The 72,089-nt window shown below is 41.6% G+C and overlaps 4 protein-coding genes across 4 annotated transcripts; 1 reads left to right on the top strand and 3 right to left on the bottom strand.

Annotated features, from left to right (window-relative positions):
• Positions 1 to 1,869: 1,869 nt before the first annotated feature.
• On the bottom strand, positions 1,870 to 5,334 carry LOC140370815 (uncharacterized). The gene is made up of 4 exons (XM_072458055.1): positions 5,138 to 5,334; positions 3,980 to 4,528; positions 3,243 to 3,403; positions 1,870 to 2,382 (listed from the first exon to the last, which is right to left on the bottom strand). The coding sequence occupies exons 1-4, from the start codon at positions 5,303 to 5,305 to the stop codon at positions 1,947 to 1,949; spliced, it is 1,314 nt and encodes a 437-aa protein (XP_072314156.1). The 5' UTR covers positions 5,306 to 5,334; the 3' UTR covers positions 1,870 to 1,946.
• A 1,863-nt stretch (positions 5,335 to 7,197) lies between these two features.
• tpgs1 (tubulin polyglutamylase complex subunit 1) lies at positions 7,198 to 10,971 on the bottom strand. Its single transcript, XM_072458117.1, has 2 exons — positions 10,613 to 10,971; positions 7,198 to 7,985 (listed from the first exon to the last, which is right to left on the bottom strand). Exons 1-2 carry the CDS (start codon positions 10,939 to 10,941, stop codon positions 7,325 to 7,327), a joined length of 990 nt encoding a protein of 329 aa, XP_072314218.1. The 5' UTR covers positions 10,942 to 10,971; the 3' UTR covers positions 7,198 to 7,324.
• Positions 10,972 to 11,637: 666 nt separating this feature from the next.
• Positions 11,638 to 19,185, bottom strand: LOC140370505 (inositol-3-phosphate synthase 1-A-like). Its single transcript, XM_072457672.1, has 10 exons — positions 19,065 to 19,185; positions 17,622 to 17,783; positions 16,102 to 16,231; positions 15,821 to 16,014; positions 15,595 to 15,744; positions 14,648 to 14,863; positions 13,517 to 13,681; positions 13,325 to 13,438; positions 11,966 to 12,183; positions 11,638 to 11,891 (listed from the first exon to the last, which is right to left on the bottom strand). The coding sequence occupies exons 1-10, from the start codon at positions 19,176 to 19,178 to the stop codon at positions 11,702 to 11,704; spliced, it is 1,653 nt and encodes a 550-aa protein (XP_072313773.1). The 5' UTR covers positions 19,179 to 19,185; the 3' UTR covers positions 11,638 to 11,701.
• A 10,501-nt stretch (positions 19,186 to 29,686) lies between these two features.
• On the top strand, positions 29,687 to 39,101 carry LOC140370362 (programmed cell death protein 10). Its single transcript, XM_072457487.1, has 8 exons — positions 29,687 to 29,823; positions 31,016 to 31,256; positions 31,389 to 31,442; positions 32,568 to 32,685; positions 33,791 to 33,917; positions 35,502 to 35,580; positions 35,660 to 35,742; positions 38,293 to 39,101. The coding sequence occupies exons 2-8, from the start codon at positions 31,167 to 31,169 to the stop codon at positions 38,372 to 38,374; spliced, it is 633 nt and encodes a 210-aa protein (XP_072313588.1). The 5' UTR covers positions 29,687 to 29,823; positions 31,016 to 31,166; the 3' UTR covers positions 38,375 to 39,101.
• The last annotated feature ends 32,988 nt before the right edge of the window (positions 39,102 to 72,089 follow it).

The following is a 72,089-nucleotide window of genomic DNA, read 5'->3' on the forward strand; positions in this document are numbered from 1 at the left end:
AACATATTTGGTGAAATACTATTCAAATAGGCCTACTTTTTAATGTTTTAAATTACTGATGCTCTAAGACAAATGTCCAAACCCTGATTTTCTCCATTAAAACAAGAAAAATATGTAAGTATATGTGTATCTGTAGTATATTAATAAAGTCTAAGTCTAGAAAATATAACAAACATTTTTAAAGGTGCACCATGCAACTTTCTGGTGGGAGGTCCGCCCCTTGCTCGTTTCCATGGAGATGTTATTGCTTTGCCAGTTCCAGTCTCATAAACGATTTCATGATGATTTTATTGCTCCAAAAAATACCCTGAATAAAAAACAGGCCTTCTTACTATGAGCGGGGTCACCTCTTCACAGATCTGACCTGGAAGTTGGCTTGGTAGCGTCACCATGGAGATAGTCTTTTTTTTTATTGTTTGTTTTTTTAATTCACTTCTATCTCCGTATAAAACCAAATATTTAAAACATCTAGGCACAGCAATAGCATCTTCCTGGAGAAAAGCAGACGAAAAGTTCCATAATGCACTTTTAAATCATAATAATAACAACAACAACAAACATGTTTTAAATCTATCTTGGTGGTCAGTTTAATCATAATGCCACAGTCTGCATAATGACCATATCATGAATAAAAATATGTAAAACAGACACAGCACAATTTGTTCAGATGACCAAATGTGTGAAAAGAATATCACAGCCATTTTGAGAGCAGCTCAGAGCTTTCTGCGGCCAAGACCGGAGCAGCCAGAAGCGAGCGCGCATAGTGACACACATGGCAACACACCAACTGCTAAAAACCAAAGTGAATTTTGAATCAAATGGATGAAAGAGAAGATTATTCTGCATCCTATTTATAAGGTATTATGAGGACTAGCGACATCTGGTGGTGGTGTGGGAGAAAGAGCACAAAGCACCAAACTATGGAAAATGAGTGGTTGTTTTATTGCTTATGACTAAGTTCTAATTTACTTTATAGACCTAAATGATCTAACTTTTCACAGTCTGTTAAGAGATTTTCGATCTCATTCACGGCAAAATGATCTCTCAGTGGAAGCTATTGTTGTCAAAATTAGAACAATTCAACTCTTTATCCTGAATAAAGGAAACCATCAATGAAAATGTGTCTGTTTTATAATGGGGTATGACTAACAAAGGACAGTACAAGAGAGTGAGATTCCAAAAGTAGAATAGTATTGATGTAAAACAATGCAAAAATATACAAACATATCATTTTTCATGGCAGTTTGACTTTGGCTACAGTAGTTTAACCTGCACAATAAATCAGTCCTAAACGATGTGATTGCTTTATAAGTTCAGCAGTTCATTTAAACAGTTCATCAGCATTTAAATCTTGTGTCCTGGATGTCTTCAAAATGTAAATGTAACTGTGCTGTGAACTGAATCTTGAGTTTCAGTTGGAGATATTATGCTGAATCTTGGCCCCGCGACGAGTTGGCCACTGTCCAGGGTGTACCCCGCTTAAGGCCCAAAGTCACTGGGATAGGCTCCAGTCACTCGCGACCCCGAGTACAACAGTGTTTCCTCATCGTTTAATCAAAGTTGTATTTTGATTGCCCGTTCATAGATCTTCTCGCTGAGGCAGCAGTCGGAGCAGGGACTCCCAGACTTCCCCCACCCCCAGACACTTCCTCACGCTCCGCCCACCCACGGTATTGCCACTTTTCATAAATAAAAACACGTAAATGACAATCTGCTGCTTGTTACGGTGAAATGTCACTACAAAGCCCCGCCTCTTATCAGTGCTGCAGCTTTGAACAGGAAGTCATCTGACCTGTTTCTGTTACTAAGCTGTTTTAGATCAATATTACGGTTTACAATGAACAAAAACATTTTTAAAAAAATGATCTTATGTTACAGTTGACTGAAAAACTTTCTGCAGTCCTATTCTTTGTGGACACTTCCCTCGTTCCACATTCACACTTTCTTCATTGCTCTTGCTGTTCAAAAAAGTCACAGAAGAGCCCCCTCGTCTCCTCGGCCTCCGCGTGGTCCGGGGCCGCCGTGTGGTGTGCCTTGTGCTGCGGGTGGGGCTGCGGATACGTCTCAGTCACCTCCTCGTTCCACTCGGCTTTGAAGGCGTCCCGGTGGTCCTCGCAGATGTTGTGCAGTATGCAGCAGGCCAGCACCATGGTGGGCAGGACGTCCAGGGCGCAGTCGTTCCTCTTACTCAGACACTGCCAGCGGGCCCTCAGCCTCAGCAGGGCCTCCTCAGACACCCGCAGGGCCCGGTGGACGTGCTGGTTGAATCTGCGCTGGGCTGGGTTTAGCGTGGACGGCTGGGACCGCCTCTTCCTCTGCTCTCTGTAGGGCGTGAGGAGCCAGCTCTGGAGAGGGTAGCAAGGTTCACCCACAAAGACATATCTGCAGAAATACCATCGCAATACAAGGGTTAGTACTACAATACAGTCAATGCTCTAGAATTTGATAACGTCATCATTTGGAATAAAAGCATCATTATTTCTTAGTTTGGGATTGGTTCCACAGACTTCCATGTTAATCTTAGGGCTTGAAGTCCTTTCACAACAATCACATCTTAAGTGTTGAATTATTGCTCCAAGTAGAGAAGAGGTTTGTGTCAGTTTTTGTTTCATGTGGATTGGCCCAGTAATTATAGAGCTATGAAACATAAACCAGGACAGCAAATCTGCAAGTTCCACCTGTCTCCAGCTCAGTTTTAAACTAACTTAACTAACTAAAAGACAAGTCATTAATTGTGATAATTGGGGCTTGATTTGAACTTTATTGCACACTGATCACTGTTAGAGCGTTGGTTCGTGCGTTCCTAAATTATAAGTTTGTTTTTCAAATTAAAATATGCTTTTTTCTGTCGGTCTTACAAATACTAAGAAAGTACATTAATGATAACTTAAAGCAAGTACCAGATTTTCAATATCTGATATTTAAATCTAACTTGTTCCTCGCTCTCACTGACCCTTCATCACTAGTATTCACATGCATGACTTTTGTGATCACTAGCACAGCTTTAGAACAGCTTTTAGACAGAAAAGTGAAGCAGGGTGGACCACCAAAAGACAGCCAATCAGCTCTCATCCCAAAGCTTCATACAGTGACTCACACGGCGCTAATAATGTCCAGCAACTACATTGATCCCATTAGTTGTTTCCACAGCTAAAACTAGTCTTCCGTTTCTATATCTAAATGAAAAGCACATAAACAGTGTAAAGGCTGTTTGAAAAGCGTGAGTGAATGTGAAACTTTACTTGACAGGTGAGCCCATAAAAGTAGGCGTTGAACTTGGAGAAAAGCCGCCCTCCTCAGCCGTGGCCCAGAGTGCAGAGTTCTGGAGGATTTCAGCTGGGTCAGTCCCACCCGGAAAACTGGCACACACGTCCCAGAACTGCCCCCGGCCGCCCACAGCCACCTGGACAAGAGGCAGGCACATGACTGGGTTTAGCTACAGTTAGAGGTGGGCACTATATAGAAAGATTTATAATATCCTGAATGTTGTTTTGAAGATGTATACATTTGAATATTATGCCTTAAAAGCACAAAGACACATCTGAACACATTTTCATTGAATTGACAAGAAAGACTACAACAGAGACAAAACCAGGACTAAAACAGAATATGACTAAACAATGGAGAAACCAGGACTAAAGCAAGACTAAAGTAGGACTAAAACAAGACTAAACCAGGTCTTCACCAATAACTTAAAACAGGACTAAGGAAAGACTAAAATAGGTCTAACCCAGGAACTAGAACACAACTAAACCAGGGAGAAACAAGGACCAAAGCCAGGCTAAACTGGGTCTTCAGCAAGAACTTAAAACAGGACAAAAGTAAAACTAAAACTGGACTGAACCAGGACTAATATCATAACACAAATATCATATGAATATCACTGTCAGGAAACTCCAAAGCAGTATTGAGATGTCCATTTCATCGCCCCGCCGTAGATATAATAAAACAATACCACTACACATTCAGCTGGAGATACCTGAGAAAGCACTGAGAGCCAGCCTGCAGGGTTGGCATAGTCCGAGGTGTTTTGTGATGGAGTCATGATGGAGATGTGGAGCGGCGCCACAGCAGCCACACAGTGGGGGAACCCTCTTTCGGACAAGAAGAGCTGGGCCGACTCCTCCAGCTCCTGCTCGCTCGGCGTGTGCATGTACTGAGAGCTGAGCAGCGTCACTATGGAATGGCACATGTCCCTCACACACTTGCACACAGTGGACTTTCCCACCCCGAACAGGCCACTGATGATGCGGTACTCCACGTTTGTGGCGAGTCTCCACAGAGCTACGGCCACGCGCTTCTCTACGGGCAAAGCCAGGCGAAACGTGGTGTTCTGCCGGGCCAGACGGGGACGCAATTTGTCACACAGGTAGAAGAATGTCTCTTTGCTCATTCGGAATTTGTCCAGCCAATCGGACGGCTGGAACTCTATCATCACCACGCGCTCCCACCAATCTGTGCGCGGAGTAGTGGACCAGGGACGAGTGCGGAGGCGGAGACTGGAGCGGATCCCCCCCGCCATCATCATCTGTAGAAAGAGGGGAGTGAAAGCTTCAGCTCCAGGTGCTGGGGCCACTGCTCTGCTCTATTACACTGTTATTAACTAGTATGAACGTTCAGGAATCAGAAAACTGAAGCCCCATCGTTCAGCCGAAAAATAGATAACATAAAAGCATGTTGTTGTTTTTAGCTCTAAAAATGCAAATCGTTATCGTAATCATAAACTAAATACTATACTAAATATTTAGTATAAATAAATACTAAATAAATTAAATAATTGTTACTATTTCAAATGCAAAATTACGTCCTTTTAATTAAATCGGTCCTGAAAAAAAAAGTGCACAATTATACAGCGTTTATATATTAATAATAATAATCAAGAGCGTTTGATTTCATAAAGCTGCATGTATTTGAATGAAAGAAATTAATGATTTAACTTTTCTATAGTCATATGTCAATTATTGTTATAATGTTGTGAATTTGAGACGGCTTGCCTCTTCACAAACCTGACTCGTACGTCGGTAATTCCTTTGGCTATAATATTGCAGATTATGGCATAAAACAAATCTGTCTTAATGTAGAATGTTGTGAAGTATGGTTTTAATCAAAACTAGATGTTTGTTGTGTTGTGACTGACCATGAGCATCCTCCGCTGCCGCTGCAGGAAGTACTGCCTCTGCCTGATGCGCCTCTGGACCTCGGTGCGCCTCTGGTCCTCGGCGCTGGACACGTCCCTGCGCCGCTTCAGCAGGACGTACGTCAGGAGGAACATGGTGGAGCGCATGTGCTCCTCGTCCTCCATCATCTCCCTGTTCTACCGGGCCATCATCGTGCATGGAAATACGAGCTTTATGTTTTGGATCATTGTTTTGGACATGTCTGTGGTTTGGCCAAAGTGAACTTCCGCTTCTGTGCGTCACGAGGCACACTGCTGCCACCTACAGTCTGGGCATGTGCATTTCAACTAAAGCCATTAGGGCTGCAACGATTAATCAACAAACCTAATCGTGACTAGTCGACCATAAGAAAAAAAATTGTTGTCATTACTACTATAACGTCTTTAAAACACACACAACAAGACGAATATTAAATTATTTCTTATTTTAATCAATCATACACTTCATTGTCTATCTATAGGTTTCTAAAATATTAATATGTATTTAGTTTCAGAAAATAAGCATGTGATATTTGTACAGAAAGTCAAAGTCAGTCAGAAGAAAATGTCTATTTTTTATTCCAGGAGACGACTTCTCCAGATTCATGTGATTTCTTACAGACATAAGACTATGTGAACCCGAAACGCAGAGGCAGACAATAACCAATTACATTTACTAGAGGAACCTTGAAATAAATATACCTCTCTGAGTAGTTTTTGGACGGCATATTTTATAGGCCCAATAGTACTCTCACTTGAGTAATATCTAGGACCACAATATTTTTGAAATAATGTTACTCTTACTTGAGTACAGTTTATGGCTACTCTTCATCTCGTCCCTCCTCACTGCTGACATGGGTTTCTAATAAACAGACATAAGCTTTAACAGAGATCATCCGCTTTACTCACAGATCTATTCTCTGGGTGACAGTTGTGTTAGTAAGAAGCATCTGCCTCGTAATACAGTCCCATCTCGGTGTGTACATTCTACTTGTCTCCCACTGCTGATTATAGTCTCTGTAATATGGCAGGAAGGAGATAAGCTACAATAGGCTACACTGAAGTAGACATCTCACTAAATGACCATGTAACGTTTGCTTTGGTAACTCCTAATATCAATCTACGTTTCTACCCTCATCTATGGTCATGAGCTTTGGGTAATGACCGAAAGGACAAGGACAAGCGGTCGAAATGAGTTTCCTCCACAGGGTGGCTGGGTGCTCCCTCTGGGTGCTCGGAGTAGATCCGCTGCTCCTCCAGCTGAGGTGGCTCGGGCATCTGTTCCGGATGCCTCCTGGGCGCCTCCCTGGGGAGGTGTTTCGGGCATGTCCCATCGGCAAGAAGACCCGGGGAAGACCCAGGACACAATGGGGGGACCATGTCTCTCGGCTGGCCTGGGAACGCCTCGGGATCCCCCCGGAGGAGGTGGAGGGAGTGTCTGGGGTGAGGGAAGTCAGGGGGTCCCTGGTTAGACTGCTGCCCCCGCGACCCGGCCCCGGATAAGCAGAAGAAGATGGATGGAACTCCTAATATCCGTGTGTGGAATCTAATGAAGAAAAAAGGGGTTTCTGAAAACTTGTAAATTGGTTAAAGGATTAACCAATCCTTATTATGCTTATTTAGTATTAAATTATAAAAGTAATAATAGTTAATTAATATATATTCTATCCATTATAAACTGCAATATTGGTCTAAAATGGCTTCAAATACAAACAGGTTCATTGACTTGGTGTTCGAAATGGCAGAACTGATAAGCCCCGCCTCTTCATATTGGCAATGCCCTGTAACAAGTAGTAGATTGTCCTCTATAATTGTCATGTTTTATAGCTGAAAAATGGCTTAGTGACATTTTTGAACCTTTTATATATATGAGTGAGATCACAGGGATGTGGGCGGAGATAGGGGGCAGGTGGAAACAACATGCATGAATCCAAATAAAAGTCTGAGTAAACTAATAATGAGGGAACAAGTGTTAAAAAGAAATAGGCGCGATTCTTCATAATGATTTCGATACCACAGTAGTTTCAATACTAGTTTTAGTATCTCTAGAGGGAATACTGTCACAACATGGCTATTAGCTTAGAAAAGTCAATTTCATATAATATATCCCCTTTAATATTAATGAATGAATGAATGTGAGTGATAGGTCCCTTTTTTACTAAGCCCTCACTATGACAAAACTTTGACTCTAGTTATAAACACTTCCGCCGCTGCATTCTCAAACTCCTTAGCGTCCATGCTACCCCCGGGGCCTCTCGTCTGCTCTTTGGCCATGGCCTGAGCCAGCTTGTCCGGGGACAGCTTGGCACTGGCCTCCAAATAACGTAACGCTTTCACATTGTATTCTAGACACGAGATGGATTGAGTGTTTGCATTCCCGGCACAGTTGGCTTCGCTGCCTTGCGACGTCTCCAGTGCGTCTTTCAGCGTCCCTATCACCACCATGCCCAGTGCCCGGGAAACAGGCCCCTCGTCCGGGCAGCACACCTCGGCGTACAGCCTCTGAGTTTGGCGGATGTAGTCGGAGAAAACGGCGCACGTTAGCACTCCGTGGCGGAATATGTCGTAGGGCACAGCTTCGTGGTCTTGGCAGTGGAGGCGGCGGAGGAGAGGCGCAGAGGTGGACGCCGGGACCCCACCTTCGCTGCACAGGCACTGGAGGGTTTGGGTGTAGAGGCCCCCCCGGACACCTCCTCCTCCATCTCCACCCGAGCCTGTGGGGAGCCCGGAGCCGTCCATATCGGTCAGCTGGAGATTGGGCGGACAGGGCGGAGGAGTGGGGTCATTCAGGAGGTCGTAAGCCATGCGGACGTTGTTACTGAAGGCGGATCTGTGGGGAGATTAGAGAGGTGGGAGATATTGACACAATTATAATCTCAATCGTTTTAGGAGTATCCCAACAATGAGCGGTCAGACGATATTATGTGAATCCAAAAGAAATGTGACACATCTTTAAATGTATTATGAATGTATTGTTGTCTATGGCTCTGTGTTAACCCTGCATTGAGCTGGCCCCTGTCCAGGGTGTACCCGCTTGAGGCCCAAAGTCACTGGGATAGGCTCCAGTCACCCACGACCCCAAACGGGAACAAGCGGTAGAAAAATGAATGAATGTATTAGTTGAGGAGAACACGGTCTTTTTATAGTATGACCAAAAATATGTATTATTTTTAGAGTTTAAAGTGAAGTCCAATTGCAATACTATGCACTGGTTGGAGTGAGGATTGAGCAAGCAACATATGCATTAGTGAGTGGATCCTGGACATTTGGCTCTGTGCATAGAATGGCAATTGGAAATAAATTTGATAATACTTCACCAAAGAACACTTGTGTGTTTTTATAGATCTATTATGGAAGATGTTCATATAAAATCTAACACCCTTAATTTGAAATGTTTAATAAAAGCATAAATCAGAACTCTCCAGGGGAACAATATAAAATCTATTTAAATGTATTGCCAATATTAACAGCCACTCTAGATATATTGAAAACAATGGGGAAAAATAACTACATTTTGTTACGACAGATTAAGAATGGGATCATATGCACATCGCAATAGAGAAGCACACAATTTCAAGTTTGGAAAGAATTCTGTTGGAAAAATCTAACACTGTATTTTATAACATCATGTCAAAGTGCACATTATTCACAGGAAAATACCAGTTGTTGGAGAAAATGCGGTTGCCTGGTATCCCATAATAATCATGTTTGTCCAAATCTTCATAAATATTTTCAACATTGACATACCACTTGACTTTCAAACCATGTACATGGGACATAAAACATAAATATATACATGGAAACCTTTGCCATCACAAAGAGGATAACACGACTGAACTTACATGGACTGTGCCAACAATGCACATTCACAAACTGGAAAAATGTACTTAACCTGAAATTAGATATTCACCCAACATTGGCATAAGTGGGACAACTATGTCTGGGAATATGTGCCGAATGCAGCTTATACTACTCTGTGTCATGTTTTTCATTATTAAGAAACCTTACAATTGTACAATGCTATTTTTAGTTTATTTTGATTGGTTTGTACTTTTGTCCAATATCCCCATTGTTCAGGATGGGCATCTGACTCATTACAAGGTCAGACCATTCACATATTTTAAAAGTGTATAAACTAATGTTAACAATAACTATTTAATGAATAGATGTGATAAGAAATATTGGCTAAATAGGCTATAAATGCACAACAATTTCCTTATAGGGTTAGTATCCATTCTCCTCTGCATCCATCATGATCCATCATGATCCATCCCATGATCCATCATGATCCATCCCATGATCCATCCCATGATCCATCATGATCCATCCCATGATCCATCATGATCCATCCCATGATCCATCCCATGATCCATCATGATCCATCCCATGATCCATCATGATCCATCCCATGATCCATCCCATGATCCATCCCATGATCCATCATGATCCATCCCATGATCCATCCCATGATCCATCCCATGATCCATCATGATCCATCCCATGATCCAGCCCATGATCCATCCCATGATCCATCCCATGATCCATCATGATCCATCCCATGATCCATCCCATGATCCATCATGATCCATCCCATGATCCATCCCATGATCCATCCCATGATCCATCATGATCCAGCCCATGATCCATCCCATGATCCATCCCATGATCCATCATGATCCATCCCATGATCCATCCCATGATCCATCATGATCCATCCCATGATCCATCCCATGATCCATCCCATGATCCATCCCATGATCCATCATGATCCATCCCATGATCCATCCCATGATCCATCCCATGATCCATCATGATCCATCCCATGATCCATCCCATGATCCATCATGATCCAGCCCATGATCCATCCCATGATCCATCCCATGATCCATCATGATCCATCCCATGATCCATCCCATGATCCATCATGATCCATCCCATGATCCATCCCATGATCCATCCCATGATCCATCCCATGATCCAGCCCATGATCCATCCCATGATCCATCCCATGATCCATCATGATCCATCCCATGATCCATCCCATGATCCATCCCATGATCCATCATGATCCATCCCATGATCCATCCCATGATCCAGCCCATGATCCATCCCATGATCCATCCCATGATCCAGCCCATGATCCATCCCATGATCCATCCCATGATCCATCATGATCCATCCCATGATCCATCATGATCCATCCCATGATCCAGCCCATGATCCATCCCATGATCCATCCCATGATCCATCATGATCCATCCCATGATCCATCCCATGATCCATCCCATGATCCATCCCATGATCCATCATGATCCATCCCATGATCCATCCCATGATCCATCATGATCCATCCCATGATCCATCCCATGATCCATCATGATCCATCCCATGATCCATCCCATGATCCAGCCCATGATCCATCCCATGATCCATCATGATCCATCCCATGATCCATACCTGTGCGAGTGGTGCGCCAACCGCAGGTGCCAAAGCGCGCGGTTGAGTCCCTGCTGCTCGTGCGCGCGTCCTGCCAATGTCCCGGAGCCGTTGTTCATCACGTCCCCCTCATCACCCCGCGTCCCAGCCTCGCTCACCGACGCCAGGTTGCAGAAGTGATCCGCTAAGAAGCCGATGGGGTCGTCTGATCTGGCCTCCACCATCTTGAGGATCGCGCCCCGCAGGAGCTCGCTCACGCCGGCCTGGGCCAGGAACTCTCGGTCGCTTTCGCATTTTGCCATTGCTGGAGGAATAACGGCGGACCGGCGCTTCTCCTTACTGTCCGCCATGTCTGTTGACGTGTGTCGCAGCAACCGCGGCAGGCGGAAGTGCTCCGGATGCGCGAATGCTGCAGAGGCTCCGTGCGCCAGCTGACCGTCACGTGACCGTGCATAGTGACCGTCACGTGATATAGTGACTAATCAATTGCATAGTGACTAATCAATTAAAAAAAATAGTCCTGTTAAAATTGGAAGTGTGAACAGAACTGTAGATGCATTCTCCCTGTGATAGTGACAGATGCTCGTCCAACAGGCCATACTGCACCGAAGGGCAGCCATATCTGTGGCCGTTTGCCCCAGGGCAGATGGCAGTGTTTAGAGCAAGCATGTCCAAACTATGGCCTGGAGGCCAAACGCAGCCCTCAGACCCATTTCTGTTGGCTCGCAGGCTTCATGATGAATACTACTAACCCTTTACTATAATAAAAAATCACATAGAAAAAAGAGGTTCTAACCCAGAATACAACTGTGTCAGTCAGACTTCTGCTAAATGTGCAATTATATGATCTGCTGCATTGAACGATTATTATATATAAATATATATATATATAGATATATATAGATATATATAGATATATAGATATATAGATATATATATAGATATATACAGTATACACACACACACACACATATTTCTTAAAGGAGGAATACTAAAACAAGGAAGAGTGTTTATTCAGCTATTACAAATCAGACATATACATGACAGAACAGCCGTAGTATTTGCATTAACAACATCACATGATCCACAGTACCACGCTGGTTTAGTGTTTTAGGAGCAGCCGTTCATATAGATCTCTCCATTGGTATGTGCCTCTCCAATGACTCCAGTGTCTCCATTGACATAGTGAGACATTCCATTAACATAATGAAACTTCTCCTTTCTTTTCTGAGGAAGAAAACCTTTCTGCAACTTGTGCTCCAGTAACATGTGGCTTTGGGGTGGAAGTCCAAGACAAGCTCTGCAAAACAACACAAATACTAGTGAGTTTTATTTACAGAGAAAAGGAGGAAATAAAAGGAACAATAAGATAACCTCATAATATTTTCAATGCACGCCCTCTGCCGGAAGAACGCGTTGACCACTGGGGCCCCTGGTGGTACTAGAGGGGCCTTGCAGAGGAGAGCGAGCAGAGCCAGCACACTGTGGAAGGACTGGTACTCGTTCTCGCCCTGCACACGCACACTCACACGCTGGCACAGCTCGGTCAGGATCACCAGGTCCAGGATGATGGGGCTGGCTAGTAAAGAGTCCTGCATGGCAAATCATGTCAAAATGAGAATAAAGGTATACATGCTACTGAGAAATATCCACTGATACTAGACTAATGCTAGAGAATGGATTTAATTTGTTACATTTCTCTCTGGATCAACACCACAATATACTTGACCAGCTGTCTCATTTGTGAGACATTATTATTATTGTTATTATTATTATTATTATTTTGGTAAAACATTGTCTTTTGCAAACAACAATTTTCATTTTTAGCTGTAAAAGCCTACATAAGGATTCAGGGAATGGCCTCCTGCTGGTGCTAGAGTCAGGACTAAACATGGACCGGCCTCCTGCTGGTGCCAGAGTCAGGACTAAACATGGACCGGCCTCCTGCTGGTGCCAGAGTCAGGACTAAACATGGACCGGCCTCCTGCTGGTGCCAGAGTCAGGACTAAACATGGACCGGCCTCCTGCTGGTGCCAGAGTCAGGACTAAACATGGACCGGCCTCCTGCTGGTGCCAGAGTCAGGACTAAACATGGGGAATCTGCGTTTCAGTTTTCTGCAGCTAAAATCTGGAACATTCTTCCCGAAGATGTGAGACAGGTTCTACTATGACAATGTTCAAATATAAGATAAAACAGATTTGTTTAGCTGTGCATGTGACTGAAAGGATTTTCTTTGCACTCTTCTTATTTCGGTCTTAAACATGATTTCTGTCATGTCTGTGTGATTTTAATGTTTTTTTCCTGTGTGAATCACTTTGAATCGTCTTGTGTATGAATTATAATCTACAAATAAACTTGCCTTGCCTATAAACAAATGCATGCAATTCTTCTACAAGTTTTAGCAGTTCACATTTCAGTTTTCTCAAATCTTAAGTTTCCTAAAACACATTTGAAAACATAAACCACTAATCTAGTGTATTAATATCAGAGCAATTGTAGTTACAATTTGCAGCACTAATTTCAATATATCTCCAGCAGCTAAAAAAGATGAGAAATCAAATCAAATGTAACAACTTTGCTTGTGCATTGTAAATAAAATGACAAAGTACTTGCGTCTTTTGATTGGGAAAAACCTTAAAATGTTCAATTCATGCAGCACCGGACAACTTTCAGACAAGAAAATGAGAAAAACACGTGACTAACCACCAGGCTCACGTCACAACAGCACTTACCTCACACGTGTTATGCATCGCGATGGTATTGGTCCCACCCATCATAATTTCAGACGTGTACTCATCCATGGCACGCTTGCTGTCACCCACGCAGGGGACATACTTGATCACCACCTAAAAAAAACCACGATGTATTTTAGAATTTAGGATCTGACGGTGCTTAAGATTGCAACGTTGGTTTTCCGGACTGACACAGTGGTCGGGCTTTTCTCCGGGCTGGAACAGAACGGTGTTGGACTGCACCATGTCGTCCACTACGTTGCTCTTGGAGATCTCTTTGGATCTGAACTGCTGGGGCGCGGAGAGGTTCTTGCCATCGTTGTTGCCCAGGTGATTGTAGCTGACGATTGAGGTCGGCTGTGAAAAAAATATTAAGAAATTTAACAGATTGAGATTGTGGGACAATAGTAGCAGTAGTAGAGGTCATACCCTACAGCCGTACAGTAAACGACTGTGGAGTATGTTAGTTTCAGACAGATATTTAAGGCAGTGACTCACCAGAACCTGCCAGAGGAAATGTAGAAGCTTCTTGGATAAGTGGTGAATTTTTTATTTTTGCAATAATGATAATATGGTATTAGATTGCTGGGCGGATAATAATCTATACAAAAACTAGGGTCGAAACTGGATACTCATTTGAACAATTATCAATACGGAAATAAATTCATAAATAACATGAATCAGAAAGGTTTATTGTCAATAGACAGGATTCAAAAACTAGGGAACTTGCTTTGGCAATAAGGTGTAACATACAACAATGAATAATAATAGTAGCAAAATATACGTATATAAAAAAGGGCATGCATAAAAATGTTGAATTTACAAATGATATTAAAAAGTGTATATATTGGTCAGGATAGTTTAAAAAATGAGTGTGACTTTCCTGAAGTCCACGATCATCACGGTTTTCTGGGTGTTGAACTGGGTCTCAACCTTAAGTAAAAAGGTGTTGAGCATGGGGGGCTCTGGGCTTGTAGTTGGTGAGAAGTCAGAGCCCACTCCACACAGAGGCAGGGTTGTTGTCAGAGAACTGCTGCTTCAGACGCATAATTGTACTGTGATCTAGCTCTCTCTGGTGTGCTCCCTCCACTGCCTCATTGGTCCACCTACTACTACTTTACTAAAACTTTACTACTGTATTACTGCTATTGTCTGAATTGGTATTGAGTATTAAGGCTTTTCCTTTGTATCAAAATCAAATTCAAGACAAAGCTAATTCATTCACTCCACACTCGTAGTGGCTTAAAACCACCAATATAAAAATAAAATTGTGATCATTATAAATTATCACAATTTTATATTTTGTCATATTCCAGCTCTCACCTTGATGCCAGCACTGACTAGGAAGTCAACCAGCACTGACTTGATCTTAGTCTGTCCGGATTTAAAGTCGTCTCCTCCGATGAAGACTCCCCTCTGGACAGCCAGGTCTATGACCCCAGGGACGAAGGTGTTCTGGGGGGAGCCATTGATGAAGGCACAGCCCTCCAGGATACTGGCCACAGCGAACAGGGAGGAGGGGGACACCTCAGCTCCAGCCTCAGGGAAGCCAACATCAATAAACAAAGTAAGTCCAAGTCTTACAAACAACAGAATTCAGTAATAAACGGAGCTTTTAACCTTTTTATAACTATTAGAGATGGAAGCTGGCCAATATATCAGGCCAATAATTGTACTTTTTAGCATACAATATATACAATATATTTTAGCCATAGTTTTGTTTGCCTAAAAAATACACATAAAGCATTATTTTACCCCTTAAAATAAGAGAAGGGCACACCGTCATATTCATGTACAATTACTGTCATACTCACAAGCAATTAAGGCCATATTCATGTGCATACAACTGATGTAAATAAGAGTGTTTACTTACCATTAGTATTATTTAGTCTTATGCTAGCTATTTTTACTTTATTTTATTATTATTTACCTTATTTTATTATTATTTTATTTGTATCTTCATCTTTTTATTTTATTTATTTATTTTTTCCTCCATTCCCTATTAAGATATGAGAGGAGTCTTGTTAATAAGAGTTTTTTGGTTTTGTTTATAAGAGTTCTTCTATTAAGAGTGTTTTTTAAACTTCCTATAAGTTATCCGTCCCTGTATCTACTGCGTTGTAAGACCAAAATTTCCCCATGTGTGGACAATAAAGGATTATTTTATCTTATCTTAGAACAAACCAGCCCAATACTGCTCTCTTACATATACACATACATGCGTAAATATATGAAACCTGAACTGTACATAGTTAGTATGTGGTAGTTACCTTAATAGCAGCCAGAAGATTGTCTGCAGTGTCATTCAGCCCTGGTGTAACATCACAGAACCGCTCTGTATTTGCAGTCCACAACACAATGACTTTCTCCACACCACTGGAGCTCTGGAAATCTCTGATATCCGCTCGAATCTGCTCCATCTAGTTTATAATGTGCATTTTGTTGTATTACAAATGTAGCTACATTTATATCGCAACAAATGAATGCAATATCCACCTGCTCTGCTGTAGTGCCAGTGAGGACATTATCAGCTCGGCTCTCCTGGTTAGCTGCGATGAAATCTAGATTATAAATGGACTTCCTCGGTTTCATGTGGCTCATGAGGGGACGTAGCTGCTCCTGCAATGCCCAGTCAAGCACCTCCGCTCGCTCCATCGCCTTCCCGAGATCCAAGGAGGAAATATCCCAGCCTAAAAGGGTCAAAACAGAAGAAATTTTAAATAATGCATATTTTATGGATGGTGAAGGGTTGTTCTTTGCATATAGCTCATAGTTACCATCAAAGACAATATCATTTGGGTGCACCATGGGTAGCAAATCACAGAAGGGTATGTTGACATCTCCTTGTGGGCCGGACCCCAGACAGACAGTAGAGGACTGCAATAGGGAGCCAAAGTAGTTTGCTTTCTGTCGGCAAAAACATCAAAAACAAAATCAAAACAAAGGAATCACGACCTCAATGGTAAATCTAGTATCAAACCAACATTTATTTCCTTTTGTCAAAAAAGTGCTAAATCTGCAGTAGATGCTAAAAAGACTGGGACTAGATCCATAGGAGTTGGTGTTCTAATGTTTAAGAGCTCTTCAAGGGTGTAAGAGCACGATAACACACAAGATTTACACACAAAAACAGACAAAACGAGGTGCATGGTATCTCAGATACATGACCATATCAGTACTAGAATAAGAACACGTGGCAAAATGCAGAAGCAATGATTATTATCAGATATGTCAAACCTGTTCTTAGTATCACAATTCAGTTTGAAATGTTGACAACACTGGTGCTGTTCAAGAGAAAGTTACATTTAGAAGCAAAAAGCACAACTAGGATTTGAACTGGAAAGTGAAACATCCCATAAGGATCCTTGTACATCCTTGTATGGGCGCAGACAGTTTGACAGTCTAATGAACATGACAGCCTCAGTGCACAAGGCTATATTTATAAAAGTAGGATGAGGGCTCTCTTGGTCTTTAAGCAGCCCAATTAGGATTGCCTAATGATTTTGTTATTGCACTGATACAAGCGCAGAAAGATATGTAAATGACAAACTAACTAAATGTAATATTGGGCAATTTAACTGAAAATTTAATTAGAAACTGAACATTTCTAAATACCTCTACAGCTGCTCTTAGTGCTTTATGTTATATTGACAGAGATGCGGCTGATATATAAACAAGCACAGGTGAAGTGTCTTGCTCAAGGACACAGCCTGAAATTGTTTAGATTGAACTGCAGACTTTAGGACACACTAGCATAGGCAAAAAATGTCTTTATTATCTTATAATCATTTGGTCTATCTAGTCTTTCTAGGTGGCAAAATGGCAAATAAAAGACGCCATGCTTTTTGTGGTTCATCCCTTTGACCTCCACCCAAAACACAATGCTGCACTGTGATTGGTCCATCGCCCTGGTGGCTCAACTCTAACAGGCCTGATCAGGATTCTCAAGAGTGTGTGAACTCATAAATATCGCAATAATTCATCTGGCTGGCCAGGTTATTCCCCTGAGTTAATTAAAGGAATAATAGAGGATTTTTGGCGAGCAATCTAAGTCTCATTTCCTCGTGGCGTGGACAACCGAGTAGTTCTCCCACGTGCCAATCCTTGAGTTCTCAATTCTGCGAAAAATCCTCTATTGTTCCTATAATATAGAAATCTTTATTTCTTCTTCTTTTTTTTTTACCAAAATGATCAGTTATTGTGAAATATAACTTGCTTTTTGATCTGCATTGTCAAATAAATCCATCTTGGACCATTGCTACTCTCCAATGTTTCTATGCAGACATTAAGCGTTTACATTGACTCCAGTCTTGGTTCTCCACGTCAGCTGCAGTTTGTTGGCGAGTACAGCAGCAGTGACCGTGGTGCCATTGTTGCCTCCCCAGCCCACAAGCATCACTCCGAGCCGGGGCACGTGGCTCTCGGTGCGGAACTTCATCTGGTTGTCATGTGGGGTCACCTACAAAGTACACAGAATGAACATTAAAGCCCTATTAGGTCTTGGATGCCGGCCGCCGTGGAACCCCGAAGAAGAAGAAGAAGAAGAAGAAGAAGAAGAAGAAGAAGAAGAAGAAGAAAAGGAAGAAGGAAGAAGAAGAAGAAGAAGAAAAGGAAGAAGGAAGAAGAAGAAAAGGAAGAAGGAAGAAGGAAGAAGAAGAAAAGGAAGAAGGAAGAAGGAAGAAGAAGAAGGAAGAAGAAGAAGAAGAAAGAAGGAAGAAGGAAGAAGAAGAAGGAAGAAGAAGAAGAAGAAAGAAGGAAGAAGAAGGAAGAAGAAGAAGAAGAAAGAAGGAAGAAGGAAGAAGGAAGAAGAAAGAAGGAAGAAGAAGGAAGAAGGAAGAAGGAAGAAAGAAGGAAGAAGAAGGAAGAAGGAAGAAGGAAGAAGGAAGAAGGAAGAAGAAGGAAGAAGGAAGAAGGAAGAAGGAAGAAGGAAGAAGAAGGAAGAAGGAAGAAGGAAGAAGGAAGAAGAAAGAAGAAGGAAGAAGGAAGAAGAAGGAAGAAGGAAGAAGGAAGAAGGAAGAAGAAGGAAGAAGAAGGAAGAAGGAAGAAGGAAGAAGGAAGAAGAAGGAAGAAGAAGGAAGAAGGAAGAAGGAAGAAGGAAGAAGGAAGAAGAAGGAAGAAGGAAGAAGAAGGAAGAAGGAAGAAGGAAGAAGGAAGAAGGAAGAAGGAAGAAGAAGGAAGAAGGAAGAAGAAGGAAGAAGGAAGAAGGAAGAAGAAGGAAGAAGGAAGAAGAAGGAAGAAGGAAGAAGGAAGAAGGAAGAAGGAAGAAGAAGGAAGAAGGAAGAAGAAGGAAGAAGGAAGAAGGAAGAAGGAAGAAGGAAGAAGGAAGAAGAAGGAAGAAGGAAGAAGGAAGAAGGAAGAAGGAAGAAGGAAGAAGGAAGAAGAAGGAAGAAGGAAGAAGGAAGAAGGAAGAAGGAAGAAGAAGAAGAAGAAGAAAGAAGGAAGAAGGAAGAAGGAAGAAGGAAGAAGGAAGAAGAAGGAAGAAGGAAGAAGGAAGAAGAAGGAAGAAGGAAGAAGGAAGAAGGAAGAAGGAAGAAGGAAGAAGGAAGAAGAAGGAAGAAGAAGGAAGAAGGAAGAAGGAAGAAGAAGGAAGAAGGAAGAAGGAAGAAGGAAGAAGGAAGAAGAAGAAGAAGAAGAAGAAGAAGAAGAAGAAGAAGAAGAAGAAGAAGAAGAAGAAGAAGAAGAAGAAGAAGAAGAGTGAAGAAGAAGAAGAAGAAGAGTGTAGGTGTGTCTCCATGCTTACCGTGATGTGGTCTTTCTCTGTGTGGACCGTTGTGCTCTGGTAGACATACTGCGCCTCGATGTGAGTGTCAGTGTATCTCACACGAGGGCTGTTGATGTGGATCTTCACGGGCATGATGGTCCTGCACACAGGCCCAAAGGCTCAACAACATCATTATGTCCACTCTGCACTGGCAAGTAACTAGTGTTGAGTAGCGTTACTTTTAAAAGTAACTCGTCACGTCCCTGGAAAAATAACGCGTTAATTTACTGCACTACTTTGTTAAAAAATAAAACGTTAGAGTACTTGCGTTAACAATAATTAACATAAATATATAACTTATATCGTTTGCCAACAATCCCAACCCACAACAAGAGAACGCACTTATTTTTAGCCCAGTAGTTTATTTAAACTACAGAGCTATATTTACTCCTCAGATACAAAATAGTGGTTATAACCAGTGGCGGCTGGTGGTGCAAAATATAGGGGGGGCTATTTGACATGACTGTGTTTTTTTTTTTTTTTTAAATGTCCAAAATTGAAATTTTTAACATTAACTGTTTGGATACATATTTTAAATACACATTTACAACTGAATTAATTACGTAAACACACTTTATTTCCACTTTTGTTAATGATAATACAATGACTTAGAGGCAGATACCATTTGTGAGAAAATACATTTGACATAAAATTACATTTTACACTTTATAAAATATCAGATTGAAAAGAGCAAATAAAAAATCTCAGTGATACTGTAACTTATAGTGCAGAGTAGACATTACTACATGAAGAGGAAATAAAAACACAATTGTTGGTGTTTCATAAAACAGCTTCTAAGTGGCATTAGTTACTCTGAACTACATGTGTAACATTTTACATTTTTATACTTAATCATCACAGCCATTATTGCTGTATTCAAAGTTGTTCTTAAAGACATGTCATTTATGACATTCTTTCATGGGTTTTCTTATAACAAAAGCATATTTTTATGAATAGAAGTTAAGCGATACTTAATGCTTAACTTTAGCCTTATGCAAGTAATAAACAACTTCATGTTGGTAACGGAGCACGGAGTTTGACGGATCACAAACAAATGATATCATATATATCTATATATAAATATATATGTATTATTATTTTACACATTTACACTAATAATATAAGATATTTCTGAATAAATTACATTGTTTTTAGACACAAAATAAATGGACGTAGTTGGCAGATTGACGGGGGGCGGCGCCCACGCGCCCTCAATGGACCAGCCGCTCCTGGAGGAGTTTTTCAAACTGCGTGAGGACGCGTCACTAAGTGCGCAGTGCGCATGCTCACAACACGCGGAGTCTGCTAGTAGCACGATACTACTCGCGTTAGTGCTCTAACTGACAGTAATTTGAGAACTAACGCGAGTACTAACTCGTTCAAAGCATACGCATTACCCCCAACTCTGTAAGTGACACATTAAAACACCTCCTCAGAAAAGGAGGCAAGAATAGTCTGTATGACGCAGGAGAGAATGAGCAGACTACTTCCGATGCTTTGAACAATTACGGACTACAGCCTGAAGAATAAAGCTGTACGGTGGAAGCACCGAACGTCAAAGAAGGAGAGGAAGATGAAGAAGAGTCTCCCTGGAATAAAGCCGGTCACAAAGACATATCATGACCTCATGGGCTTTGTAACACCAAAGCAATGGAAGGAGTACTTTTACGGACTACGACAGAGTCTGAGGTCTACGACGACAGAGTCTGAGGAATAAAGTCTGGCGGTAATGCAACACTTGGATGCCAACCGCCATAAAACAACAACAACAACAACAACAACAATTACGGACTACGACAGACTCTGAGGACTACGAAAAGTCTGAGGAATAAAGTCTGGCGGTAATGCAACAATTGGATGCCTGAACGTGTTTAATATGTGAGCTTTGAGCCAAATTCTATTATTAAAACATATATCACAAATCGTATCGCAAACGCAATACTCATTGACATCACAATCTATAACATGATCCATTCTTTCTAGTTTCAGGATTTACATTACAATGGTCAGAACTGTATTCCTCTTGTCCCCTGCAAAGGGGGACGACTCATATTTAAGCATTACTTCAAGACAATGTATTTGGTCAATATGAGTGTGACCACTTACATGACATAACATGAACTATGCAAAAAATGTTCCCACTGTGAAAAATGCGCTCCAGACTGACCTCTGGCCTCAGGGGTGCAAGTCATGGCAAGAGTTAAGTACCCATGACTGGCTGGACTACTCATTGAAGATAAATCTATTTTACTTAAATATTACTAAAAAATATACATATTCCCTTCCAGAATAGATAAATATTTAAGTTTATAATTGTAATCCCTGCTTGTAATTTATGATATCACACTAGGAAATTAGCTTGTAATCACTGGGCCAAAACTTATCTTATCTTATCCAAAGAAAAAAAAGAAAAAAAAGCGAAATAAAAATATGAGAGCCCCTTAATTTTGTTGAATTGTAAATTGTAAATTTGCATAAACTTTGGATGGAATGAGTGTGATGTCACTTCTTGTAATTTTCTACAGATATTTCAACTTTTTCTCCACAATAGCTACTTGATTGTTATAAAACCATCATTTATATTTACAACAGGTTCACACCAAATTAAGTCAAAATGAGAAGATCGTAAATACCTGTCATACTGGTTCGTTTAGCCTACAATCGCTGCCATACAAGACAATTCATCCTCGAAAGCAACGCGTTCAGACGCATTCGTTTGCTACATTGGGCAATAGCCGTTAGTGCAATAACCTCAGGGTAAAATGTAATATATAAATGTACCTGTAAAAGGATTTGTGTCGCTCCACAGAATAGAAGAGTGTCCGGCTGCAGAGATGGTCGGTAAATGCGCACGTTCAAAAAAGCCTCACCACAGCCAGAGCGCGTCATGTCTGAGGCTTCAGCACTGGCCAATCAGAACACAGCTCTCCACCATATTAGGACTGTAACAGAGGAGCACATCCGACTGTAAATCCACTGCAAATCAGAGTCTCTGCCATCTGCTTTGACGCCAAATGGTGTGTGATGGTGTGTAATTAGTGCTGGTGGGAGAGTCTATTGCACCCATGTCTGTCAGTGAACCCCAAGACACCTGTGGCACCAGAGTTTCTTACCACAACAGGAATGTAAAATGTGTTCAAATATATGAAATGGGTGTGATTATGTAAACCTGATGGGGATTACAAAATGTTAATCATGGTAAGAGGTTTTCAAATTTTACTTCCACTGGTTTGATGTAATAGAAATCTTAAGACCCATAAGAGTAAAGGTTTTTGCTCTCATAAAGTCTCATAATCACGAGATACAATTTCATTAGAATGTACAATGCTCTTCCGTACAGTAGTGGTCTATTATTTCGAAAGTCTTTATTTGATGTTTAGTCAGATTCCATTAAATTGACCAATTTGTGTACATAGTAAGCCTATTTTAGCAGATTTGAATTGTAACTAACCCTTATATAGGTTGACTTTATAGGTTATTTTATCATTGTTTTATATGCACCGAATCACCAAAGCAAGTTTCTATGTTTATGAATTCTGCTCATTGACAATGGCAATAAACCTTTTTGTTTTCTGATTCTAGACAGTACAGTAACTGAGAATCGGATCAGAATCAGAAAAGGTTTATTGCCATTGTCACTGAACACAGTTCACAAGTATAGGAACTTGTTTCAATGTTAAGGTGCAACATAAAACAATGAATAATATAATAATAATAATAGCAATGTCTATAGCAGGGGTGTCCAAACCTTTTTCACCGAGGGCTGCATTTTGAAACTTATACGGAGTAGAGGGCCACAAACAACCCAACAATGTCGAATTTGTCGAATGACAAAGTGAATCTTTAAAAAATTTGCATTGGACATTGTTTCGATGAGCCTCCACACCTGTAGTAATACTTGGAACATTAATATTTAGTCGGTATAACATCAAAATGTTTTTTTCCAATTTTACTTTTTGTTGTTTGGACCATCTTAGCAGGAAGCCGGAATTGGTCTGAGGGCCGGATTTGGCCTGGTATTTAGAGTCAAATATAGCATGCATAAATTAAGCATTTACGAATAAAATAAGGTAAAAAATAGAAAATAAACTTGTCTTGGTATGTACACAGATATTTACACACAAATTTACAGATGGAAGAGTTCATGAGTCCAACGGCAGAGGGAAAGAAACTGTTCTTAAGGCGGGATGTTCTGGTCCGGATGGATCGTAGCCTCCTGCCTGAGGGGAGTGGCCTCCTACCTGAGGGGAGTGGCCTCCTGGCTGAGGGGAGTGGCTCAAATAGTCCGTGTCTAGGGTGAGATGGGGCAGCATTGATCCGACCTGCTTCCAGAGTCCTGGAGACGTACAGGTCCCGCAGAGATTGAAGTCTGCAGCCGATCACCTTCTCAGCAGAAGCACAATGGCAAGGCAAGGCAAGGCAAGTTTATTTGTAGAGCACATTTCATACACAAGGCAATTCAAAGTGCTTCACACAGCAGGAAAAATCCATTCAAATCACAAAGAAATTACAGAAATACAATAAAATTAACTAAATTAAAAATTATCAATCCAACTGATTTTCTAAACTAATAAAATCACAAACAAAAGAGAAGAGTGCAAAGAAAAAATCCCTTCAGTCATATGCGCAGCTAAACAAAACAGTTTTTAGCTTAGATTTGAACATTGTCAGAGTAGAAGCCTGTCTCACATCTTCAGGAAGACTGTTCCAGATTTTAGCTGCATAAAACTGAAACGCAGATTCCCCATGTTTTGTCCTGACTCTGGGCACCCGCAGGAGGCCGGTCCCTGAGGTCCTCAGAGTCCGAGATGGTTCATATGGCACTAACATATCCAAGATGTACTTTGGTGCTAGGCCATGGAGAGACTTGTACACAAGCAGAGCTGCTTTAAAGTCTATTCTCTGAGCCACAGGGAGCCAGTGCAGAGACCTGAGAACAGGACTAATGTGATCATACTTCCTGGTTCTAGTCAGGACCCGAGCAGCAGCGTTCTGGATGTACTGCAGCTGTTTTACAGCTCGTTTGGAGAGACCAGTGAGCAGGCCGTTACAGTAGTCTAATCTACTGGAGACAAACGCATGGATAAGTCTCTCCAAATCCGGTTTTGACACTATATTTTTGATTTTGGCAATGTTTTTTAGATGGTAAAAAGCTGCTGATGTTATTGATTTGACGAAGTTCAAGTCTGAGTCCATTATTACCCCCAGATTTCTAATTTGGTTTGTAGGTTTTAGAGCGAGACTCTGGAGGTGACCGCTAACACTTTCTCTTTGTTTCTGTGGGCCAAAAACGATTATTTCAGTCTTGTCTGAGTTCAGCTGGAGAAAGTTGTTTTGCATCCACAAACTGATCTGTTGGATGCAGTGACAGAGTGAATCTACTGGTCCATATTCACCTGCCGATAGAGAAACATAGATCTGAGTGTCGTCTGCATAATTGTGATAGGACACATTTTCACTGCGTATCAACTGACCCAACGGCAGCATGTAGAGGTTGAACAGAAGGGGACCCAGGACTGACCCTTGGGGCACCCCACAGGTCAGGGTCATGTGGTCTGAGACACAGCTACCAATTTCAACAAAGTACTTCCTGTCTTCCAGATAGGACCTTAACCAGTTTAGGGCAGTGCCAGTGATGCCTACCCAGTCCTCTAGTCTCTGTAAGAGGATCCCATGATCGACAGTGTCAAAAGCAGCACTCAGATCTAACAGAATTAAGACTGAGGCTTTGCCCGTGTCAGTGTTCAGGCGGATGTCATTTGTCACTTTGACAAGAGCAGTCTCAGTGCTGTGATGAGGTCTAAAACCTGACTGAAAAACATCAAATGAGTTGTTTATTAAGAGGAAATCTGTGAGCTGTTGGTAAACAACCTTTTCAAGGACTTTGCCCCAAAATGGCAGATTAGAGATGGGCCGGTAATGACTCAGTACTGCGGCATCAAGGCTGCTCTTCTTTAGGAGAGGCTTTATGACCGCAGTTTTCAAAGACATTGGGAATGTTCCAGATTGAAGCGACATGTTAACTATGTGAGTGAATGGTGCTAACAAACTGTTCAGCACAGACTTTAGAAATTTGGTGGGTAACACATCAAGGCAGCATGTAGATGAACTCAGACTGGTGATGATCTCATGGACAGTTTTGTCAGTTACTGGTGCAAAGTGAGTTAGCTCTAAGTGTCTTGGTGGTTTTAGGGTAATTTTTTGCATTGTGGGATTTATAGCATGTTTAATGCCCTGAACTTTGTCATTAAAGAATAATGCAAACTCATTACACTTGGATGTGGAAATGAGTTCTAACGGCAGCTGAGCTGGAGGGTTTGTTAATCTGTTTACTGTGGCAAACAGGACACGCGAGTTGTTACTGCAGCTTCCAATTATTTCAGAAAAATATCTTTCCCTAGTTCTACATAAGATTAGGTTGTACATGTTCAGCTTTTCTTTGTAAATCTCTTTTTGAACCTGGAGCTTTGACTTGCGCCATTTCCGTTCGGCCCTGCGGCACTCCCTTTTCTGTGCCCTGACCGAATCATCATTTCTCCACGGCGCCTTCTGCTTATTTTTAACCATTTTAGCCTTTATAGGGGCGATGGTGTCCAGAACATTCAAAACACTAGATGTAACAGAGTTCAACAAATCATTTACATTAGAACATGAGACATTTTCAAAGTTTATCATTTCCATAAACAGTGCACCTGTGCCATCACTTATGTGTCTCCTCTGAACAACTGCAGGACCAACCGGAGGTTTGGGAGAAACAGACAGGTCAAAGAAGACACAGAAATGATCAGACAGAGCAACATCGATCACATTAACATTTGAAATATTTACCCCCTTTGTAATTATGAGATCTAGAGTGTGTCCTTTGCTGTGGGTGGGGCCTCTCACATGCTGAGTAAGACTGAAGGTTTCAAGGACAGCATCAAGCTCTTAAGCGTTTCTGTCACAAATATTATCAACATGCACATTGAAATCACCTGTAATGACCAAACCATCAAAGTCTGTGCATACGACTTAAAGCATCTCAGTAAAATCATCAATAAAACTTTGGCAGTGCTGGGGAGGCTTGTATAAAACAATGAAGAGAATGGATGGAGACCGTTTTAGCTCCATTTTAAAGGATACATACTCAAATGATGAAAACACCCCAAAAGACAACCTGCGGGTAATTATTTCATCTCTAAAGACAGCACAGACTCCACCCCCTTTTTTGTTTTCTCGTGTTTCAGATTCAAACTTAAAGTTGGGTGGAGCAGATTCTATCAGAACTACATTTCCTGTGTTTTTGTCAAGCCATGTTTCAGTTAAAAACATAAAATCAAGATTATAAGAAGAAATACAATTATTAATTAAGAGAGATTTGTTACATAAGGATCTGACATTTAGCACAGCAAGTTTCAGACTAGTTTCAGTGAGACTGGGCTTTATCTTTTCACAGGGAATATGAATCACATTTCTCAGATTGGGCCTGACTCGCATTTTGTTTTTCCATCTGTGTGATGATGTGGCTACAGAAATAGCACTAGGGGGGGCTCTTTTTACATAGGGCCCCGGGTTGGTTTGATTTTTAATGTAACAATAAGTCCCGGCAACGCTGAGACCCAGTGCATCCTAGCTATGGGAGATACCAGGTGAAAGGCGAGGTTGGATGGGTGGTGGGGCTTTTGTAGCCAAGGAGAGTTTGGGACCAGGTGAGAGGCGAGGGGGGATGGGTGGTGGGGTTGGTGTAGTCGGCATAGCCCTTGCTATATTGGGCGTGAGTGGAGCCATCTTAATGCCTGATTTGATCAGACTTTCAAAATGGCTGGGAAGGCCCATGGGTGAGAGTGGAGATGAGAAGGAGAATGATGAATCTTTAGTGGGAGTAGATGTTGCAGGGGGAACCCAGGGCTGGTGTGAAGGCAGGGGCGATGACAGGGATGTTGTTGGGCTTGTCACAGATGGGTCCAAGGCCTTTGAAGATTGTTCCTTTGCTGGAGGCGGTGGAGGTGAATGTGGAGCAGCTGGAGCTGAATCCTTTGCTGGTGGTGGTGGAGCAGCTGCTGATGAATCCTTTGGTGGAGGCTGAGGTTGTGGTGCTTTTGATGTTGAAACATTGGCTCGGTCTCTGGCTGATGGAGCAGGAATTCTTCTCTCATTCCTCTCTTCTCTAACTATCTGCTCAGGACCCTGTCCAGGCCCAGTCCAATGCCTCAGAGCGTGGAGCAGGTTCTCTGTCAGCACCCTCACTCCACCTCTGCATAGGTGGGGGCCATTTCTCTTAAACAGGTCCTCTCGTTTCCAGAATAGATAGAAGTTCTCAATATAGTGTAGTCCTCTCGGGGAACACTCTTTGGACAGCCATGTGTTCAGCTGAAGAAGCCGGCTAAACTTGTTTATCCTCCTGTCGATGTTTGGAAGAGGTCCACTTATGAATGTTTTGATTTCCATTTTATCAAGCACGTGGAATAACTTCAAGAAGTCTTTTTTCAAAACTTCAGTCTGTTCCCGCCGCATGTCCACTGCACCCACGTGCACAATCAGCTGTTTAGCTCCTCCATGCTTAGCCATAATATTTGGAAGGAGTGACGTTATCTCAGAAACAGTGGCGCTTGGAAAAGAATGTGTGTTTATCTTTTCATGCGTCACGTGACTTATCGCGCCGTCCCCAACTAAAACAATCTCCGTGACCTTGGCTTGTGGCACAGTTCCTCCTTGCTGTATTTTGGCCACGTCATCTTTCCTTTTTTCATTTAATTCCATCTCTGAAAGTGGTAAAAATCTGTTGGTGAGCTGTATTTTAGGTGACTTCACATTATCTTTGTATCGTTTAGGCTTTGCTCCAAGTTTGTTCCAAGAAACAGCTTGGTCTTTCTGGTTTTTAGACAGTTTTGGAAACGACACAGAGTCACTGCGGTTTAGGTTGAAAGTAGCAGTTTTTCTTGTAAAAAGTGTGCTCTTCTTACCGTCAGTTGACACAGGAATGGTATCGTGAAGAACTTTTTCAGATTCCAAAACAAATATCCGTGTTTTCAGCTCATTAATTTCTTGTTGATATTTCCGACAGCGTTCACAGTCTTTCTCCCTTCTTCTCACAGACATGTCGCTGGCGTCAGATATGTCGTTAAATCTGGAAAAATGTTCTTAAAATCCTTGGTTTACTTGAAAAAGTCTAAAGCAAAAATGTTTGGACGACAAAAACTGATTAAAAAGCAAAATAAATAAGGAAAGCAGCGATAGCAAGCGGAGCGAGCAAAAAAGCGTGTGCACTCTTCGAAAGCAGAAAGGTATGCTCTGTCAATGCTCTGTAGTCTCTGTTTGTACCTGGCTGTGGCTCCAGCGTACCACACGGTGATGGAGGAGGTGATGGAGGAGGTGAGGATGGACTCAATGATGGCCGTGTAAAACTGCACCATCTTCTGTTCTGGCAGTGAGGGGGGGCTGGGACTTTCCTGAAGTCCACGATCATGTCCACTGTCTTCTGGGCGTTGAACTCCAGGTTGTTACTGCTGCACCAGAATATCAGGCAGTCCACCTCCCTCCTGTAGACAGACTCATCCCCGTCCGAGATGAGCCCGATGAGGGTGGTGTCGTCCACAAACTTGGTCAGTTTTAGAGTCGTGGCTGGAGGTGCAGCAGTTTGTGTACAGGGAGAAGAGCAGAGGAGAAAATACACAGCCCTGTGGAGCTCCTGTGCTGGTAGTCCTAGTGTCTGAGACATTCTTCCCCAGCCGCATGCACTGCGTCCGATCCATCAGGAAGTTGGTGATCCACCTGCAGGTGGAGTCAGGCACGTTGAGCTGAAGTCCACAAACAGGATCCTGACATAGGTTCCTGGGGAGTTCGAACCTGGAGTAGAAGGTGTTAAGCTCCTCTGACAGTTTCCGACTGTCTGCAGCGTGGGGGGCTTTAGGATTGTAGTTGGTGAGAAGCCAGAGCCCACTCCACACAGAGGCAGGGTTGTTGTCAGAGAACTGCTGCTCCAGACACATAATTATAAATATTGTACTGTGCTCTACCTCTTGACACCTCCCTGCTAAATCCATACTTCGCGTCTATGTAGCGCTCTCTGTCACCAGCCCTGTGCGCTGCCTCCTTCTGCTGCCTGAACTGCCTCAGTTTTGGTGAGCAGTTTCGATGGAGAGTTTCTACCTCTGTCTGTACGTGGGGATCAGGTGAACCATTGTGTGATCTGAAGAGCCCTCAGGGGCTCAATGCATGTTGCAAAATGCGTATTTACTTAAAAAAAAAAAACAGACAACACAAAGTGCACTGAAACACCAGAGCATCAGTCTACGGCGTCATCTCTGATTAACCAACTCGAGTAGTTCTCCAATCTTATTTTTTCACGCATAAGAAATTCTGATAAAATGCTTTACTTCTCCTAAATTAATATTATTTTTATGTAAGTGTAGTGGTACTTGCCTAGGCTTCTTTACAAAATGTCTACACACGTGTATAGGCCCATGCAATGAAAAGTCGATGGTTTAAAATAGTAACTAATATAGTGTTTTAGTAAAATATCTGGCTTTTCGAATTTCTGAAGTAAAGTTATAGACACTGTATGAAGATCCATGGTATAAAGTAAAAGCGTTCCGTGTTTTGATTGGACGCGGTCGTGGACGTGCCACACTGACGTATGCCGAGCCCGGAAGTGTCGCTCAGGTCAGTGCTAAAAAAAACTTCCGCCTTAAGTTGTAAAGAAAACAGTCAGCTAAAGGCTCCGCAGCGTAACTAGCCTTTCGGAGGAGTCAGAGCAAAGGTACAGATCAGTTTGTCCTCGACATATGTATATGTGTTACTCATGTGTCATAACACAGAGTGCTCCCACTGCTTGGCTTTAGTGGATGCCAATCAACAGAATCTAGTGGAGCTCCAGCGCAGGCTAGGCTAGTGCTGTGCTAGCACCGAGAGCTCCGCCATAGGCCGCAATTCAATGTTCTTACGACTTGGTCTTATCATGTTTGTGATTTTCAATCATACACAGTTATTTTAACAACACATTACCTATTTTCTATGTTTTTATATGTACACAATTACATTTAATGGCTTTTTACATCCCTCTATTCAGTTGGCAAAGTATCTTGATTACACCCAGTGCTAGTCACTTTAGCCTTCAGCTAACAAACCTTCGCGTTTCAGATATACACAGTAAAGCGTTCATATTAACGCATAAGTCTCTGTCTTTTGTGTAACACAATATAGTTTACGTAAACAAACGTTTGAAAGCATTTTTGCAGTTAAATATGTCTGCAGTTGAAGCATTGTGGAGAAGACAGGCTGTTTGGATTCATGTGTGATGTGACAGCGGTGCTTCCTGAAGCTGCATGTGTCTCCTGTGTCTCCTGTGTCTCCTGTGTCTCCTGTGTCTCCTGTGTCTCGTTTGTCCCCTGCACTGACCGCAAGCTGCAGGATTCTGCGCCAGCGAATTGAAAATTGCAATCTGAATGGACACAATTGGCAAATCCCTATTATTTAAGTCCTTTGCTAGAACAATATTCTGTCATATTTTTGAAAACCTGTTAAGCCTTAAGTTTAGACCTCTACAACTGTGATTCCTGTGTTAATATATCAGTTAAGTTTTCAGCCGCCTTCTCAAATATTAATGCTCCTGGATAATGTTGACACAATACTAACATTTCAAACTCTAAACTAATAAGGAATAGGTTTGAGACTTGTTACCACAATAATGTAATAATTTTACGTTTCCAATTAGACAATAGGCATAATAGTATTTTCTTTGTTTCCTTGTGGTCCTATACTAGTCCTGATCAAGCGCATGACTAATACAACTATAAAACTGTTCAAGAAAGGTCCCAATTTTTGTCCTGTCCTTACCTTAAAAAACAAAAACAACCGTGTGTCTGGTTTTATTATCAGATTTTTGATGCTTTTGATAGCTTTACTCCTGAAGGTGTTTCAAATATGCTCCATGTCTCTGTGTCCATGTGCAGGCGCATCAGTGTGGAGGCCGGGTGCTCTCCGTGGGCGTGTGTGAGTGTATGTGTGAGTGAGAGTGAGAGTGAGAGAGTGAGAGTGAGAGTGAGAGAGACCCACTGCAGTTTCCTCTGAACTTTTTCTACACGAGCTGCTCCTCAGCTGACGATGACAATGGAGGAGATGAAGAATGAAGCGGAGACTAACTCCATGGTATCCATGACACTGTACGCTGTGATGTACCCAGTTTTTAATGAGGTAAATAAGTTGAATCATATTTGTGTTGTGTAATGCAAGCGTACCTTGTTCTGACTGTACTTGCAAAGCCTTTTAGCGCATATGACCTCAGACATTGATGTTTTTGTGTCTTTTCTATCTGCTCTATTTTAGCTGGAGAGGATTAATCTGTCAGCAGCACAGACACTCAGAGCAGCCTTTATAAAGGTAAGAAGATGTTTTTATTTACTACCTAGCCAATCTTAGACAGACTTTATTGATCCACAAGGGAAGTTCTTGCACACAGTAGCTCAAAGATTACAATATAAGAATAAACATCAAGAAAAGACGAGATAATGAGTTTCACAATAATTTAAGTGTCAAAATGTCAAAGGGATGTATCAAATAATACATATTTTCTTAAACATACACAGACTTCTGTAGTTTTATCTCACTATTTATATATTTATATTTTCGACTTTCATAAGAAAATACCAATGCTGTGTTTCCTCAATCTGAACACACTATATAACCACTTGTGATTTCTTCCGAAATCACAAGTATGTACTACGTTTGGCTCTTCAACATGCCAACTTTCCCTGTCGTTTTGTTCATAGGCAACTTTCTTGGCTTGGACTTGTTGCAATACGATTAACAGGACATTTTTTATTGTAAAAACGAATTATTGTCATAAACACACATAGAGGAAGTCCTGCTGACAGTCTCTCACCCTGCCCCACCCTATTTTACAGAACTGTGCTTCTATGTTGTTTAGTTTAGTTAAATAGTCATTTCATTTATTTGAGTCGGGGACAGTGCACAACATACTTTTACCTTATTAGGAGAGATGCTTTGCATTGTATTAAACAAGTTCAAATTGACTGAATTTCCTCTGTAGTGTAGACAGATGTAAAATTGTCATAAAAGGGCTAAGGACTGGGTACTTAATGTAATTGAATTGACAAATTATTAATCACCAATGTTAAAAATGGCAAAGTTGAGATTTACTGTGAAACTGTCGAAGTGCTAATGTAGCCCGCTGCTAACTCATGACTAATATCACAGAAATCAACTGTTTCATGTGATGATGAACGATACACCTTACTGTAAGAAAAGTCAGAATGGCCAGAATAATCAAAAGGAGCTCCTCTCTGCGCTCTGTCGTCGAGCTCCTCTCTGCGCTCCGTCGCCGGGCTCCTCTGCGCTCTGTCGTCGAGCTCCTCTCTGCGCTCTGTCGTTGAGCTCCTCTCTGCGCTCTGTCGTTGAGCTCCTCTCTGCGCTCTGTCGTCGGGCTCCTCTCAGCAGTGCATTTTGTGTCGACAGGATCCATTAATGCTGTTTTCTTTGTTCCAGGCCGAGAGGGAAAACCCTGGTCTGACTCAAGACATTATAATGAAGATCCTGGAAAAAAAGAACGTGCAAATTAACTTCACAGAGTCTTTACTGCGCATGGCAGCGGACGATGTGGAAGGTACGCGAGGTACACAACCATCACCAGGATACTATTTTTCTCGAGTACCATTAGCTTGCAGTTTGAGTGTTTGCATCTCTGCTCTGTACATCAACAGGAATACGATTAAGAAGTCTACATATACACAGTATAATTTAAGTGAATAATCATACTTCTATTCACCATTAAAGGCGCAATGGATGATTTTTCGGCGATTTGAGAACGCAGGCGGAAGTGCGCATGCGCACTCCCCCGTGTGGACTGATGCAACACACACGTGCGTTTGTTTATTAGCGCAACGGATCACATCGCATCTCTCGTCTCCCGTAGATTTCTGTCCACTTCTGCGTCAGCTCGAACTGTCTTTCTCCGTCTTCATTTTGCCCCGTACACTGAGGGAACTATATTATGATAGATCCATGCGCTTAGGCACGCGGAGACGTGGGCACGAACCGCACGTAGCTGCAGGTGAGCGATAGGTGCGTTTTATGATTGATACGTGGCAGGACAAATGATTTATCCACGCCACGAGGAAATATGAAAAAAAATTGCTGAAAAAAATCGTCCATTCCACCTTTAATTGTGGGGGATATTATTGTTCAACTTTTTCCAGTTATATTTCCAGTATAGTTAGTGTGTTACTTATCACGTGGCAACATGTGGGGTGTTTCAGGGTTGCATTGATCATAATCTTCTCCTGAAACGTATGATAGTCAAGAGGATCAATGATAGTTGTGATGTAGTCGTTTCCACTGAATTTTGCCTCAGACTGCTCAGACAACTAAAATGATTACAGTGATGAAGAGGACGGCCTGAGGCTGCTAAACCTGTGCCATGATGTCGCAATGTTGAACATTGCTTCATATGCAAATATTTTCAGGAGGTTTCCTTGTTTGAAAGGCAAATGTTTTGTTACGTTGCAAAGGAACTCCACTCTTAGTTTTCATTTGAAGTCATTGTCAACTCTAATATGCTATATGTATATATTTTCTTTTTACAAACAAGTGCTGTCTTCATTCCTCTGAAGTGCTGAGAGCATTTGCTGTGACTCTTAAACTTTCGTGGCGGTGGTGTATTTCCCTTGTGGGGGGCAGTGGAGTGTGTCTGAAAAGCTCTCTGTTTGCAGAGTTCATGATCGAGCGACCGGAGCAGGAGTTCCAGGACCTCAACGACAAGGCCAGAGCTTTGAAACACATCCTCAGCAAAATCCCTGACGAGATCAACGACAGAGTACGCTTCCTACAGACCATCAAGTCAGTACAACTACATACTACATACTACATACTACATACTACATACTACATACTACATACTACATACTACATACTACATAATACATAGTACAACTACATACTACATAGTACAACTACATACTACATAGTACAACTACATAGTACAACTACATAGTACAACTACATAGTACAACTACATAGTACAACTACATACTACATACTCGAGCTAAGACTGCAGGATAGGAGCAACATAGAGCTATATACAAACATATATTACATAGCTATGTTGACTGCAGAGATTAAATATCTGCTAGCAGGCTCACCTCTCCACTGATCTGACCTGTGACTTGGCCTGGCGCGTCATCTGCTTGTCTCCATGGAGATGGATGTATTTAGGGTTAGGTGTTAGTCCAATTTAATGCTAAACTATGGAACATTCCAGTAGGGCTGCAGCTATCAATTATTTTAGCAATCGATTAATCTATCGATTTTTTTCTTCGATTAATCGATGAATCGGTTAATTTTTTTGTACAATCCGTAAACCATTTAAAAGCATATTAAATTGTTTTTTAAATAAATGTTAGAGTTCATTGTAATAAACAAATAACAAATTGAGTTTCTGCCTAAAAAAACACATTTTATTCTTAATTTCACATAAGTTTGTCCCCAAAACAGCAACATTTCACTTCACCAGTCCAAGTGTTCTGTTTGAACATAGAGAATATATAAAGAAAATATATAAAGGGCTAATTAACTTGTCACAGACTGTTTGTAACAGTTACAGTTTGAATTAATTTGCGTTTCTGTCACATAATTTAAAATAAGACATTAGTTTGTAAAACATTGTGTGTGGGACAGTGATGCTGGTGTTTGGAGCGGTGGCTCTATATTTTGCATTTTGTCACTTTACGGCGTTGGCTCCGCGTCATCGCGGACTTTCTGTTTCACATCAGATTATTATAACACGGTCGTGGTCGGGTTGACCGTTTCAAGGCGCTGCAGACGAGCGTGTGGCATGTTTGAAACGTACAAGTGTGACTGGGAAGTAGAGTGTGGAGCGAGTGTGGAGCGGGGTCCGCGGTGGCGTGGTGAGGACGCGGGTGCTGGGGCGGGCGGCGCGTGGCACTAGTGGTGGTTGCTCGCGGCACCGAGCTCTTTTACACAACAAAACTCTTCCCGGTCGCACCTATAATAGATCCATGAGTCGCACTCTCTCTGTTGTGCTCCAGCTGCTTCAGGAAGAAGCTCCGTGGGAAACAAAAGCGTCGTTCCGTGCGCTCCGCGCGCCACTGATTCACGTGTTTTTAATGAAATATGTAAACTAAACGAAGCATCGAATCAATAAATAATAATCGAAGATTTTTTGTAATCGAATTATTCGAATAACTCGAATAATTGTTGCAGCCCTACATTCCAGGAACATCTCTACAGAGAAAAGCAGGTGGCCTCCTCCCAAAGTTACAGATGGCTATTGCATTAGCTAAGATCTATTGTGCCATTTCATTATCATGTAAGATAATCTGAACAGAAGAAAACAAGAATAACTAAGATAATCTTCCATTTGCCAAAAATCCAATGTTTTGTGGTGATTCTTTCCTCCTGCAGAGACATTGCCAGCGCCATAAAAGAGTTGCTGGACACAGTCAACAACGTTATAAAGAAATATCAGTACCAGAATCGCAGAGTAAGTAACAGCACTTCCACGTTGAATATGAATACTGGTGTTTTTTTCCCCTTTTTAAAATGTGTGTCATCTTTTCCAGGCCCTTGAGCACCAAAAAAAGGAGTTTGTGAAGTACTCCAAAAGTTTCAGTGACACCCTCAAAACATACTTCAAAGACGGAAAGTAAGTCTGATTTCTACTTAATGTAATGCTGTGTGTTTCTACTCTCAGAAGGGTCTCTGGAACAGTACTTATTGTACTTGATATTGTTAATAATACAGACGGCAGCAACATCCACTAAATAATCACAGGATGGATATTTAAATTTCTATGTTTTTCTCTCAAATTGGGAATGACATTACAAGGAGGTGGGCAGTACACACATTTTACTCAGGGAAATTGAAATGGTACTTTTAGACCTTGAGTATTCCATTTGACAGTGTAACAGTACTCTTGAGTATATGCTTTGTTCCCTCTGTGTGTCTTCAAGTGACAAAAGCGTTCTTGGCTTTCTTTCATTCGTTTATTTCTTTCACTTCTGCTCCATCACGTCCACGTTCCTTGTTGTGTGGGTGTCGACCTTCCTAAAAGAAAACCTTCTCTCTAACACTGTAAAGGTCGCCATGTTAAATACGCTTCTGTCTGCTGTCCAAGTCTGCCCACATTACTGTGCTGACTTCCACAAAAGCACTCTATAGTCCTGTATTTCCTCAACTTCCAACTAGTTCCAGATTAAACCAGGTCTGAAACGGAGTTGAGTTTGATCATGGCCGATGTCGATACAAATAGTTTTGAATCCAGAGAAATCGATGGTCGATAACCTCACAAACGGATCCACAACTGTGTTTTTACTGCAAACTGGATAAGCCAATGGTGTAGCTACATTTTGTGCTGTTCATAGCGTGTTCAAGTATTCATAAGAATCAAATACAAAGTTTTAAAGGATTTTTTAGCCTGTACGCTTTATAAGACAGGACAGTATAGTGTGAAATGGGAATGAGACTGGGGAAGGGAATTGCAACAAACTGTCGAGCCGCGTTCAAACTGCGGGTTGCTCACATGTCACGCATGTGTGCTGTCCACTCAGCCACCAAGCCACAAGACAAGTGTTCAAATAAAGCTTTATGCATATTCCTTTGGCAGCAGGTTGGTCCAAATGACATAATGGCCTCTGCTGGAGATGTAAGGCCACTAGACAATACGGCAAAAAGTGCTTATATTGGCCTATCTGGTCTGAACCCTGATTTAGCCCCCGACCAGGGCTAGACCAGGGCTAGACCAGGACAGAACCAGGACTGAACCAGGGTTTAACCCATGATTTAACCCATGATTTAACCCAGGGCTAAACCAGGGAAAGGGTTAGGGTTAAACCGGAGCTAAACTTGGACGGGACCAAGCGGACTAAATCAGGACTATACAAAGATTAAACCAGGGCTAAAACAAAGCTAGAGTGAACATGTCAAGTCCCAATTTGAATGAAAGCAAAACATGATTACGCGCCGCGTCTGTGCAGACTGAGGGTTCACCTTATGACATCTTTAGGAAGAAAGTGCAGTTAATTAAAAAGCGATTTAGACAATGTTCAATTATAACACTAAAATATCCTTTAATGACTGCGGACATAAAAGCTCTCTATGGACTCGTGGATGCGCTCGGAGTCGCCCGTTAACAGCGACTGCCAAACTCAAGTAATTATAATCTGTCCCTGCTAATTCGAAAGCAACTATTCAGTGGCTGAGGGAGTAAGCGGTAAATAATGATCAGAATAAATCCTGTTATATTAGTGGGTTGTAATATAGTACACAGTTGGTGTATGTGCATTGTGACGTTGTTTACAAGCCACATCATTCAGGTTGTTGGTTGCTAGCGTTAACTTGGTCAGTTAGAGTTCTTAGTGTTGTCTTTTTGCTGCACTTACCCATAGTTCTTAGTTAATTCAGGTAATAAGATTAAGGATTTTTTTAAATTAAGCTTAAAACACGCTGTTGATCTTTCTTCTCAACAGCAGAATGTAGTTTCACACTTCTGCTGTCTGTTAGTGTTGTGTCGCTAATAGCTGCGCTGCCATTTAGCATGTTTGAAATAGTCTTGACTTGTCCTGAGCCTCACAACACCAATTTGAGATATTTTTTTGCCATTTAAACAATTTTGAATTGTTAATCCTCATGGTAATAATCCTAATTGTTCATCTTTTGAAACCCATGGATTGCCAGTAGAGGGCGCCTAATCCAAATGAATGTGAAGATCCCTTTTGTCTGACGTTTAGCATAAAGGATATGATCTCATTTTTCTGATTGAAAGTACAAATGTGTAGGACTGCAACAGATAATTATTTTAGTCGGCAACTAGTCAGAAAATTTCTATTTTTTTTTAGAATATAGGGACTGAAGGTTTACAGAGAATATTTACTTGGAGAGAGAATTTTATCATTGATTAAAATAAAAATATTTTTTGACATTTTCATCCGTTTGTGATGAAACATCTTTTGTATTTCAGAGTTTGTACAGTCTTTTGTAGCAATTTTGAAAACCCTATTATTTTGAAGTTTAGTGTCCTTCTGATTCAAAAGCAAAGCAAAAACACTGTTATAACTTACAAAACACAATGCAACTTTCTTTTTAAATAGAGAAAGGAAATCCGAAACAAAAAGGAAACAAATAGAATCTAATCTGGACTTGTGAAACATCGTCCTGGTTGTACGTTTCCCTCACACTGTCTCTCCTCCTTCCACAGGGCGATAAACGTGTTCATCAGCGCCAACCGGCTCATCCACCAAACCAACCTCATACTGCAGACCTTCAAAACTGTTGCCTAGCCCAGAGACCAGCTCGCCCACCCCCGGAGACGGAGAGAGAGAGAGAGCGTGCGCCTGACCCGTATATGTAAATTAGAAAGAGTTGTTTTTAGGGTTGGGGGTTGGATTCCGCTGGGAGTCGAGATTGTAGATCGCAGTTCACGAGACTGAAAAGTGCCATTTCTTATTTCAATGAGGATTTTCCAGTCTTGAAACGGAACTGAATGGGCCCAAAGTCTGGTTAATTGATTTTATTTGGACAGTTTTAATTTATAATCCTGGTCTAGTTGGGAGTAGGTAAAGCGAGGTGTTCGTTAAAGACTAATTGCCATTTTTCTAATATATTCATGTTGATCATTTTACTTTTAGCTTCATTCATGGTTTTCACACCTTATGTTGAGAAGAGGTGTGTTGTATCCGGTTTTTTTTGTTCTTGTCACCTCCTGCTCACTCGCTTTGGTCTGCTACAGGAATCATTGGAAAAATACAATGACATATTCCCACGACTGTGAAGAGCTCGCACAGACGGACTTTTTGACCAAGCTCTTATTCTCTTTGTTTATCAGAAGACACAAAGCCAAATGACTTCCAGCACAGTGTGCGCCTTACCAAGTCCTGTAACATTCCCTCCTCAGAGTGTGATGAAGTGAAGCCAGTCCCTGCAGCGCTGTAGGGAGGTAGAGACGGTCAAACCTTCTGTATTTAACTGTTACCTGGTTGCAAATGTTCAATAAATAGTTTCCAAAAATCTGTGTCTCGTGTATATACGACATGAAAATATGTTTTTTGTCTTTATAAAGCATGTGTTTTTAAAAAGTCACTCTGAAACAATCATCGACACTTGCCATGAGCTGGAAAAACGGTTTCATCTGAACATAAACCCCCAAAAATATATATATGTAAAATCTGTTATTTTCAACTGTCTTTAGTCTGCATATTTTATACATCAATATGGGAGAAATACTACACAAAAAATCCAGCAGTTTTGATATAGAATGTCCCTAATAATCTAAATCTGTGTGAAATACTTTTAGTTTATTTTCAAACTTAACTCCAGTGGATTTACTTTTCCCACCACTGCTAAATAGGAAAAGCTGAGCGATAGTTGTTCAGGTGGTGGCCCTGTGACTGGAAGGTTCGCTGTTCAAATCCCATTGCATCTATGATAAATCTGCCACCATTATTCTCTGTTTTATCATCATAGGTGTAAGTGAGAATCATAAGGCATAAAACTCCACCTAAAGGTCAGGTTTTGTCCCAGATTGATCATGTAAAAGATGCTGATGAAGTTTCTTGTGTGTGAACTTGCTGTGCAGTGTCAGCACTGCTCCAGTCCCACTCCCGCAGCAGCAGTAACTGTGCTGGGATAGAACAAGTCAGCATCACACTCTGAAGTATAACTCTTCATCTCATTTCTTTTGTTTATATACTGTATGTAGAACACTAGATAAAGGCCAGATAAATTATGTCACTTTTAGGAAATTGCAGTTATCTTGGGTAAAAATTGCAATTTTTTGGCTACATCTTTATAGAAGTTTTACAATGTCCATCCATCCATCCATCCATCTTCTGCCTCTTTATCCGGGGCCGGGTCGCGGGGGCAGCAGTCTGAGCAGGGACTCCCAGACTTCCTCCTCCCCAGACACTTCCTCTAACTCCTCCGGGGGATCCCGAGGCGTTCCCAGGCCAGCCGAGAGACATAGTCTCTCCAGCGTGTCCTGGGTCTTCCCCGGGGCCTCTTCCCGGTGGGACATGCCTGAAACACCTCCCGAGGGAGGCGCCCAGGAGGCATCCGAAACAGATGCCCGAGCCACCTCAGCTGGCTCCTCTCGACGTGGAGGAGCAGCGGCTCTACTCCGAGCTCCCCCCGTGTGGCCGAGCTCCTCACCTTATCTCTAAGGGAGCGCCCAGCCACACGGCGGAGGAAACTCATTTCGACCGCTTGTATCCGCGATCTTGTTCTTTCGGTCATTACCCAAAGCTCATGACCATAGGTGAGGGTAGGAACGTAGACCGACCGGTAAATAGAGAGCTTTGCCTTTCGGCTCAGCTCCCTCTTCACCACAACGGTCCGATGCAGCGACTGCATCACTGCAGCCGCTGCACCGATCCGCCTGTCGATCTCACGCTCCATCCTTCCCTCACTCGTGAACAAGACCCCGAGATACTTGAACTCCTCCACTTGGGGCAAGGACACCCCACCCACCTGGAGAGGGCAAGCCACCTTTTTCAATGTTTCCCATATTAATGTATATTTTATTCTCTAATTCTCTCATATTACAATTTATTTAGTTCTAGAACCTACAACCTTTTTGTTATGCGTAAATAACTACTTTACTTTACTGACAGCTGTGTCCTGCAGAAGTTCTCTGACGACTCTGCCATCATCGGACTCATCACGGACGACGATGACGCGGAGTACAGAGGACTGGAGCAGGACTTTGTGGACTGGTGTCAGCGGAACCACCTCCTCATCAACGCGGGGAAGACCAAGGAGATGGTGGTGGATTTCCGCAGACGCCACCCCACTGCCCCCTCACCAGTGAACATCCAGGGACGGGACATTGAGAGAGTGGACTCATACAAGTACCTGGGTGTTCATCTGAACCACAAACTGGACTGGACTCATAACACAGACGCACTGTACAGGAAGAGCCAGAGTCGGCTCTACCTCCTGAGGAGACTCAGGTCTTTTGGAGTGACAGGGCCACTCCTGACAGGGCCACTCCTGAAGACCTTCTACGACTCTGTGGTGGCATCAGCCCTCCTGTACGGTGTGGCCTGCTGGAGCAGCAGCATCACAGAGAGGGAGAGGAAGAAGCTGGACAGAGTCATCAAGAAGTCCAGCTCCGTCCTGGGCTGTGCTCTGGACTCGGTGCAGGAGGTGGGGGACAGGAGGGTCCTGGCTAGATTCACATCTATGTTGGACCATGAGTGTCGCCCCCTGCAGGACACTCTCTCCGCTCTGGAGAGCAGCTTCAGTGAGAGACTGATCCACCCTCGCTGTGTGAAGGAAAGGTTCCGTAGGTCTTTCCTTCCTGCTGCTGTCAGACTTTATAACAAAAACTGTTAGTACTGAGCACTCGCAATACTGACCTAACCTAATAGTGCTGTGCAATTCTGTCATATGTGCAATTGCTGTTGGAATTCATGTGCAATCTATGTGCTGTCGTGACACATATTCATGTGCAATTTCTGTCGTGATCACATGCAATGGTATTTATGTATTTATTTATTTATTTGTCTATGGTAGTTTTTATTTATTTATAGGAGATCTTCTACTGAAAGTGTTTTTCAGACTTCCTATAAGTGATCTGTTCTTCTGTATCTACCTCTGTATCTACCTGCGTTGCACCAATGAAATTTCCCCATATGGGACAATAAAGGAATATCTTATCTTATCTTAACCAACCACATTCTGAAAACAAAAATGTACCGAAATAAAACATGAGATTACCCTTCAGTTTGTACCATTTTGTTTGATTTGTTTGCTGTTTTACTTTATTTTAATTTACTTTAACTCCAGCCAATTTCAGTAAATTCAGTTCTAAGCAAAACCCCACTGACCATTTCAATAAAAAATGACGATACAGCATGTTGTGACGTCATCTGAAACCTCTAATCTATCGGTTTATCTGCTTTGTAAACGTGCAGTTCCTTCGTCCACCAGCAGATGTCGGTCCCGTCACACTTGGCCCCTGATCTGAGCCTGCGTATCCCTGGCAGCACTCTGTTTGTTGTGCTCTTCCAGACAGATGGCACTTAAACACAGCCATCTTTGATTTGAAAAAAATAAAATAAAAAAATAAAACTCCCATCACGATTAAACCATGCACCCGGGCTCGTGATGGCAGGAGGCTGTGAATATGTCATTAGTGACTGAAAGCGGCGAGGGCTTCTCAAGGGCAATGCTACTGTCAGGACATTTACATAATTAACAGCGAGGGGACAGACATTTTTTGGTTTTATCAGTTACATTAGCCTAGAGGGAAATTTGTCCTCGGCATTTGACCCATGCTTCAAGAGTGGCACAGTGGGTGACGGCGTTGCAGCATGTGGGAAGCCTACTTCTGATTGTGAGCTTGGGTCTTGCAGGAATGGAGTACCTATGATTAGAGTAATGGTAAGGTACACTTTATTCATCATTTGATCTCTGCATTTAACACAGCCTCTCCTAGTACTATTTCTGGAGTCACAACACACAGATGGGGAAACAAAATGCGAGTCAGGCTGCCCAATCTGATTCCTTTCCCCTGTGAAAAGATAACGCCCAGTCCCACTGAGACTAATCTGAAACTTGCTGTGCTAAATGTCAGATCCTTATGTAACAAATCATTCTTAGTGAATCATTTTATTTTGTCTTGTAATCTTGATTTTATGTTTTTTTAACTGAAACATGGCTTGACAAGAACACAGGAAATTTCGTTCTAATTTAGATCCTCAGCTTGGTCTATGATGATGAGTAGCCAGCTGGAAGATAAGCAATACTAAGTAGATGTTGTTTTTATATAACCCTTATAAGATATAAGATTTCCCTTTGCACTTGACCCATTCTGCTGGGAAACTTGTCAGGAGCAGTTGATGACCGAATTGCATCTTTCTCCAGGTCTTGAGCTAGTTTTATGGTCAGGAGTACCGAGCTGAGGGTTTTGCCATCTTAAGGTGAGTACTTTATAGTGCTTGTAAGGAAAATGGTCCTCTGCATTTGACCCATCCCTCAATGCCACCGGGCCAGCTTGTCTGGGGCAGTGGAACACCCGAGTGCATTCTCTGGATCTTAAGCTACTTGTTCATGGACTGTGCCAGGCTGGAGGATTAGCTGTCCATGTTTCAGATTGATGGAGGAAGCACGCTGAGGAGACCCACTCAGACGCACAGAGAATATACAAACTTCACATTACCACATCTTACATTGAATCCATTTTCTCCATGCAAAGAATGTAGATAAACAGCTATGAATATGGAGTGCCATCTTAAATGGACTGGGTTATACAGAAGTGGGTTTACTTTGGTGGTAATTACAGAGAAATACGACAAGCTCAGCACTTTTGCATCACATGAAAACAGGGTGGACATCCATTAAACTGTAGCCAGCGGCCTTACTCTGCAGATCTGCTAATGCCTGGGCCGCCTGCACCTCCAACACACACACACACACACACACACATACAACACCAACACACACACACACCTACACCAACACACACACACACACACACACACACACCTGCACACACACACACACACACACACACACACACACACACACACACACCTGCACACACACATACACACACACACACACACACACATACAACACCAACACACACACACACCTACACCAACACACACACACACACACACACACCTGCACACACACACACACACACACACACACATACACACACACACACACACACACACACACACACACACACCTGCACACACACACACACCTGCACACACACACACACACACACACACACCTGCACACACACACACACACACACCTGCACACACACACACACACACACACACCTGCACACACACACACACACACACACACACACACACACACACACACACACACACACCTGCACACACACACACACACACACACACACCTGCACACACACACACACACACACACACCTGCACACACACACACACACACACCTGCACACACACACACACACACACACACCTGCACACACACACACACACACACACACACACACCTGCACACACACACACACACACACACACCTGCACACACACACACACACCTGCACACACACACACACAGCACACACACACACACACACACACACACACACACACCTGCACACACACACACACACACCTGCACACACACACACACACACACACACCTGCACACACACACACACACACACACCTGCACACACACACACACACACACACACACACAGGCGCTTAATTGGGATCACCTGAGCTATATTTTATTTTAGAATAAACTTCATAAGAGTTGGATATTGAAGTATAAAGAGTATATGGAGTATGACGTGTTTAGGGGAAGAGGTAATTTTTAAAGTGCAAAGTAGCCAAAACTCTAATGGAATATAACTCAAAATTTAACTCAAGTAGAAGTGAAAAGACGTTATGCAAATAATAACTAACTCAAGTCAAATCATTTGGTGAAAGTACTTCATTATTACTGTAAATTATAATAATGAATGTAAAAGAAGGAAGACCATTAAAATAATCTAAAAATGAATAGCAAGATAACTTCATACCTAGAATCGTGATTACAGGTTAAAAGAATTGGGAAATCATCAAGTTTCTAAACTAATGAATATGATAACATAAACATATAAATAAACAGGTTTAACATATAATTTAAAATATGGCTGTATACAATGCAATCTAAAAACACAAAATAAAAGTACAAAGCAAACACAATGAAGTGCAATAAGTAAGATAAGATCAACTTTATTTGTCCCACGCTGGGGAAATTCCAGTGTTGCAACACAGATTAGGCACAGAAGTAAATAATAAAAAACATAACTTATAAAAACAATAAGTGACCATGGGGATGTAGAATAAATGAGTCGTATGATAATATGTGTTTGATAAGGAAACAATATTGTGATCGTGTAGCGTTGAAAGCTTCAACAATGGAATAATGGAAACAAGTAAACATTAAACTAAAAGATAAGATATGGACAACAGCAAGTTATGTATTGCACTTTGTGGTGATTGTGTTCTAAAACAGTATTGCAAAGAACTCAAATAATATCACTTAAAACGTAGAAGTAATAGTAGGCTACAATGTAAAAAACACTCTTGCCACTACTATGCTCCATTTCTTCCTCTTTAGTGCATCTTTATAAAATATTAAAATGTAAGTTGCCTAAAACATGATTTGCATTTTAGGGGACAAACAGGTGAAATGCTAAATGTGTTATTTTTCTAGATTGGCTCGCTTTCTTCTCAGACTCTCATAACAATGACTTGCAGATATTATGAATTCTAATGTCTCCCATTCCTTCTCACACGACGCCTCAGAGAATCATCTCAGGGATTCTCAAAGAGTGGGCCGCGGTCTGTGTGGTGGCCAAGGACAGTACTGCAACTGGGGCTTAAAGGAGATATGCTGTATTGTACTTTTTTCATGTACTTAGTAGAAGTAGATTCTCATTTTATATTGGTTCTTTGTAAACTTCAATGTTGATCTAAATTGTCTTGGTAATATAAACATTTCCATTGACTTCCTGTTCAAAAGACTGATAAGCCCCGCCTCTTCATAATCACATTTCACCATAACAAACAGCAGATTGTCATGTACATGTTTTTATTGTCTGACATTTTAGAACCCTATCACTCAGAGTCTTATTATTTAAAATAATCACAACTAAGTAGAGGGATGTGGGCGGGGATAAGGGATAAGGGAATAGGGGGAGTGTATGAAGCGATCTATACAACTTTAAGTAAACTAATAATGAGGAAATACTGTTGTAAAAAGGCTAAAAGCATGTTCAAGTTTATCTATAACATGTCCCATTTAATAAATGTGAATGCACAAATGAATCGCAACCTTTTTTTTTCAATTCAGTGAAATATTTAATATAAACAAATGTTATTTATTTAAAATGTTCTGTATATAACCTAAAGCCAAAGCAGCCGCAGGGGACAAACTGAAGAGTGACCCATCTCCAGGCTGTTTTTCATATGGAAACTAGTTTGATTTGGTCAATATGTTGAGCCTGGTTAATAACTGTCACAAACAAAGCGAGAAGATAAGTTACATTCAAGCAAAGTCATTTGTTGACAAAATAATTACAATAACTTTCCTCAGTGTGAAATGAGCCGTTCCAACACAACAAACGCCAAGGTCTTCTTTTGAAAAGCAGCTCAGACACAAATCAACGAGAGATGAACATTTTAAAAACTGTTACTCTAATTATGACGGACAATAACAGATTATCAAATTGTTAGCTCGCTACGGACAAAAGTGCATTGTTTTGGAATTGAAAACCAGTCTCCACAGACCTCCATCCTCTGCTTTGTTTAATTGCAGCTCACATAAAGTAACAATTGTAAACAAACAATTCAGCCTTTTGAAATAGGACGATAATGATATAAGTAGGCTCATCGGAAAAGTAGCATTTCCACAATACCGACTGCACAACGGAAACGGCTGCTTCAAAATGTCTACATTTTGACATTGTGACAAGCTGTAGATCTATATTTTCAAGCTATAGTTTGTGCTGTTGGTTAGCTGAGAATGTTTGTTTGCAAAGGTATTTTCCTGACGCTTTCAAGGATTATTTGACATTAAAGGGCTTACACTATGCTGTACTATACTGACTTATAATTGTACATCATCAAAACATACCTGGACTTGTGTTTCATTCACATGTGTTTGAGTAATGAAGCCTGCGTAAATTCAGCCTGGAAGACCTAACTCCACCCATCTACGTCAAGGCCTCCATGGAAGGACCCCTCTCCCCAGCGCCATCATCGCACTCAAGCGGGCGCCCGCCTGTCCGTCTGAGAGAGTCAGATCCCTCACTTCACCATGGACTCTCCCAGGTTTCTGCGCTTATCCCAAAGAGGTTATGCAGTTTTTCCTGGCCAAAGAAGTAGGGTGAAAGGTCAGGGGACGTCTGCATCATGGCCCTCGCAACTGCTCCTCATCCCCAATCAACGCTCTCAAGTCACTCCTCCCCCGCTCCCAATAAGCGCCCAGGCGGTCGCATTCAAGCCCTCAGGCAGATTTGGGGTGGAGTAATTAGATTACAGGACTGTTGTATTTGGGCCTCAAAACTCCCTCCATGAACACTATAAATGGACCTTTGGAATATTTCATACTTTTAGCTGCAGGAAAAAAGACCATCTCAAAGAAACTCACGAAAAATCAAGGACTGGACTGACATTGTGACAGACAATAAACAAATGGAAAAATAACATTTAGACATAATTCGGAAATTCAAGAATTTGGACCAAACAGGAATTTTATTTTTATTTCAATGTGCCGTGATTAGGGTTTCTTTCGGTGTTTAGTGCTGCTTGTGTTCTTTTTGTTATTGTTTTCACTCTCTGGTTGTGTTGTGTGTTCTGTATTAAGATAAGATAAGATAAGATAATCCTTTATTGTCCACACATGGGGAAATTTCATTGACACAACGCAGCAGATACAGAGGTGTGTTGTGTTACATATATGGTTGTATATTTTTAAAAATCCCTCCTCGTCCATTTTTCTAAGCTCATATCTTCTACCAGAGGCCAGGGGAAAAAACATTATAACCTTCTTACCATACATACAGTATACAATATTTTACATTCTTAAGACCAATTCTGAGAGGTGTCCAAAATGAAAATGCCAATCCACATGTGTTTACGGGAGCCTTCTCATCTCTCCTTTGATTCTTAGAGTTATAGCAGTGATCAGTGATTTGTTGGAGAGCTCCTCAGATGATAGTGAGGCTCAGACTTGAAGGCCTCAAACCACAGCATCCAGCACTAGATGTACAGGCCGCCTGGATCAGAGGAGAGAAGCTGTGAAGATATCAGGGCGATCACAGGTCTATAAAGTATCAGCATATTTAAGATCTGAGAGAGCGGTTAACTGAAGCTGGGACAAAACCAGATAAATCGATTCTAATTAACTAACGGTAGATGTCCTCTGGTTTGGTTGTATCAGAAGCAGAAGAATCAGTTTTGATGCCAATGTCTAGGAACTTGCTTCAGCATTAAGGTGCAACATGAAATAAGTTATACAAATAATAACAGTAAAAAGTATTGACTATGATACAATAATGGCATGCAAAATAAAATGTGTAATACAGGTAATTTAAATAAAATATATATATATACACAACGCTTTATGCTTTATGAACTACTTTGAAAATTATATGTATTTAAAGAGAAAAGATAATTTAATGTAAAATAACACACCATCCCCTTTAACTTTGGAATGATTGGGCCTAAAAACCTCCTACAAAGGACACAAAGGAAGACTGTCTGTGGAATATACTCCTGGCGGCTGGGAAGAAAGCGCTTACACAAACATGGATGACTCAAACCGCTCCAACGCCACAGGACTGGATAAATATCATAACAGACATACGCAAAATGGAACAAATAACCTCAGGACTCAAGTTCAAAATAGACAAATTTAAAAGACAATGGTCAAAATGGGACAATTATCTTGAATTATCTTGCGTAATTCCTCTTTGTGTATGTATATGTAGGTGAGAGGTACGTGCATGTGTGTAAATATATGAATATATGGCTGACTGTGTGCATATGTGTGTAAATATATATATATATATATATATATATATGTGGCCATTTATGTATGGATACGTATATCAATGAAATGTCTTTTTATTTATTTATTCTTTCCCCCCTTTTTTCTGATGCCACTCCCTTATTCTCAACTTTTGCTCCTAAAACTTAAGCCTCACCAAGTCTAGCACGCTCTTGAGTTTTTTATTTGTTTATTTATTATTATTATTATTATTTATTTTTTATTTTTATTTTTCGTATCTTTTTTTAGTTTTTTTTACACCGTCTTCTGGTGTTGTTGTTGAGTTTGTGTAAGTTTTATGTTCTGATGAAAAATAAAATAGTAAAATAACACACTGAACTCATTAAATATTAAAAAAAAAATGCACGTTCAATTTTTTTCCCTTCAAAATGTGCACTTAATAATATGATTCAAAAAAGTTTGGAAAATCCCCAAATAGCACACATGCCATATCATGGTGGTTCATTAGAATAGTGGTGTTTTATGACATACTTAGTGGACCAGTCTTCATGAGCGCCGTGAGATGGAAGTTTCATAAATAATTTCAGCGGACAAAGTCAGACAGGGTGTGGGTTCTGCATATTTCATTTCCTGACTTGCTCCAAGTTAGAATCACAGAAATAAGGCTCTACAGTTAAAAGTTGGTCAGATTTATTTAGTTATTTTTTATCATCAGCACAGCCTTTTGAAGCGTACAAGAAACGGCCCAGCTCCAAATATGAAGGTTGTCAATAAAACTAGGCCGGATACATATATTGATTTCTATGGTGATTGTTTCACAGTTGAACACGGCACAAACAAATAAATATAAATAAAATGGCCAACACTAAACGATGTATGTTAAGAAAATACTTGACCATTTTCATCACTGACTTTGTGCATTGAACGTCTTTCAACTTGGGCATTTTTAAAAGTATTTGTCAGTTAAAAGTAAAAGTAGGTGTTGTCCTAACGAGTCCTGGAGTTGTGCCAAGAGGCAGGAGACTCTGGATGTCTGAGGCGGTAGAAGTATATTTCCCATCAGTCCGGGACCCAGCCACTTGAACACTCAGCACATTGCACTAGTGTTGGTGTTGGAGACGTGTGGAGCGTACCACTTCTGTGAGACGAGATAACCAAGGAAACTGATCATGTTAAAGAAATACAAACCTGGAACACATAGAAATAAGATAAATAAAAATATACAAATGGAGGTGTCCTTACTAAGACAATGCATGAGATGGACATTTCTACAACTTTATGCACCAGATAAATTAAGTGGCATAATAAATTGGAAAACACACCTTCCAGCGCTGTATTTAGCCACTGGACCGCTCTTTGCTTTCATGGGAATGAATGAATAATGGAAAAATACATTAAGTCGTTGGGTAATGTGACTGCTATGCTGACAGAACTATACATTTGTGTGTTAAATGTTCAGAATGAGTCCAATGATGGTTTTGTCACATCCAGCTCTGTAAATAAACCTGTTTAGTGCTGGTTTTCCTCTTTTATTTTGATACTCACCACCTTGTTTTTCAGGTCTCTTCCGTTGTCTGTTTTCCCGTTTATTTGATCACATGACCTTCTTTGATGATTTTACCTGTGTTCCATCGTCTCCGCCCCACCCTTAGTATTCAAGCCCCTCCTTTCCTTTGTCTCCTCCCACCTGGTGTCTGTTTGTTAGACCTGGGAAGTATATTTTCTGTTTATTTGGAGTCTAATACATCTATATTGTTCAGTGAGTTGTGCCTTTGAGTCCATTTCTACAGAGAATTCATCACAGGTTTAATAGACTTCAAAACGGATAAGTCTGGTGGATTCACCTGTGAACAACTATTTGGAAGTAATTGAAATGGAGTGACTGCTGAGGGCCCCGTCAGTGTGGTCCGGCCAGGGTCCGGCAGTGCAGCACTTTGTTGCGATGACCATAAAGGGACAAGGCAATTTTCAACCGGACGTCAGTGGATTTGTTCCTTGTTGTTTCAGAATAAAACATCTAAAATATCAAAGGATGTTTTAAAGCATAGATGCATGTTTATTTACTGCTGGAGTTCTTCGAGGTCAGTAATCAGTTAACCGATTAACACAGAGCAGAGCAGGTCTATAACTGTGCCCAACGCAGCTAAATGAAAACACTGTTTTAACACACTGTCTAGTCGTGATTAAAGCGCTCTTAAATACGGACTCACGCTGGGTAAAGCCACTAATGTTGGCCGCTTGAACAGGTAAAATGAGTGATAGTTCCATCTGAGGCAAAAAGATGAATAATCCAGTCCGTCTTCTTCACCCCTGTGAGATTGAAGTTAAATAAATCATATATGATTAATATTAGACCGTAAATATGGCTCAGATTTGCTCAGGCTTATGAGGGGTAACAGTTGTATGAGGCACGTGAGCGCATTCTGGGGGAACAAGTGTGTATTACAAGCTTAGATCGAAGACAAATCAAGTGAAATGCGCAGCTCACCTTCTGATGTCATAGGGTGGTGTTCCTTTAATGTCTTTAATAAATCTTGCTCATTCTAACATTTTAACATGTTTCCGTCAGCTGTAAAGGTCCTATAAAATGTTAAATAGGCCTAATGCTAAAGACTCATGCTAAAGAGCATTTTGAATATGAACATAGGCCTGTATAGGACTTTTCATGCATGTGACCCTTCACTCACCTGGCATCCACTCATCCAACTGCAATTTGCTCATATCACGTCCATCTTGAGTTCCAGGTCAGCAGCAGACGAGTGACCTAACCTCTCATTGATGTGAACCTGTGATGTACCCACTCCTCCCTGTGAAACCAGCAGAGAGGAGCTGACAGATTTAGGTTTTTACTCTCTCCAGAGCGTCTCCTGGTTGTTGCGCAGGCACAAACAGACTAAAAAACAAGCTAACAAACAGGATTAGCCCGGGCTGCGCTAATCCTATTCCTCTCACACCTCTGGATGTGTGTGTGCCTTTGCTGGAGCTGTGGATGCTGCCATTCTTAGCTTCATGTTAGCAGTTGTATTGTATGTATTATGTTTGCCAGCGGTGTATAAATGATTTTTTTGGCACCCATGCCAGAACACCCTCCCAGGGGATTAGCTTGTCTTCGCGGTTTCTGTGTTAGCAGCAGTGAAGACGTAAGACAAGGTGACATACAGCACATGTGCATTGTACAGTACATGTGCATTATACAGTACATGTGCATATACAGTACATGTGCATATATAGTACATGTACATTATACAGTACATGTGCATTATACAGCACATGTACATTATACAGCACATGTACATTATACAATACATGTGCACATACAGTACATGTGCATATACAGTACATGTGCATATACAGTACATGTGCATATACAGCACATGTACATTATACATTACATGTGCAAATACAGTACATGTGCATATATAGTACATGTGCATTATACAGTACATGTGCATATACAGTACATGTGCAAATACAGTACATGTGCATATACAGTACATGTGCATATACAGCACATGTACATTATACATTACATGTGCATATACAGTACATGTGCATATATAGTACATGTGCATATACAGCACATGTACATTATACATTACATGTGCATATACAGTACATGTACATTATACATTACATGTGCATATACAGTACATGTGCATATACAGTACATGTGCATTATACAGTACATGTGCATTATACAGCACATGTACATTATACAGCACATGTACATTATACAGTACATGTGCATATACAGTACATGTGCAAATACAGTACATGTGCATATACAGTACATGTGCATATACAGTACATGTGCATATACAGTACATGTGCATTATACATTACATGTGCAAATACAGTACATGTGCATATACAGTACATGTGCATTATACAGTACATGTGCATTATACAGTACATGTGCAAATACAGTACATGTGCATATACAGTACATGTGCATTATACAGTACATGTGCATATACAGTACATGTGCATATACAGTACATGTGCATTATACAGTACATGTGCATATACAGTACATGTGCATATACAGTACATGTGCAAATACAGTACATGTGCATTATACAGCACATGTACATTATACAGTACATGTGCATATACAGTACATGTGCATTATACAGTACATGTGCATATACAGTACATGTGCATATACAGCACATGTACATTATACAGCACATGTACATTATACAGTACATGTGCATATACAGTACATGTGCATTATACAGTACATGTGCATTATACATTACATGTGCAAATACAGTACATGTGCATATACAGTACATGTGCATATACAGTACATGTGCATATACAGTACATGTGCATTATACAGTACATGTGCATATACAGTACATGTGCATATACAGTACATGTGCATTATACAGTACATGTGCATATACAGTACATGTGCATTATACATTACATGTGCAAATACAGTACATGTGCATATACAGCACATGTACATTATACAGCACATGTACATTATACAGTACATGTGCATATACAGTACATGTGCATTATACAGTACATGTGCATATACAGTACATGTGCATATATAGTACATGTGCATTATACAGTACATGTGCATATACAGTACATGTGCATTATACAGCACATGTACATTATATAGTACATGTGCATATACAGTACATGTGCATTATACAGTACATGTACATTATACAGTACATGTGCATATACAGTACATGTGCATTATACAGCACATGTACATTATATAGTACATGTACATTATACAGTACATGTGCAAATACAGTACATGTGCATATACAGTACATGTGCATTATACATTACATGTGCAAATACAGTACATGTGCATATACAGTACATGTGCATATACAGTACATGTGCATATACAGTACATGTGCATTATACAGCACATGTACATTATACAGTACATGTGCAAATACAGTACATGTGCATATACAGTACATGTGCAAATACAGTACATGTGCATATACAGTACATGTGCATTATACATTACATGTGCAAATACAGTACATGTGCATATACAGTACATGTGCATATACAGTACATGTGCATATACAGTACATGTGCATTATACAGCACATGTGCATATACAGTACATGTACATTATACAGTACATGTGCATATACAGTACATGTGCATTATACAGTACATGTGCAAATACAGTACATGTGCATATACAGTACATGTGCATATACAGTACATGTGCAAATACAGTACATGTGCATATACAGTACATGTGCATTATACAGTACATGTGCAAATACAGTACATGTGCATTATACAGTACATGTGCATATACAGTACATGTGCATTATACAGCACATGTACATTATACAGTACATGTGCATATACAGTACATGTGCATATATAGTACATGTGCATTATACAGTACATGTGCATATACAGTACATGTGCATTATACATTACATGTGCAAATACAGTACATGTGCATATACATTACATGTGCATATACAGTACATGTGCATATACAGTACATGTGCAAATACAGTACATGTGCATTATACAGTACATGTGCATATACAGTACATGTGCATTATACAGCACATGTACATTATACAGTACATGTGCATATACAGTACATGTGCATTATACAGCACATGTACATTATACAGTACATGTGCATATACAGTACATGTGCATATATAGTACATGTGCATTATACAGTACATGTGCATATACAGTACATGTGCATTATACAGCACATGTACATTATATAGTACATGTGCATATACAGTACATGTGCATTATACATTACATGTGCAAATACAGTACATGTGCATATACAGTACATGTGCATTATACATTACATGTGCAAATACAGTACATGTGCATATACAGTACATGTGCATATACAGTACATGTGCATATACAGTACATGTGCATTATACAGCACATGTACATTATACAGTACATGTGCAAATACAGTACATGTGCATATACAGTACATGTGCAAATACAGTACATGTGCATATACAGTACATGTGCATTATACATTACATGTGCAAATACAGTACATGTGCATATACAGTACATGTGCATATACAGTACATGTGCATATACAGTACATGTGCATTATACAGCACATGTGCATATACAGTACATGTACATTATACAGTACATGTGCATATACAGTACATGTGCATTATACAGTACATGTGCAAATACAGTACATGTGCATATACAGTACATGTGCATATACAGTACATGTGCAAATACAGTACATGTGCATATACAGTACATGTGCATATACAGTACATGTGCATATACAGTACATGTGCATTATACAGTACATGTGCATATACAGTACATGTGCATTATACAGTACATGTGCATATACAGTACATGTGCATTATACAGCACATGTGCATATACAGTACATGTACATTATACAGTACATGTGCATATATAGTACATGTGCAAATACAGTACATGTGCATATACAGTACATGTGCATATACAGTACATGTGCATATACAGTACATGTACATTATACAGTACATGTGCATATACAGTACATGTGCATATACAGTACATGTGCATATACAGTACATGTGCATATACAGTACATGTGCATATACAGTACATGTACATTATACAGTACATGTGCATATACAGTACATGTGCATTATACAGTACATGTGCAAATACAGTACATGTGCATATACAGTACATGTGCATATACATTACATGTGCAAATACAGTACATGTGCATATACAGTACATGTGCATATACAGTACATGTGCATATACAGTACATGTGCATTATACAGTACATGTGCATATACAGTACATGTGCATTATACATTACATGTGCAAATACAGTACATGTGCATATACAGTACATGTGCATTATACAGTACATGTGCAAATACAGTACATGTGCATTATACAGTACATGTGCATATACAGTACATGTGCATTATACAGCACATGTACATTATACAGTACATGTGCATATACAGTACATGTGCATATATAGTACATGTGCATTATACAGTACATGTGCATATACAGTACATGTGCATTATACATTACATGTGCAAATACAGTACATGTGCATATACAGTACATGTGCATTATACAGCACATGTGCATATACAGTACATGTACATTATACAGTACATGTGCATATATAGTACATGTGCATATACAGTACATGTGCATTATACAGTACATGTGCATATACAGTACATGTGCATATATAGTACATGTGCATATACAGTACATGTGCAAATACAGTACATGTGCATATACAGTACATGTGCATTATACAGCACATGTACATTATACAGTACATGTGCAAATACAGTACATGTGCATATACAGTACATGTGCAAATACAGTACATGTGCATATACAGTACATGTGCATTATACAGCACATGTGCATATACAGTACATGTACATTATACAGTACATGTGCATATACAGTACATGTGCATATACAGTACATGTGCATTATACAGTACATGTACATTATACAGTACATGTGCATATACAGTACATGCACATTATACAGTACATGTGCATATACAGTACATGTGCATATACAGTACATGTGCATATACAGTACATGTACATTATACAGTACATGTGCATATACAGTACATGTGCATATACAGTACATGTGCATTATACACTACATGTGCATTATACAGTACATGTGCATATACAGTACATATGCATATACAGTACATGTGCATTATACAGTACATGTGCATATACAGTACATGTACATTATACAGTACATGTGCATATACAGTACATATGCATATACAGTACATATGCATATATGGGACCATTAACTGTCAGATGAAATGTAGAAAAAGAGCCACTGGGACTCTTATGGAAAGCAGCCATATCATCCCCAGGTGTTTGAGGTGATCCATGGTGTGTGTAATGCTGTTGGCAGCTCACAAACAGAACTGAACTGGAGTATTTTTTTTGTTTCATTCACACGTTAAACATTCCATTTGGTTCTTAAAGGTCTTTACATGATATACAGCATTTCTCATAAAAAAACAGAACTCTCCTTGACCTTGTCAAGTTCCACAAATGAAACCATAAGGGAAAATTGTACAAAAAGTTAGACTTGTTAGTTCTCTGAAAATTCGGGTTACATTATAGTTGTCACAATGGAGTAGGCAAACCAGGTAATTGCTCAGGGCCCCAAGCTGCAGAGGAGCCCAAAGGATATGACTGCCCTGACCATTTTGGAGCAGTAACAGTTGTTATGATGAGCAATGTTCCCTCTTAAAAAACAATAGTTCAACTACCAAACAATCATCAATGGTTAAAAAAAACACGGCAAGGGGCCCAAGACCCTCCATCGCTCAGAGCACCAAAGCGGTCTGGAAACAGCTCTGCATCTGGTTAGTTACAAACCTTCGGAGAACCACAGACTAATTCAATCTGAAGGTTTTAGTCCAACCTCTGGGAAGTGTTTTATTTTTGTTTCCCTGAACAGTCTGGGAACATTTTCAGAACAGCACGCGTCCCACTCAACTGTTGATCAAAAGTTGGATTTTGGTTAGTGGAAAAAACCTTGTGAAAACCACAAGCTAATGTTATTTAAAGGTTTATTTGCATCCTCTGAGCTTTGCTTTCAGCTCATACAAACTATGTCAGCCCATCAGCTGGTGTTTTTATAACTACATAAGTGATGTTAATTCATCAATTATTTAATTCAAGGAAATACCAAGGCTATGGTACACTATGTAACGTAGGTGAAAAATGTTCACAAATATCATGTCTCTTTAATCATAATGTGCCAAGATCCAGTTTGGTTTTATAGACACCACCCCCACAGGAGCCGACAGGAGCCGACAGGAGCTGCTAATGGGCCTGAAAACAACAGACTAACAAGACTTCAAACCTCAAACAGAACAATGTCTACAAACTTGTGTTATTGTTCTAACATTTCTGTAACGACTCCTCCAACATGTTCCTTTTGTCTCCACATGTTCATTACTTTGCTCTGGTCATTTTGGTCAAGACTAGCAACCTAAACATGCAATATGAGCGAGAACAGTGTCTTATACGTACAATAATAATAAGCGGTCTTGTATTATTTACTTGTTTGTCTTTGGCTTTCATCATCTGATTAAAAAAAGCTTTATTTCTGCAGGTTTTAAGGTTGGATATTGTTAAACTGTTCAAATTGCAAACATTATACATGCATATCTTTTAATTTGTAACGTAATCCTATTTGTTCTTGCATGTTGTATCCTTCCTGATTCACAAAATACAGTCAAGCTAATGTAAATGTCACAAACCATTCTGCAACCTTGAGTTTGTTTTCTCTCGTTTCTCTTATTCCTTTCCCTTCATTTCAGCCTCTTTGTGTCGGTCAGCTTCAGTCCCATCTTTCTTATTCTAGGCCTCACATTACAGCAACAGCTTCTTTCCTTCCTCCCAAATCTCTGTCCTCTCCTGGAGCCAGGCCTCTACTCCTCTGTCTGCTGCTAAGAATCTGTTTTAATCGTCCGTTTTATCTCTATTTACGCCTTATTTGTGATCAACCTTTCCACTCCTCTTGCTTTCTTTGCACCTCTCTCTACTGCTATAGGCTTAGTCTTTGATTTGTTATGAAAATTGCTTTTATTGATTAGTTTTGAATTATGATTGGCAAAAATCAGTCCAAAATGAGACCACAGCACTTTCTCTGCATCAAAGTATACAGTGTTTTATTCTCCGAGAAGCAGGAAGTGTGCCGTTAGCATGCTAATGTTTGCTAATGCTAATGTTTGCTAGCTTTACCGTGATGGCCCAGTTTCGAAAAGCACTTAGAAACTCATCGCAATTAATATTTAGGATTATATTTAAGATGCTCAGAAGGTACGGTAAGTAAGCAATACACAAAATTAACACGTTCTGATTTTTAAAAATATAATTTATCACAATAGAACAAAAGTTGGCTATTTTTGTTAAGTCTGATGCATTGTTACTCTTATTGTTACATTTTGATTAATTCATTTCAAAGTTAAATTAAATGCAGTACAGTCCAAGATAAACTTAAGCAAATATTATTCATCTTAAATAAATACATCTACACAAATTAGAATTATGGTATTACAACAGCATCATTATTGCTACTCTACTGATAACACACACTGGTTTTATGATCTCTTTTGGTAATATGGGACAAAGTTTAGACAAAATCACATAGTTTAGGAACAAAGGCTGTGTTGAAATAAAGGCTAGTACTTGAGTACACTTTTGCCAATTAGAACCTTTAAATATTTAATGCAGAATGAAATCACAACGCAATTGTGGCAACGTTTCAAGCAATTCATCACAGGGAACGTCTCAGTTACAGAATAATATTTTCATTTTAAACTACAAAGCTATTACTCACAACGTTGTCAAGACTCCAAATGAACCTTTTTACTCACTTTTGAAAGATATAAAGTCTGTTTCGATAAAAGGACTTTTCAAATTGTGGGGCAGAAACATAAAAACAACTGCTCCACCGGCCCGAGCCTGTTCAGCCACACAACACTTAAATACTTAAACACGCCTGATGCAACCTGCTACTTCTGACTGAAATACACAAGTCCATGCACAATTCACTCACAAAACAAACTTAAAAATACTAAAACCTTTTGAAGATCTCTCTACGGGTAAGACATAACCGTAATAATGTATAAATGTTTCTATTGAACCGCAGAAAAGTTGATTTTAATAACATGACGCTAACAGATTGATGCTAAAATGCTCCTGCTGTTTTTTGTAATACAATCCTGGCATGCAACACCAAACTTCACGCTGGCAGATGGTAAGGATTTTGCATTGAAACTAACAGCGTTGACTGCAATTAACAAACTATATCAGAGTTTCAGAGATTGTGGGTTATTTTTGTGCATCAGGATTTACAAATGATGGAGACAAGACTTAAGAATGACGAGAAAAGTGGATTTCTGCAACTAAACAAACTGTAGTGACTCAAACCTTACATTAACTAAGCTACAAATACATTTCTGCTTTGATTTGGGTTTTAATTGAGGGCATGTATTAACCATTGTCTCAGAACGATTCAAAACCTTTATTAAGATTGTGTCTTGTGGAGTTAATTATTAATAAAGTGATTGAAAGAAGTTACATAATCACAAAATCTTCAAAAATGGTGTTTACAGCTTCACAATAGTCATAGTACAATATTTTTTCCACAATTTTATTAAGATTACAATTGTCAATATCAGTAAAAGTGTACTATATTTCTCACAAACATCTCCAGAAATGCTTTTTGATGACATTAGAAGGTGGAAAGTGAATCAGAAGTCCAGATTTCGCCGATTTAAACCGCAATTTACTCAATTTACTCTCTTTAAAAGCGCACTCGGACCAGGTGAGTGTCGCTTGTGTTTAATCTGATTCGTTTTCAAGCTCCATTGTTATTTACGGCTTCATGTAACGACAAAAATAAACTCCAAAAGCTAAATCGCCATTCATTACTGCAGTTATTTCCCTGCTGTAATGCCGTCCACCACAGATTTAGTCACATGGTGCAGCAGCTCTATGAGGATAAACTGCTGAGCGGACGCAACAGCAACTTTAACACCTGCAATTTCAGGACACACTGGATTATATAATAGTGAGTGTAAGTGATGAACACAGTGGAACAGCCGTATTTGTCTGTTTTGTAGAACGTAATCAATGTCGGTTGTGGAAATGTTGTTAGACAGATTGATGGTGGGATTCTCAGCTGAGTCGACCTTTGTGCTGTCCAAAAATTTCAGTTTATCCTGTAATCTAAATCCCACATTTATATTCTTGAACTCACTAAAGGTAGACAAGAAGTATCCAAATATGCACACAGTACATGAAGAACACAGGCTGTGAATTTGTTTTTACTCTGTTTAGATACATTATTTAATATCTGTATTTTTTATTTGCAACACACATTGAAAACCACTAAAACCATATATTAAACACTAAAACAGACATCTTGGCTATAGCAAATATTAGCAGTAATTGTCTGTAAGTAAAGGTATTTTAAACACAGACATACAGTCAATTTTATAGTAATAAACCCATAAACATAATGTCTAAAACATTAACATCAACAGCAGATGGTGAAAAAATAAATAAATAAATACATACATACATACTTATAACGCTTAAAAGTTTAATTTGCTTATTTCATATTTTACCGTAACCACCATAACCCTTGCTAATCTCCAACTTTATAAGAGTTCTTCTATTAAGAGATTCCCATAAGTTATCTGTCCTTTTCCTCTGTATCTACCTGCCTTGCAACAATGAAATTTCCCCATGTGTGGACAATAAAGGATTATCTTATCTTATCTTATCTTTTCCTATGATTTTTGTCCCTTCTTTGTTGCACTACTTTATCCCACCTAGCACGTCCATAAACCTTTGCATGACACACAAAACAAACCATAAATAAAGTAGATTTAGCATAGCACGTGACCTTTAATAACGCGTTTGATGAGCTGTGACTGCACTATAAGTCACATGGTTCAGCTCAATGACTTGATATTTGTGAACCATTAGGGTTATAGTGCGACTTGATTGGCTTAGCAGCAATTAGCTTATCGGGCTGGAGGCGAGCACGCGCGCATACAGCAGGATCGGGCGCTGACAGTTTGATCAATGGCTGTCTCACTGACCATTCTGACCCCTCTCAACGAGCCGAGGCCGGATACAATGGGAAGACAATGCACGCTTGGTAAAAGGCACATCAATCATAATCATAAGCACCTTTAAAGACAATACGACCGTGGGATGATGGCATGACATATCACTAATTACTGTCTCTGCGATATTTACGCATAAAGCATCTCCGCCCTCTCACATGTCCGTATTTATTGATTTTTGAGGATGATGGAAATGGGAAAAATTGTCCTCTGTATTTGATCCCTGCAGTGGGATAATTATACAGTGGACCCTCGTGTTGTGAGGGGAAAGTGCTAACCAGACAACATGATATATTTTGGTCATGAAATGTCCAAATATATATGTACATTTTTACAGTTTTTGCACTTAACCTATAATTATAACATATATAATAATTATGTCACCTGCGGCCATGTTGGATCTAGTCACTAAACAAATATAAACTCCAAAGGAAATTTGCATAAACTGCTCGAATATCTTCCCCAATCTTTACTTCTATTTTAAAATGCTATCTTGGCATCGTTGCAGCGAGTTTAAATCACTGATTAGCATTTGTGATTAGCATACAGGACAAACACTGGCCTAATGGACTCTAAGAAATCTTCCAATAAACTGAATGACTTTCCTTGTGTTTGGTATTAGTGCAGTACTACATGTGAATTATGTTTTTTGGAGCTTTTAGTGCTTACATTGCTAACTGTCTCTGCCCGCTATAGGTCCGAGTAAGGCCGTGGAAGCTGTTTGATGGATCCAGTGCCATAAATAAATGAGTTTGTGTGTTTCATTTGTGACCTTTTTGATGGACTTTGGATTAAATGAGTCATAAACGCTATAGGTTTAGTTTTAATTCATTGGACGTTTTGTGTTGAACAGAGCACGACAATTTACTTAGTGATTTTAGTTGAGAGAGAGTAGGAGTGGTTATTGCTCATACTTTGTACTATTTGTATTGAGCTTTTTGTGGTAGTGGAGGAGCAGGCGTGGCAGTGTTATGATAAGGTAGCCTATTAGTAGTGTGCCTAATAAAAATGGATTTCTTATTGTCATTTCACCCTGGAGAGACAAAGAGACCACGAGAATGGACTGTTTAGCAAGCTTTATTCATGAGTTATTTGGCGCTCAGACCCCGGCGGAAGACGTTGCAATCATGGGCACTCCACGATCTATTTGTATTAGATGTCTCCCCCCGGAGCCTGGAGACTGGTGGTGGTAGATGTGAAGAGAAGGTAGAGGATGAGGGGAATGTAGAGGAGGAGCTGGGGAGGTGGTGGGTCGCAGTACGGTTTGAGCGGCCGAGCCATCTGCCTGAGGGCTTAAATGTGGCCGCCTGGTGCCGATTGGAGCGGGGGAGGAGTGACTTGAGAGCGTTGATTGGGGATGAGAAGCAGGTGCGAGGGCCATGGTACGGACGCCCCCTGACCTTTCACCCTACTTCTTTGGCCAGGAAAAACTGCATAACCTCTTTGGGATAAGCGCAGAAACCTGGGAGAGTCCATGGTGAAGTGAGGGATCTGACTCTCACAGACGGACAGGCGGGCGCCCGCTTGAGTGCGATGATGGCGCTGGGGAGAGGGTGGCCTTGACGTAGATGGGTGGAGTTAGGTCTTCCAGGCTGAATTTACGCAGGCTTCATCTTAAGTAGAATGAGTTGTATGCACACCTACATAAGTATTGTATTCATGGGTTTCAGTCACGTGACTTGAGGACATTATTGTATGTCGTAGCCCGTTTCCGCTGATAGAAAGTCATGATACTCCATCCATCCATCCATCTTCTGCCGCTTTATCCGGGGCCGGGTCGCGGGGGCAGCAGTCTGAGCAGGGACTCCCAGACTTCCTTCTCCCCAGACACTTCCTCTAACTCCTCCGGGGGGATCCCGAGGCGTTCCCAGGCCAGCCGAGAGACATAGTCTCTCCAGCGTGTCCTGGGTCTTCCCCGGGGCCTCTTCCCGGTGGGACATGCCTGAAACACCTCCCGAGGGAGGCGCCCAGGAGGCATCCGGAACAGATGCCCGAGCCACCTCAGCTGGCTCCTCTCGACGTGGAGGAGCAGCGGCTCTACTCCGAGCTCCCCCCGTGTGGCCGAGCTCCTCACCTTATCTCTAAGGGAGCGCCCAGCCACACGGCGGAGGAAACTCATTTCGACCGCTTGTATCCGCGATCTTGTTCTTTCGGTCACTACCCAAAGCTCATGACCATAGGTGAGGGTAGGAACGTAGACCGACCGGTAAATAGAGAGCTTTGCCTTTCGGCTCAGCTCCCTCTTCACCACAACGGTCCGATGCAGCGACTGCATCACTGCAGCCGCTGCACCGATCCGCCTGTCGATCTCACGTTCCATCCTTCCCTCACTTGTGAACAAGACCCCGAGATACTTGAACTCCTCCACTTGGGGCAAGGACACCCCACCCACCTGGAGAGGGCAAGCCACCTTTTTCCGGTCGAGAACCATGGCCTCGGATTTGGAGGTGCTGATTCTCATCTCAGCCGCTTCACACTCGGCTGCAAACCGTCCCAGTGCATGTTGCAGGTCCGGGTTTGATGGAGCCATCAGGACAACATCGTCTGCAAACAGCAGAGATGAGATCCTGTGGTCCCCAAACCGGACACCCTCCGACCCCTGACTGCGCCTAGAAATTCTGTCCATAAAAATTATGAACAGAACCGGTGACAAAGGGCAGCCCTGGCGGAGTCCAACATGCACTGGGAACAGGTCTGACTTACTGCCGGCAATGCGAACACAGCTCCTGCTCCGGTCATACAGGGACCGGACAGCCCTGAGCAAAGGGCCCCGGACCCCGTACTCCCGAAGCACCCCCCAAAAGGACACCCCGAGGGACACGGTCGAAAGACTTCTCCAGATCCACAAAGCACATGTGGACTGGTTGGGCAAACTCCCATGAACCCTCGAGCACCCGATGGAGGGTATAGAGCTGGTCCACTCTGCTCCTCCTGAATCCGAGGTTCGACTATCGGTCGGATTCTCCTCTCCAGTACCTTGGAATAGACCTTACCTGGGAGGCTGAGGAGTGTGATCCCTCTGTAGTTGGAACACACCCTCCGGTCCCCCTTCTTGAACAGAGGGACCACCACCCTGGTCTGCCAGTCCAGAGGCACGGTCCCCGAACGCCACGCGATGTTGCAGAGACGTGTCAACCAAGACAGTCCTACAACATCCAGATACTTTAGGTACTCAGGGCGGATCTCATCCACCCCCGGAGCCCTGCCACCGAGGAGTTTGCGGACAACCTCAGTGACTTCAGCTTGGGTGATGGATGAGCCAGCCTCCGAGTCCCCGGTCTCTACTTCCTCTTCAGAAGACGTGACTGAGGGATTAAGGAGATCCTCAAAGTATTCCTTCCACCGTCCGACGACATCCCCAGTCGAGGTCAGCAGGCCTCCACCCGCACCGTAAACGGTGTTGGTGAGACACTGCTTCCCCCTCCTGAGGCGCCGGACGGTTTGCCAGAATTTCTTTGGTGCCGACCGATAGTCCTCCTCCATGGCCTCCCCGAACTCCTCCCAGGCCCGGGTTTTTGCCTCTGCGACAGCACGAGCCGCGGCTCGCTTGGCCTGCCGATACCCCTCGATGACCTCCGGAGACCTACAAGCCAGAGTGGCCTGATAGGCCTCCTTCTTCAGTCTGACGGCATCCCTTACTTCCGGTGTCCACCACCGGGTTCGGGGGTTGCCGCCACGACAGGCACCGGAGACCTTGCGACCACAGCTCCGAGCAGCCGCATCAACAATGGAGGCGGAGAACATGGTCCACTCGGACTCAATGTCCCCAGCCTCCCCCGGGACATGGGAGAAGCTCTCCCGGAGGTGCGAGTTGAATACCCTACTGACAGAGGGCTCCACAAGACGTTCCCAACAGACCCTCACAATGCGCTTGGGTCTGCCAAGTCTGTCCGGCTTCCTCCTCCGCCAGCGGATCCAACTCACCACCAGGTGGTGATCGGTTGACAACTCTGCCCCTCTCTTCACCCGAGTGTCCAAGACACGCGGCCGGAGGTCTGATGACACGACAACAAAGTCGATCATTGGCCTCCGGCCTAGGGTGTCCTGGTGCCATGTGCACTGATGAACACCCTTGTGCTTGAACATGGTGTTCGTTATGGACAATCCGTGGCTAGCACAGAAGTCCAATAACTGAACACCGCTCGGGTTCAGATCGGGGAAGCCGTTCTTCCCGATCACCCCTCTCCAGGTGTCACTGTCATTGCCCACGTGGGCGTTGAAGTCCCCCAGTAGAACAACGGAGTCCCCGGTCGGTGCACTGTCCAGTACCCCTCCCAAGGAATCCAAGAAGGCCGGGTACTCTGCACTGCTGTTCGGCCCGTAGGCCGCCATAACAGTGAGAGACCTGTCCCCCACCCGAAGGCGGAGGGACGCGGCCCTCTCGTTCACCGGGGTAAACTCCAACACGTGGCGGCTGAGCTGAGGGGCTATCAGCAAGCCCACACCAGCCCGCCGCCTCTCCCCGCGGGCAACACCAGAGAAGTGGAGCGTCCAGCCCCTCTCGAGGAGATGGGTTCCAGAGCCCAAACTGTGCGTGGAGGTGAGGCCGACTATATCTAGTCGGTATCGCTCAACCTCCGCGGGTGGTGGGCCCACGGGAGGGCGGCCCCACGTCGCTCTTTCGGGCTGTGCCCGGCCGGGCCCCGTGGGGTAAGACCCGGCCACCAGGCGCTCGCCATGGAGCACCCATCCCAGGCCTGGCTCCAGGATGGGGCCCCGGTGACGCCGATCCGGGCGACGTAAACTGCCTTGTTTGTGTTGTCATCATAGGGGGCTTCTGAACCGATCTTTGTCTGACCCGTCACCTAGGACCTGTTTGCCTTGGGAGACCCTACCAGGGGCATGAAGCCCCCGACAACATAGCTCCCGGGATCATTCAGGCACTCAAACCCCTCCACCACGTTAAGGTGTCGGTTCACAACTTGAAAAAGTCATGATACTACATTGAAAAATTCTAAAATATTGCATCTGGACAGTGGAAGATTTTGGGAAACGTTTGGGTAAAGTCTGGAAGTTGGCAAATAACATCTATTAGCACACCCACGCAATTAAAGTGGTAGTTTAATGTGTACACAAAATGCTCACTGCACAGTCTGCAGTGATTTCTTTAAGTCCACTGGTTCCTCTAATGGCAGTAATATATTTCTGGTGACAAATAGGGTCTTTGGGGATGTTATAGAAGAATATTCTTTTCTTTTGAGACTTGTTGGTACAGTCCACAGCAAGCAACTTTGTCTTCAAGATGGCTCTGGCAACGAGTGGCTAATGTCACTCCGGATCCATTTCTTTCTACGGGTTGTGCGTGAGTCTGCGCCTATGGATCCAAAGTGAAAGGAAAAAAGCAAAGTGCAATAGTACGGTTACACACTCTGGAACATGAGGGCACGCGCTGGCCTGATATAATGCAAAAAAAAACTGTGCAGAATAAAGATAAGATAAGTAACAAGCCAATTTTTATAATGTAAAGCAAACGTACAGATACTTAAAAAAGTAAGGAGTAGAAGTAAAAATGTATTCACCTTTATTAAACCAGGTTAAGAACACAGTGAGATCAAGACCTGGAACAATAAAAAGTCGCCAGAAATGTCAATACTCCGGTAAAGTACAGATACATGAAAAATGTGCAGTAACAAAGTACAAATACACCTCTGCTGTCATATATACATTTATCTCCTGATTCACAACATGCATAGTTTGTTATGGATGTAGCAGCAGAAGTATTAGCAGCAAAATAATAGTAGGCTATGATTTTATATACACACCCATACATATCTTTCCGAGGACTCTAACGTGCAGAGATGTATCTAAGAACTGCAAGGCACAAATCCCCTAAAAACTGATTTCATACTGATAATTTGGGCTTAATGCAGTTTAGCCATCTTTACATTAGCAACTCGATCTAGTATAGGCTACTTTGCTGCTGCTGGACTCTTCCTCTGATGATGAACCTGTTACCAGCCTCTGCAAACTCAAAGCTCATGGATCGGTGTGCTCCTCCACTTAAGTGTCGTATCGATCGGATGGATCTGTGCCGCTGATCCCCTGTGGCCGAGGGGAGTAAGTCATTAAGGCTGGCTAGATTTCATGTATTCTTCTATGGAGCGTGTCACAATGTCTGCATGGGCGCAAAGTGTTTATGTACGGAGGGGTGAGGGGCGAGCGCAGGAGGATTATTTATCATGATGTGCTGTGGGTTCTGCTGGGAAGCCGCTATTGTAAATCACAATAATTGAATTGTTGGGTATAAGGCTGCATCAACAGTCCTTTGTGGTGCTTATAGGGGGCTATATAGATACATATGGGACTATATGTTGTTTTTATTGTGGAATAATAATAATAGAAGGAGACACGCTGGCTGGCGGTGCATCAGGAAGGCTTTCTCAGTGGAGTTCTTTCATTAAGCGCGGCTGCCAAACACATGCAAGCGCAGTATTTGCAAATGAACTCCCCTGTGACATGTCGTCGTGCAGATGGATGCTGTTGTGTACAGATAGATGCGCTGATCCAGTCCTCGGGGTTTGATTTTCCAAGTTGTAAATGAGTCGCTGGAACACTTTTTACCTGACCAGTTCAATACCCGAGCCAGGCGGAGCTTTTCCGTGCGGATGTTTTCTCCGTGTGAGTTACTTGCAGAGTTAGCTACTTATCAACCTGCTGACAACCGGCCTACGGCTGAATCTGCTGAGCTGAAAAAAAAAAGACTTTTCGTAGATGATCATCAAGCTCAGTTTATCGGGACACGTATTGTACTGTGGACCCTTCATCATCAGGTGCAAGACAACACCCAAAACTAATCCTGACCCATAAACCTAGATCTGGAGAGGGATCAACAGTCACGAGCAAGTGGCCCCAGTGGCATTGAAGGACGGGTCAAATGCAGAAGAAATTGCCCTACAGACATCAATGAAACACCTGTAGCTTTAAGTGGAACACATTTTGATCTCAGAATGCGCAGACTCTTTGATGGCAACGAAAATAAAAATGTGTTCTGTGTTCCTGTTCATCCTCTGAGGACGATTGACCTCTGCGTTTGACCCAGCCTTCGACCAGTGCTCCGCCTCTTGAACCAGGCTGTTTGGTAAGGAGCGAGAAGATGAGCCTGTGCTCCATGTTTTAGGTTGATGTTGGTACACTGTACTCTAAACACAAACACCAAAACAGGCTTTAATGTCTGGGAATCAAACAGAAGACCTTGCAAAGGACATCCAACTACACAATTAGTGCATATGGTGCACTGAGAAGATACAGTGTGCAAAACATCGGCTATGGTGACGAATGGGGACAGTTAAGGCTATTCAGTGTCACAACTAATATGGATTTCCTTTGGGTCTTTGTATTCCCTGCAGCTATAGGGAAATGCAAATAGCCCCAAGCAAATGTGATGCCAAGCTATAGTTATAGAGCACAGTTTGTTCAGTCTATTATTCATGCTGTAAACAAGCCCAAATCAGACAATTGTAGCCATTTCAATTCTAAAAATATAAACTTTTTGGATCCAAGAAAATGCTTTCTTAACTAAAATTAAACAGTCACGTTTCTACTTGTTTCTACACTTTCTTGTGGTGCTTATCAAGCCAAAATGAACTATGCTTTTCTTGTCTGCACACCCACTCTCTTCAAATGTTGAACGTGAATAATCCGTGTGTAAATTCTGTCTCTGAGGTGCGGGCCAGGCTAGGCTACATGTACAAGGCTGTGAGTGCAGCTCTTATCTTGGGCCTGTGGGGAGTTGGACTACAATTGGCATCGATTTTCCCCCAGGAAGTCAGCTGCTTTAGATGGAAGCCTTCCAATGGATCTATTAACAATCTGATTTCTTTCCTGCTTCAAATATCATCTAATATGTCCTGGTTTTATCTTCCACTCAGACCTGAACGCTTTTGTCTTGCTCGCATGTGATATGATTCTCTTCTGGACCATCATGCACCTGTCCTCGGCTGGCAATCAGGGTTGTGTACACGGCAGACAAACAGCCTCTAATGTGCATCATTACAATCGAACAAGGTAACCCGGTCTCCCAGGGTGTTCAGTTTACCTCAATCACTGCGCCAAGCCAAGACACCAAATGACAATTTTCAGAAAGATTATTTTTGTCAAAATGCTGCACAATAGATCAAACCTATGTAAACCACTCCAAGTAGATCTTTTTCTTTCAGCTTTCAGCTTCTCCCTTTGTTCAATGGGACTCCACAGTATAGACAAGTATTTGCTCTGTTCTTTTATACGCTGGGTGCTCTTCCTGTCACAACAACTTACATTACTATCATTTATTTAGTGGGGACATGAACGTACCTGATGCACACCATTCATACACTCGTACATTGTCTCATTGTCTTGCCTGAGGGACACTACCACATCTGTTGGTGGAAGAACAACTGAGCATCCGGTGTCTCACTACAGCACCTTGTATTTCTAGTACTAGTATTTTAACCAGGCCAAACCATAAAGATCAGCTGGGATCAGGCTTTCCCAAGGTAGTATGGCTATTACGTTATTATTACTGCTGGACATGATACAGTTGTGTCTGAAATTAGGTTGGAACCGGCGTGTTGTGGAGTTGGTTTGGAGCTGTGTGAATGCATTAATGTGGAAACATGTCGCGTTTGTTCCAACAGTTGAGTTGAGCTGTCCAACTATTCAATCTATTCATGTCATGTCGAGGTCTGTAAAGCCATTTTCACATTCTAGTATTACAGAAGAAAAGAAAAGAAATAAAATTGGCCATCAAATTAGGCTTCTTGTTATAATGTAGCCCAGCTAACATTGTTTTAGCTTGAACAAACAAGGCATTTGACTGTTGACGTGAGACAAACAGACTGTATGATGTTTGTACTGAAAGATTATCATTTGCCGGTCAAATTACTTTTAAAAGTTACAGAACAAATTAATTGTGATTTGATGTGTACATTTAGAGCTTAAGTCGATGGGAAAATGTTTATGTCAAATCATACATTATTATAATACAGCATAAGACATTATAATGTTGCTGTATAACATTAAATTGCTATTATATTGTGCTTCCTTATGTTATGTAATGCCCTAATGCCCTTTTTTTATACAGATCTGTTATATGTAAACATATACTGTTAAACATTGTTGTGTTTTTCTTAAGCTGCTCACACAAATAAAAAATGAAATGAACTGCATTCAAAACCACACAATAGAACTTTGTCTGAGTGTCGTTAGAGTAATGTCACCCACCCACCAAGCTTGAAGAATGCTCCCGTCCACTACCCATATACTGTAATGTATATAAATAACTATAATCAATACATAATAGCTTTGTAATCAGATAGATGTATGGTTATTGTCTGTTTTGTTATGTACTTTGCATAATGTATTGATACTCTGAAATGTGCCTGAGTCTGTACTCTTTTCTCACTGCCACATATAAATGTCTCTGCCCAAGAAACCTAAATATTTAAGTCTAGACATTAACTTGTCGCATTAGCGTTTATCATCCTTACAGTCGTGTACCTTCAGGCCACGATTGCACAGAAAGTGGGAAAACCTGCACTGCCTCCAGTTATTGAGCGTAGCACCAAAGCAGAAATCCCGCTTGCTCTTTAAACCGCTCCGTGCTCTGCTCTCCGGATCGCTGTGGGGTAATTGAAAGTCGTATGGATCTCGTGCAGGACATTGATTCTTCCTGCTTTCTGCCTGAAGCTGCTTTACTCGCCTCCCCCTCCGCCCCATTTCCCCGGCGCGCTCTCTCCTTCTCCCCGGACGCCTTTGTGATCACTTGGCAGAACAGTAGTGACACACGCCGCATTGATAAGAACTCGTGTGATATGCAGAACCTTGTGATCCAAACAGACGGCTAATCGCTGCCAGAATCTCCGCTCCGGCACTCTCCACCCCTGGACAAATGCAGGGGTGATGAGCAGGTTCTGATGCAGGAGAATGTGTCCAGCAGAGAGAAGAGAATGGAAGATTAGCTGTTGGTTTGAATGGATTTAACTGCTTTACAAAGTCAAATAGTGTCAGATTGCAGATTGCAGAGTTGAAATCAGTGGGGAATAAAGAGAGAATGTTGTGGAAGTTAGAAACAAAATGAATTGACTTATATTGACGTTTTGTAACTTGGCAGCCGGCATATTCTAACAAGGTTGTACCAGCAAATGGCACTCAACTTATCCATCCTTTATTCATTCAATTACAGGTGTTTTTACTACCACAAAAAGTGCTAATTGTAAGCGGGGTCGCCTCTCCACAGAGCTGACCTGTGATCCGGTGGCATCACCTGCTTGTATCCCTGGAGATAGATGCGTTTAATGCCCCACTGTGAAACATTCAAGGTAAAGCAAATAACATCTCCATGGAGACAAACAGGCCGTGTCACGCACAGACATAATCATTATAATTAGCTGACACAGTGTTCCAAGATGATGCTTTTACTTTCCAACTCAGCTAATCCAGGACGATTTTAGAATTCAGCACTTTTACTTTAGCCGTAGCATTGGCCCACAAAAATAGCCAATTATGAATAATCCAGAGGGTTTGGGCTGGTACCGACCAATCAAGCACATTTAGGTGATTTATTTTAGATCATAATTAGCATGTAGCACGGGAAGGGTCATTTTAAGTATAGATTTCTGGTAAGAATGCCTCTTTTACATGTTACCGGTGAGGAGAACACATAAAGGACATAAATGTCCTGAAATAAACATTTTACTTTAATATGGGGATTAGCATTGGCTAGCCAAGTGATCGAGCTGTTGCTATGGGCAGCGAAAGAGAGTTTTACTTTTATGAATGTCTGTGACCGCCACAGACAGAAAAGT

The sequence above is a fragment of the Eucyclogobius newberryi genome, unplaced genomic scaffold (genome assembly GCF_026437365.1).
Source record: "Eucyclogobius newberryi isolate DKJ021-1_F unplaced genomic scaffold, fEucNew1.0.hap1 SCAF_21, whole genome shotgun sequence".
Classification (NCBI taxonomy): Eukaryota; Metazoa; Chordata; class Actinopteri; order Gobiiformes; family Gobiidae; genus Eucyclogobius; species Eucyclogobius newberryi.

Excerpts from the sequence above, each read along its gene's own strand:
- LOC140370815 (XM_072458055.1), bottom strand. The coding sequence starts at position 5,305 with ATGATGGAGGACGAGGAGCACATGCGCTCCACCATGTTCCTCCTGACG. Across the intron at positions 3,404-3,979 it reads GGCTCTCAGTGCTTTCTCAG|GTGGCTGTGGGCGGCCGGGG; the intron begins GTATCTCCAGCT and ends CCTCTTGTCCAG. Across the intron at positions 2,383-3,242 it reads TTTATGGGCTCACCTGTCAA|ATATGTCTTTGTGGGTGAAC; the intron begins GTAAAGTTTCAC and ends GTATTTCTGCAG.
- tpgs1 (XM_072458117.1), bottom strand. The coding sequence starts at position 10,941 with ATGGCGGACAGTAAGGAGAAGCGCCGGTCCGCCGTTATTCCTCCAGCA. Across the intron at positions 7,986-10,612 it reads TTGGCGCACCACTCGCACAG|ATCCGCCTTCAGTAACAACG; the intron begins GTATGGATCATG and ends ATCTCCCCACAG.
- LOC140370505 (XM_072457672.1), bottom strand. The coding sequence starts at position 19,178 with ATGCCCGTGAAGATCCACATCAACAGCCCTCGTGTGAGATACACTGAC. Across the intron at positions 16,015-16,101 it reads AAATGATATTGTCTTTGATG|GCTGGGATATTTCCTCCTTG; the intron begins GTAACTATGAGC and ends TGACCCTTTTAG. Across the intron at positions 12,184-13,324 it reads CGATGCATAACACGTGTGAG|GACTCTTTACTAGCCAGCCC; the intron begins GTAAGTGCTGTT and ends TTTGCCATGCAG.
- LOC140370362 (XM_072457487.1), top strand. The coding sequence starts at position 31,167 with ATGACAATGGAGGAGATGAAGAATGAAGCGGAGACTAACTCCATGGTA. Across the intron at positions 32,686-33,790 it reads GGCAGCGGACGATGTGGAAG|AGTTCATGATCGAGCGACCG; the intron begins GTACGCGAGGTA and ends CTCTGTTTGCAG. Across the intron at positions 35,743-38,292 it reads ACATACTTCAAAGACGGAAA|GGCGATAAACGTGTTCATCA; the intron begins GTAAGTCTGATT and ends CTCCTTCCACAG.